The sequence below is a fragment of the Miscanthus floridulus genome, chromosome 17 (assembly GCF_019320115.1).
Source record: "Miscanthus floridulus cultivar M001 chromosome 17, ASM1932011v1, whole genome shotgun sequence".
Taxonomy (NCBI): Eukaryota; Viridiplantae; Streptophyta; class Magnoliopsida; order Poales; family Poaceae; genus Miscanthus; species Miscanthus floridulus.
The window spans coordinates 46647158-46719246 of record NC_089596.1 but is presented as its reverse complement, the minus strand read 5'-3'; the positions used below and the strand labels follow the sequence as shown (position 1 = coordinate 46719246).

Below are 72089 nucleotides of genomic sequence, written 5' to 3'. Positions count from 1 at the left end.
TATAGCCCGCCCCGCCTGGCTTCACTGTGGCCGGTGATGACCGGCGCACCGCAGAGCAGCGCCGCCGTGCCGCCATGGCCGGCGACGAGCATGCTTCGCCACACCTTCACTGCCACCACCTAGGTCATTCGACGCGCATTGCTCTGTAGAACACGTAGGTCCACTTGCTGTCGTTGGTGAGCTCGCCGTCGGCGAACTCTAGCCGCGCAAGTGTTGAGCAGCGCCGCTGCCCTATTTTGTTTCACTAACACGTAGGTCCCACTTCTACAGCCTTGCATGATCCTTGGAGTCATTTTATTTCTAGTTTATGACGGGTAAGTCTAGCTGAGTACCTTCTCGTACTCAGGGTTTATTTCCCATTGTTGCAGATGGCACTATTTATCATGGTTATTGCAAGAGTTGCTTCTATTCCGCTGTGGATGAGGAGTAAGCCTTGGGCAGGCTTCTTTATAAATCCTTCTACATGCTTTTGTGGACTGTGATCGTATGTTGGCACTGTATCAAACTATGTTGGCAAATGCTACTTTCAAACTTAATTTGCTTCTGCCTTAATCTATCCAACTTGGTTTGTAATAACTTTGTTTCATACTCTGATGATGGAAATGTATCTGTGAACTTTATGTAATATGTGACATGTATGTTGAATCATGTATGATCTTGGTTGTTGTGAATCGTTTATCGAGACCCATCGTGGTACTCAACGGACTACCGGGTTTATATGGGTTCAAGTATGATAGTGCGACCGCTTACGGGCTGCCATTGTACTTGTACTCTTATAAATTGGTCGGTTCTACGACAGCTGATATCAGAGCAAGATTCAACATTTAATTGCCACATGTGTATTTAAAACAAAGGTTTTTGTTTTCCAAAACCCTTTTATAGCAACTAATAGCTATATAAATAGGTATTTGAAATCTAAAGTGTGCCAGTGATCACTTTCCTTATGCCCAAATTAAGGACTATTAGGTGGCTATTTAAGTACTAACTTGGGGGTTTTTAATTTCGTCGTCCATACGGCGTGCTATTGTATGGATGCCATTCACTTGAATGGTAATGTATGGATCAAATGCCTCTACGCCAAGGTAAGAAGGTAAGTTGATGAGTGGCATGACCGCAAGATGTGAGCGTGCGGTCGGGGAGAGTTAGCCTTGGTACAGCTATGTATGCATGCTTGCATGTGTATATGGTGCGTATTTAATTGTGGGTATAAACTGTTATTGGGTAGCCTTGATATGGAAGTATATGTGTATGGGTATACATATATGGAAGTATTTAGATTTACATTCTGCATATTTAATTATGGGATGGGCTGAAATGAAACTTTTATGCAGGTACACTAACAACGAAATGTGTAGCTCGACTAGTTATGTTATATATGAGAGAACGTATGTATGCCACCGTATATGTCGTTAGAAATAATTTTTCCTAAGTTTGTGAGGACGTACGGAACGAGCATGCATCATGATAATCATCATTCAATTAAGTACATTGTTCCTCCCCTTATAAATTTCTTACTCGGTTATGTAACTCTTATCCATTATGGCCTTATCTCACACAAAGTTGTACATGTTGATGGTACAGATGGCAGCACCAGTTGGATGTGAGAATTTCCTGATGGTTTTTGGAACGCCTACTCTACTGTGGAGAGTTTTGCACTTTGCGGGGTACCATGAACCGCTCCTTTATCATTGGAATGAATAGAACTTGGAGGGACAACCATGGTACGAGGTGCGGCTAACTATACCAGCCCGCACACAGGCACCCTTCTAGCAGGAGTGGAAGGCGGAATCGGAAGGGAAAACTCCTTGGGAGGCTGCCCAAGTAGTGGCCTTTGAGGTTTTGAGTCGGATCTGTCGGCAGCATGGGGATGCACTTACCGGTAGTGCCGCGGGTATGTTTCCGTGGGTGGATCCGTCCACAGCAATATGGAAACAATTCAACCATAATGCATTGATCAGAGACCGAGATGAGCAGGCCAATAGCTCTAGTCTCACCATGAGTGCCATGTTTGCAGTGATGAAGATGTTTTATACACGCCAGGACACCAGGGATTTCTAGCGGGAATCATACACCACTTGCATGGACAAGCTCATGAGAGTTGAAGCCGCACAGCATAAGCTCAAGAAGTGTGTGCGCAAGCATAAGAAAGCAGCAAGTAAAGCGCGATGGGAATCTGACCAAGCCTATGCAGCTTTGGGCCATCTCCATACCCAAATGGACCAAGTGGATCAACAGAGAGCAGCAGCCCAAGAAGCAAGAGCTGATGATCAAGCATTGCTTGTAGGACTGCGGGAGCAGTTGGAGGCCGCCCATGCCGAGGCGTCCACAGCTATACGCCAGCGAGACGCAGCAAACAACCGTGCGGCTGTAGCAAGGATAGAATGAGATAGGCACCACGACATGAGTAACACGCAGGACCGTGCTGAAAGGGGCTTACGTCAGCAGCATGCACAAGCTCAGCTTTGAGTGATGGACCTTCAGCATGAGGTGCATTATTTGAACAACCAGCTGAACTCAATCCTTGATGTGGAAGAAGATGGTCCTAATATGGAGGAAGATGAAGAGGAGGATGAGGAAGAAGTGGAGCCTGAGGAAGGAGATGATCCTATCTCTGACCTTGATAGTGATCATGATGAGGATTAGATCGCCTAGTGCTTAGTAGAAATGCTTAATGTATCATCGCTGGTTATGTAATGGACCTGTAGTTTGAATTTGGTGTTGGTGATTGGACTATCATGTAATATTCTTATTTGCATGACTATCGCACGTTTGGTTAAACGCTAATGCAAATTCTAGTTAATTTATCAGTGATCATGATTTGAATGTTAACGTGCTATGAGTCCTATAAGTGATCAAATTGGTGGTGTCATGTTGCGAGAATGAATTATTATGCCTCTATTTTTATTGTATGAATTTGAGATTGTCTCTAGTAATTTCAGTTTGGCATGATTATAAATTCATCTGCAGTCTTTTGACATCAACCAATAATTGCTTATTGTTGCAACTTCGCAGATGACTCGCACCCGCGTAGGAGCTAGTAGCAGCCATGATGGCAACGACGGTGACTTAACACCACCGCCACCGCCATCTGCTCAGGAGTTCTTTGCCCAATTCTTGGGAAGCCAAAGAACAATGGAGGAAGCTCTACGCCTCATTGCGCAGAACATAGCTCGTGCCCACCCACAGCAACAAGGGCCCAAGCCTAATCAGCATAGTACCTTCAAGGAATTTCTAGATACAAAGCCTCCTATCTTCAAGGTGGCAGAGGAACCCCTTCAGGCGGACGAGTGGCTCAACACCATTGAGCAGAAGTTTTGTCTGCTAAGAGTCACCGAGCACCTGAAGGCTGAGTATACGTCCCATCAGTTGCAGGGACCAGTAGGGATCTGGTGGACACATTTCTTGTCCTCTCTACCTGCTAATGCACGAGTAACATGGGAGCAGTTCAAGTTGGCTTTTCGGGGGCATCACATTCCCCCAGGCCTAATGCGCAAGAAGGCGGCTGAATTTATGAGGCTCACACAGGGGACAAAGACCCTTACAGAATATAAGCATGCGTTCAATAACCTGTCCAGGTATGCTCTAGGTTTTGTTGATACCGAGGAGAAGAAGATAGAGAGCTTCAAGCGGGGTCTTGGCACCAAACTGATGAAGATCATGGCCAATTCCAAGTGCACCACCTATAACGAGTTTATTAGTGATGCTCTGACCTAGGAAAATCATAACAACATGCATGCGATAGCTAAGGGTCGCAAGAGGGCATTTGAGGCAGGTGCCTCTGGATCTTCACAGTCCAGAGCTCCTATCATAGCTAGGCCACCATTCCGCCCACCTGCACCCAAGTTTAGGCCTCCACCCCCAAAAGCTCAGAATAGCAGGCCTTAGAAAGTGTTCCGTAAGGCATTCACTATTGCCTTACTGAAAGGAAATGGCGGTCAAGGAAACTCTATAGGACCTAGGAGTAATCAACCATGCTACAACTGCAATCAAGTGGGTCATTGGGCCAAGGAATGCCCCACCCTAAGAAGAATGACAATCAGAATTAGAACAATCAGAGGCAGGCGAACTCAAAGGCACGTCCGGGATATGTGCACTATACCGCTGTTGAGGAAGTGCCCGCTGGAGAAGTTGTCACGGCTGGTATGTTTCTTATCAACAAGCATCCCGCTATTGTTTTATTTGATTCGGGAGCTTCTCATTCATTTATGAGCTAAGCATTTGCGTCTAGACATGATCAGAAAATAATTGAAGTAAGCAAGGGTGGTTATAATATAAGTTCTGCCAGGGCTACTATTTCTACAAATAAGATAGTCAGAAACATGCTCATCTCTATACTAGAGAGGGAGTATACAACAGATTTGATAGTATTGCCCGGGTTATCCATAAGTGTAATCTTAGGCATGAATTGGATGAAAGATCATGGTGTTCTCATTGACACTAGCACTCGTACCATTATGTTGAGAGAACCCAAGGGAGGAAATGCTTTTCTAGTACCACTCTCCAGAAATTTTGAACTCCAACACTTAGCTTGTGCTATCCAAACCACTACCCTTTGCGATATCCCAGTGGTTTGTGAGTTTCCTGATGTATTCCCAGATGAGTTACCAGGTTTACCACCTGATAGGGATGTGGAATTTAAGATTGAGTTAGTGCCAGGTATGGCACCTATCTCAAGAAGACCTTATAGGATGCCACCAAATGAGTTAGCAGAACTTAAGATTCAGTTACAGGATCTGTTGGACAAGGGTCTCATTCAACCTAGTTCATCTCCGTGGGGATGTCCAACATTGTTTGTAAAGAAGAAGGACAGGTCCCTGAGAATGTGTGTGGATTACAGACCACTCAATGCTGTGGCCATCAAGAACAAGTACACGTTGCCCCACATTGACATCTTGTTCGATCAGTTGGCAAAGGCAAAGGTATTCTCCAAGATTGACTTGAGATCAAGCTATCATCAGATAAAGATTAGACCAGAGGATATACCAAAAACTGCTTTCTCCACTAGGTACGGCTTATATGAGTATTTGGTTATGTCTTTCGGACTAACGAATGCTCCTGCCTACTTCATGTACCTGATGAATTTGGTATTCATGCCCGAGCTTGACAAGTTCATGGTCGTGTTTATCAATGATATATTGATTTATTTGGAAAATGAGGAAGTTCATGCAGAGCATCTGAGGATTGTTCTATCTAGGTTGAGGGAGCATAAGCTATATGCAAAGTTTAGCAAGTGTGAATTTTGGTTGAGCAAGGTACCTTTCTTAGGTCATATCTTGTCAAGAGACGGAATATCTGTAGACCCATCAAAAGTACAAGAGGTCATGGATTGGAAGGCCCCGACTTCGGTTCATGAAGTTCGGAGTTTTCTAGGGTTAGCAGGATATTATCGTCGTTTCATCCCAGATTTCTCAAAGATAGCTAAGCCCATGACTAGGCTACTTCAAAAAGATGAAAAGTTCAATTGGATACCAGAATGTGAAGTAGCTTTTCACACCCTCAGGACTCTGTTAACTACAGCTCCTGTCTTAGCACAACCCGACATTAAGAAGCCTTTTGATGTATTTTGTGATGCATCAGGTATAGGTTTGGGGTGTGTGCTCATGCAAGAAGGAAGAGTTATTGCATATGCTTCTCGGTAGTTGAGAAAACATGAAGTCAACTACCCCACACATGATTTAGAACTTGCAGCAGTTGTTCATGCATTAAAGATATGGAGACTTTATTTGTTGGGCAATATATGTCATATATATACTGACCAAAAAAGTCTCAAGTATATCTTTACCCAACCAGAGCTGAACATGAGACAACGAAGATGGCTAGAGCTGATTAAGGACTACAATTTGGAAGTGCATTACCATCTGGGGAAAGCCAATGTTGTGGCCGATGCACTCAGTCGGAAAGCTCATTACAACACTGTAGAAGCATTGTTGGAAGATGGCTTCAATTTGTTACATCCTGTTGTACTGCACAATATCACTATCAGTTGGTCACTTGAGAGCAAAATCATAGAGCTGCAGCAGACAGATGTAGGTATAAGTCACATCAACAGAAAGATGCAAGAGCAAGAAACCAAGCATTTCAGATTGGACGAAAAGGGTGTACTATGGTTTGAGGACCGACTTGTGGTACCGAAAGACCGTGAGCTTAGAAATCAAATTCTAGAGGAAGCTCATTCGTCCAAATTGTCTATCCATCCGGGTAGCAGTAAGATGTATCAAGATTTGAAAACCCGTTTTTGGTGGACTAAGATGAAGAAGGAGATCGTAGCCTATGTCGCTAGGTGCGATAACTGCAGTAGAGTAAAAGCTATTCATATGAAATCTGCCGGATTACTTCAGCCATTGTCTGTTCTAGGTTGGAAATGGGAAGAAATCAGTATGGACTTTATCACAGGCCTTCCAGTAACGCAGCGAGGTCATGACTCAATATGGGTCATTGTAGATCGTCTCACCAAGTCAGCACATTTTATACCGGTAAACACCACAGATCGCGTAGCGAAATACGCCGAACTGTATGTTTCTCAGATCGTGAGACTACATGGAGTACCCAGGACCATAATCTCAGATTGAGGACCATAGTTCATAGCTCGTTTCTGGGAACACTTACACCAGGCCTTGGGGACCAAATTGATCAGAAGTTCGGCATACCATCCGCAAACTTCAGGACAGACTGAGCGAGTGAACCAGATCTTAGAAGATTTGTTGAGAGCTTGTGTTATATCGTCCAAGGGTTCATGGGAGAAATGGCTACCTTTAGCTAAGTTCTCCTACAACAACAGTTATCAAGCAAGCATCAAGATGGCTCCGTTTGAAGCCTTGTACGGCAGAAAATGTAGAACTCTGTTAAATTGGATTGAGCCCGGTGAAAGGAGATACTTTGGTATTGACTTTGTCAATGAAGCTGAAGAGCAAGTGCATATTATCCAACAGCATATGAAGGCAGCTCAATCAAGACAAAAGAGTTATGCTGATAAAAGAAGAAGACCACTGACTTTTGAAGTGGGTGACTACGTATACTTGAAAGTATCACCCATGAAAGGGGTGAAGAGATTTGGAGTGAAAAAGAAGCTTGCGCCTAGATATGTAGGGCCATATAAGATTATGGAACGGAAAGGGAATGTTGCTTATAAGTTACAACTTCCACCAGAGATGAGTGCAATATTTGATGTCTTCCATGTTTCTTAGTTGAAGAAATGTCTTCGTGTACCTAAAGAAGCTATTGCACCCACCAACATAAAACTTCAATCGGATTTGACCTATGAAGAAAAGCCAATCCGAGTGTTAGAAGAGATGGAAAGAGTAACATGGAGTAAGATCATTAAGTTCTATAAGGTGGTGTGGAACAATCACAATGAACAAGATGCTACATGGGAACGAGAGGACTATTTACGAGAGGTTTATCCTGCCTTTTTCCAAGAATGGTAGGTCTTGCAAATCTCGGGACGAGATTTTTATAAGGGGGAGGGGCTGTAACACCCTAGGTGTTAGCCTTGCATAAAATGACTTGCATTGCATGAGCATGAGCATTAAGCATTCATATTTGAGCTTTTACAATTGAAACATGTGATTGAAACATATGCAACATTGCTTGTTATTTTATGTTTCCTTGTGTATATGCATATGATCATGAGTGAATACATGTAAATGATGGATGTGAGTCACTAAAACATATTAGCTACACTTATGATGACTAATGGAACATGGTTCATGAAGATCACCTTGTATGATCAAGTACTTAAGTGAGGCTATGAATGTTGACCTGGACAGCTTTATGTGTAACCAATGTATGAAATGATTGTGTGACCTTACAAATAGCTTAAACATGTTTAGGATATCATTATGAACAACTTTTGTATTCATGGTTAGGGCAAAATTGGTCACTAAGTCATAGTTCATGTATAAGTCATCTTGTGAACGTAATGTGTTTGACCAAGTTTGAACCATATGATAGAGACCTTGCATGGATGTGGTCACTAAAGCAAAGTTGTAGTATTTGATAAGGGGAATAACTTTTATTTTTGGGCCATAGACTAATTTAGCTCCTAACATGCTTGAATTAGGCTCACAAGATTCAACAATTTACTGTTTTCAACACTTAGAGAAATTTTCTAAGTCATAAACCCTGACAGTGCTAACAAGCTCACATTGGTGATGATATTACTCGGTTTTGGTTGAGATTTAGCACATGATTCTTTAAGAGCAATTGGAGCTGGTACATAGGTCTACAAGTTTCATTTAGATTATTTGCACTATGGAACTAAGGATTTGCAGTTTGATTGCTTTGAAATCGCGTCGTCAGTCGGTCTGTCATAGCGCTGATGACTGAAATGAACGCCTTCGGTGGCTGACCGGCCAACAGGCGTAGCCCGCCGCGTGGTGGCCAGCCATGGCCACGCGCACCATCTGGAGGCCGTACGCCGGCGCCGGGCCCGCTCATCAGGCATCGACGGCCAGCATGCCCTCAGCAACTCACTTAAGTCACCACCGAGCCGGCCGTTCGCTCTCACTCGCCTCCTCACGCTTTCTTTGCTCACTGCGCTCACCATCGCCGTCGCAGACGCTCCGCCGAGCCCTCCTACGCTCACCGCCGCCACATTCTCCAATCAGTTGCGCCCATAGCTCCGCCTCACTCTGCTCTACCTTTCCCGCACTATAGCGTCCACAGCCGCGCCATTGGTAAGCCGTGTTTTGCCTTGCGCCACCATGGGTGTGCCTTTACTGGAGCTCCGCCATGGGCGCCGCCGTGGCCATGCTTTGTCGGAGCGCCTCAAGCCGCCTAGAATGCCTAAATAGAGTCGCCGGCCACCGTGATGCTGTAGCACGCCCCGTCTAGCTTTGATGTGGCCGGTGATGACTGGCGCACCACAGAGCAGCGCCGCTGTGCCGCCATGGCTGGCGACGAGCATGCTCTGCCACACCTTCACTGCCACCACCTAGGTCATTCGACGCGCATTGCTCTGTAGAACACGTAGGTCCACTTGCCGTCGCCGGTGAGCTCGCCGTCGGCGAACTCTGGCCACACAAGTGTTGAGCAGCGCCGCTGCCCTATTTCATTTCACTGACACATGGGGCCGACTGACAGCGGGTCCCAGTTGTCACTGACTGTGGAGGCTTAGGATGTTCATTTATTTCCTGTTTTATGTGCAACTTTGAAAATGGATAAGTTGAGCTATAGAGATCCAAATTTGGTGGTTCAAATTTTGTTAGCATCTTGGTGAAGTGTAGTATTTAGGAAAAATATGATATTAGCATTTGTAGTAGAGTTTCTAGAAGATTTAAAATGAAATTTGAAATATGTTTTTAAACATATGTAAACTTGTTTAATTTATATCTAGAGTTCATGTGCTCCAAAAATTATGAAATTTATGTGGTGAGCTGTTCTTGATAAGTATAAGGTCTGGTAAAAATTTGAGGGCCAGAGCATGAATAGATTTTAGTTATAGATTTTCCTTTTATAATTATGTGATCCTTGTATGAATTTTTATAAATTATTTATGAATCCAATACTCTTGAAATTTATTGGAGGTTGTCCTAGTACCATATGGATGCTAAGAAAAATATAAGATCTGTTGCTTGACACTTTTCACTAGGGTTTCCTATTTATGCTATTTTAAGCCTTTATGCGTTGTCATTTTTGCATAGGATGCTTTACTTGCTAAAATGGCATGAAACTTTTACAACAGTCTATTGGTAGCACTAGTAAGCCACTGTAAATTTTTGAGAATTTATGATGTACATTTGGTATATGTTTATTATTTAACCTAAGTATTTTAGTAAATTGATAAAGGCCTTTAAATAATTAGATTGTGATTAAGCATGATGTTTTCTATGGTTCTTAGGATGCATAGTAACTGTTGGTGTCAATGGTAAGGCTTAGAAGCCATTGATTGTATACAAATAACTAATTGTCGCTTTATCTTTCCAATACAAGACTGCATGTATAGTTTTGATGGTGTGAATGATTTCATATGGATAATGGTCTCTGCTGTAAACCTTGTTAATAACAAAGTTGTAGATAACTTACTAATCTACCTTGTGTTAAATTTTTACAGTCATAGGACTTAGCGTTTTTGAGTTCTAGCTGTTACAAGTTTGCTGTCTGAAAGGTTTACTTTCTAGACAGATTTGATTGAATGATTTGTTTGCCCTACATAACTCTTGAATCACAGTGAGAATATTAAAAGAAAGTTGTAGATAATTTTGTAAACTTTCTAGAAAGTCCAAGATCACCGCATTTGGATAAGTAGAACTTTAGTTATGAGTAAAACAAGTAGCTGCTGTTTTATGGTATAGTAAATGCATTGTGGAAGTAGTTGATTAAATAATCAAGAAGAGATATGCACATACTCAGTAAAATGTGATGCACTTGTTATTACTTTAATGCCATGTTGGTAAGAATGCTTACAAGAATCCATTCATCAAGTATCATCATATTATACTTGTCAACATGTATGCATTCACAATATCTTATGCCATACTCATGCATCTAGGATTGACAGAGGAGATAACGTTGCTGGAGTTCAACGAAGGAGAGGAAGGGGACCAGCAGGAGATTCCTCAAGCCACAGCTCCTAAAGGCAAGGAGCAGAACCTAGAAGAGCTTCCGGAGTGCCCTGACCACCGCCCCACTTCCTTTCTGAAAGGCAAGCCCCGGAGCATTTTAAGTCTCCCAGTATTTCACAAAATATTACTCAAGTCCTTATGATTGATGCATTAGGTTATAGGAGTTGATTGGAACCACTCGACGCATATACTTTCCTTGTCCAGAAATACTACCTTTAACCCTATATAGGTCCAGGATCGAATATATGCTTAGCCATGCTTAGACCGGTAGAAGTCAGGTGATTTCCTGTCACCTGCGAGATATAGGTGGATACCGAAGCACGGTTGGCTATATTTGCTATCATGGAAAAGAACCATGGGGTAAAAGTAAATCAGGGCTGGATGGAGTTTATGTGTAGGTTGACTCATGTGATTCCGTCTGTGCCGATTAAGGACCGTACCGTTGTTGGATCTTTTGACAAGATTGAACGCATGCCTATCACTTAGCTAGCCGAATAACTCGTTCCGACCATGAAGCCGAGTAGCTCAACTCAGGCCGGGCCCCGCTCTGTAAGAGTGCGCACTCTGGATGGTAGTAAGGATGTGCGGGGAGCCAGACTAAGCCCAAGGGCAGGCTGGGCCTGAACGTCCTGGCATTTGGTTGTCCCTGATTGTGCGGCGCTAGGCGAACCCGCGAAATATGTACTTGAGTTGTACCAAAGGTGACCTAAGGTGACTGTTGATCTAGTATGCCTGGGTTTGTGTTAGGAACAAATTCCCAGCTGGTTGAAATCGATTCGAATCGCCGTCTCTACCGGTTAGTGAGACACTTGGCTAGCTCCAACCTCGTAGTAAATGTAATATGGAATATGATGGTTCGGATAAACATGGAATTACAATACCTTCTATGGTTACTATTGTATGCTCTTAAAATGATATACCACATGTTTGGCACAGGATAGTTGCTAATTTAGATATGGATTGTCATAATTAACTTGATAACAGAATTATAACCGTATAACTGAGTTAATCGCATTTTGTGCAAATGTTGTCAAGCTATCCCCACTTATACAGCCTTACATGATCCTTGGAGTCATTTTATTTTTGGTTTATGACGGGTAAGTCTAGCTGAGTACCTTCTCGTACTCAGGGTTTATTTCCCATTGTTGCAGATGGCACTGTTTATCATGGTTATTGCAAGAGTTGCTTCTATCCCGCTGTGGATGAGCAGTAAGCCTTGGGCAGGCTTCTTTATAAATCCTTGTACATGCTTTTGTGGACTGTGATCGTATGTTGGCACTGTATCAAACTATGTTGGCAAATGCTACTTTCAAACTTAATTTGCTTCCGCTTTTATCTATCAAACTTGGTTTGTAATAAATTTGTTTCATACTCTGATGATGGAAATGTATCTGTGAACTTTATGTAATATGTGACATGTATGTTGAATCATGTACGATCTTGGTTGTTGTGAATCGTTTATCGAGACCTATCGTGGTACTCGACGGACTACCGGGTTTATATGGGTTCAAGTATGACAGTGCGACCGCTTGCGGGCTGCCATTGTACTTGTACTCTTATAAATTGGTCGGTTCTACGATAGAAGAGACACTTAGAGTAGTTTAGGACTTTGCTTTTCCTTTGGCTGTACTATTAAGAGGGGTATGGACTAGTAGCTTAACCTAGGTGAATCTAGTGAGTTAGGTGTGGTGCACACTTGTCAAATCTAGCACTAGGTAGCTCTAGAGTAGCCCTAAGATCAATTGGAGCAAACTTCATTCACATATGATTTCGAGTTGGAAGTGAATGGAGAGTCAAATGACTGACCGGACGCTGGTCTGGTAGTGACCGGATGCTGAAGGGTGCGTCCGGTCAGTACATTTGATCAACTAGAGTTGTCTGGTTGCGATCGGACGCTGAGTGAAATGTGACCGGACGGTGGGTTCCTGTGTTCAGTCAACTACAGAGAGGTTCTAGTGAGGAAGATTCCTAATCGAACGCGTTAGGTCAGTACTGACCGAATGCTGGTCAGGATCCGGTAACTGAGTGGACGTTGAACAGCAAAGTGACTAGACTCTAGGTGCCAGCGTCCGGTCAACATTAGTAAGGTTCCAGAGAACAGTTTTCATGACCGGACGCGTCCGGTCAGTATTGACCGGACACTGGTCAAAGTCTGGTCATAACTTAACGGCTATTTCTGACACAGTGGCGGGGATAACTGACCGGAGCGTCCGGTCACTCCGCAGAGTGATGACTCAACCTCCAAACGTTATGTTTTGAATGAGAGGGTTCAAATACTTTCTCATTAGGCTTGTTGTGGTCAAGTAAGAGTTCATGCTTGTTACTCTTGGTGATCGCCATCACCTAGATGGCTCGGTGGTGATCGGGAGTTTGGTGATCATCCAGCGGAGTTTGTGGATGACCCAACTCAAGTTGTGAGCGATTGTGGGCGATTCACTGCGACGGAGTGTCGAAGAATCAGCCCATAGAGAGCACTTGATCCTTGCGCGGATCAAGGTGGAGCTACACCCTTGCGTGGGTGCTCCAACGAGGACTAGTGAGGAGTGGCGACTCTCTGATACCTTGGCAAAACATCGCCACGTTCCTTCTTCTCTCTTTACTTTAAGCATTTACATTTGAGCAATTCATTTCTTGTCTTTACATTCTTAGAATTGCCATGCTAGAGTAGGATTGGAACCTAGGGTGCAAAACTATTGTGCAGTAGAACAATAGGAATACATTCTAGGCATAAGGGGTGAAGTGGGCTAAGTGTAGGGTTTAATTATTTCAAAGAATTTTAGAATTAGTCCAATTCACCCCCCCCCCTCTTAGGCATCTTGATCCTTTCATCGAGATTTAGAGATACACGGTTAAGAGCAACCTAGTACAACCAAGTTTAAGATCATCTCCAACAAAAGCACATAGACGAGATGATATAGAATGACCATGCCCTTGGTCTTACTCTCCATCAACTGTAGAAATTATGCAATGCTTGCAGTAACCATGGTACACCACGTCGGCAGAGCCATGACAGCCGCAACCCAGCCCCGAACTGGTGCTCAGCACGACGGCTGGCCACCCGAGACCGGTAAGCCCACGAGCTACAGCAGGAGCTAGGCCGTGGCCCGCCTAGCACGGCCACGCATAGCTAGTGATGCCGCGCGACATCGACTGGGCGCACACCGATCGAGTGGCAACAACCCGGCCATGCTCGAGCTCATCGCCAACCACGCCGTGCATGCGGTGACCGTGAACTTCGGCCGAGCGGCTGCTATCAGTGACTTGCACGACTTTTAAAGCTTTGACCAAAACCAAACCAGCTCGGTTGAGACCAAACCAATTTGCCAAGGCTCAAGAGGGTCCTAAAGGCTATCCCAAGGAGCATCAAACACAAACTTAGATGAATTACTGAGAGAGATAGAGACACGCCAAAATAGGTTCGCCAAGCCAGGCGCTGATTCACGAACGGAGCGCCAAAACCTGACCGCAACCCGTTCTAGCGATGTTGGGGAAATTCATGCAATGCCACGACAACTCCGACCCACTCGGGGACTACACCCTACCCAAGTATTCACTTTGATGCAACCAACTATGCAAAAACATGAAATAAGTGTTTAGGCATTTTTGTTGGATTTTAAATGCCAAAATAGCACTGTCCATTATCATTTCTGACTTAGAGAATTCAAAGGTTCGGTTAGAACTAACCTTCCTTAACACTTTTGCCCTAATTTTTAAAAGGTCTAAACCTTGCCGGATTCAACTAACAATTGTGCCATGACCTAGCCCATACTACATACTAACTCTTCGAAACAAAATATCTAAGCACTTCCTAATTAGTTTGTCTAATATAGTTCGTCAAAGAATGATACTTTTAAACACAAGTTCAAGTGTTTGCCGACTTAGCGAAAAGAGCTTATCTTAACGTCAAATTTGATTTTTGAGATCCCAAAACACTAGTTAACAACATCTATTTTCCAAAAGTTTAAGTTGCATTTCCATCTACTAAACTTGTACTTCAATTTTTTATTTAAGTACTAAATACAAGTTATGTTTGATCCTTGTTTTCAGAAAATGTTTTTTTTGCCTCACGTGTGTTATAAATTTTAAAACCCATAAACTTGTGATGCTAATCCTTCTCGGACCTAAATCTTGGTGCTAAACAAACTCGTAACACCAGGGGTGTTACACTAGTGCCCGGACGTCCGGCCGTAGGAGGCGTTCGGACGATGCTCCCATTTGAATGCATCTATCGCGCCCCGGAAGCGCATCTACCGAGCCCATGTAACAAGAGGTCCGTTACCCCACCACGACATAATAGGCAAGAGCGCGCCCGCCGTGCCCGCCTCACCCCGTCTTCGAATGCGCATCGTGGAGACGTCTACCGGCCTTAGGTGCCCGCACAATGACCCACGGCAGTGCCCCAGCAGTAGCAACAGGCGGCTGCGGCAGACCACTGTCCGCTAGCTACTGGGGCCATTACAACATGTGCTTCCTCAGATCTACTTTTGAAACATTCAGTTGAAACACTTGCAACATAGGGCTGAAAACTGATCAAACACTTGAAACATGCTTGTATAGCGATAGCAACATATGCAACATCGAGATCTACTTTTGCAACATCTAGATGAAACATTTGCAACATACACATACAAATGAAACACTGAAATATGCGCTTGAAACATGCATGTTATGCGACATCCAAATATATTTCTGCAACATTCAGATGAAACACTTGAAACATACGTCTGAACCACTGAAACACATGAAACATATGCTTGCAACATGCGTATATTGTCATTGCAACATATGCAACATGACAGATCTACTTTTGCAACATTCAGACTAAATACTTGAAACATAAGTCTAAAACGCCTGAAACACTTGAAACACAGCGTCGCCGGCGGCCACAGCCTACCCCATGGGGAACTCCGGTAACCAGCAAGCTCGGGTCAGGAGGACATCGAGAGCAACGTCCCTGCGTAGACCCAGGCATAGGCACATGCCTCCCCTTTCTGCCAATGGGCGAGGTGGATGGGGGTGAAGGTATAGGCGTAGGCCTCCCATGCCTCCCCTTCTATGACTAGCGAGGTGGATGGCGGCGCAGCGCGGGATGGTGGCGCAGTGCGACGAGGGATGGTGGCACGGGAGCGAACGACGGCGGACAGAGATGGCGAGAAAGGAGCAGAGGATAGACGAAGACTTACGAAGCGCGTGCGGGAAGGCCGAGAGGAAGGGCGAGCAGGGGGCGACGGGGCCTAAATTGCATCCAGAATGTTCTCGAGAGGACAGAAGGCCCACCAACCTACAGCGTTGTTCGGTGGGTGAACCGATATATTTCGTGCGGTCCAGGTTAGACAAAAGCATCCGTCCGTCCGGACGTTGGGTAAGCGGCACCGAAAAACCATTTGTAGAGGCAATATGTCTATAGAAACCTAGCCACCTCTAGAGACGATTTCTAGAGGCAGGCCCCAGTCGCCTCTAAAAACCGTTTTACATATTTTGTAAATCGGGCAAAAAAAGAGTAGCAAAACTTTGTTAATTTGACTGAAGCCCACCAACCAAGTTACAAGTCACGTGTTGCTTCCTCACACTGTGCTGCAAAGTCACTTTGTGACTAAGTGGATGACACGTTCCTTTTGTATTCACTTTAGTGATATTGCAATATATATTTTAGACTCAAAATGAATTCACATGAAAAAGTGTTTGAACTGAAAAGTTTTATCTCTTCAAATACACAACTTGGGTTTAGATCATTTCTCCGCCTAAAGTCATTTTAATTTTTTTAAAAAAATGTAAATTTCAAAATCATTAATCTTAAAATAGAATTTATAGGCACTACATGATTTCAAATTAAAAAGTTGTCAACAATAAATTTGCATATCTCTTCGATGCCATCCGATATACTTTACAAAATTAAAAAAAATAAAAAAAAATAAAAATCTAAAATAGAATTTAGGGTTAATTTGAATGGTGCCATTACAATTCTCGATATTAGAAATATACTATTATAATTTTAAAAGTCTTTGAAATATACCACTATTTATCCTTTCGACTCATTCATCCAAATGTTTAGACCAAATTGCCCTCTTCTTCCTCCTTGCTCCCTCTTCCATTTGGTACGAGCTGACCAGCGCGTGGTCGCTGTGGCCATGTAACATTTGGTTAATTTGAACGGTACCATTACAATTATGTGAGTTTAGAGAAACATTATTACTATTCGTGATATTGAAAGCGCACCATTACAATTTTTATAGGTCTTTAAAATATACCACTACTACCCATTCGACTCCTTTATCTAAATTTTTAGACCAAATTGCCGTCTTCTTCCTCCTTGCTCCCTCTCTTTTACAAGCTGGACACCGCCTATACATGGTCGGGGTCGTGCAGCGCCACACCTCGCTCGTGTGTGCCAGCCTCGCAGCACCTTGCTTGTCGGCCCACCATTGCGGCCGTGTCGGCACACCAGCCCCGCGCCACCCACTGCTCACCGGTTCACCACCATGGCACATCCACGACATGTCGGCACCGATGCGTTGCGAGCTGGCGCCACGGCCACGCAGGCAAGCTGGAGAGCCGTCGCCGCGGGCACCCGGGTGCCCGTTCGAGCAGCAGCCGCCGCCGCTACCGTGCAGGCTGTGCTCGCCGCGCCAGCCATGGCCCTCGGAGCTTTTCCACGCACGCACATCGGCGTGCCGCCTCGCGTTCGCCTCGGCTGCTAACCACGGCCGCGCCTGCCGCGCACGTGCACCAGCGGGCGGACTCCCGCGCCTCACTGCTTGCCTAGGCCGCCATACTGCTGGCTGCGCCGACCTACAGCTCGACCACGCCGGTGTCTGTGCCACGTGTGTCCGTCTCGCACACGCTGACTGCGCAGGCTATGCTTGTCGACCCACAAATCTTGAATGTTGGTTCAGCTTGAATGCGTTCCTGATGATGAAACTGATGGCCTCAAAACCTTACTAAAAATATCTACAAGGCCACAACGACCACGCGCTGGTCAGCTCGAAGAGGGGGCAAGGAGGAAGAAGACGGCAATTTGGTCTAACCATTCGGATAAATGAGTCGAAAGGATAAATAGTGATATATTTCAAAGACTTTTAAAATTATAATAGTATATTTATAATATCGAGAATAGTAATGGTATTTCTCCAAACTCGTAGAATTCTAATGGTTTGAACGGTGCCATTACAATTATGTGAGTTTAGAGAAATATCATTACTATTTGTGATATTGAAAGCGCATCATTACAATTTTTACAGGTCTTTGAAATATACCACTACTTACCCATTCGACTCCTTTATCTGAATTTTTAGACCAAATTGCCCTCTTCTTCCTCCTTGCTCCCTCTCTTCTTACAAGCTGGACACCGCCTATATATGGCCGGGGAGAAATATATTACAATTCTACGAGAAATACCATTACTATTATCGATATTAGAAATATACTATTATAATTTCAAAAGTCTTTAAAATATACCACTATTTACCCTTTCGACTCGTTTATCCTAATGTTTAGACCAAATTGTCCTCTTCTTCCTCCTTGCTCCCTCTTAGAAGCTGACCAGCGCGTGGTCACTGTGGCCATGTAGATTTTTTTAGTAAGGTTTTGAGGCCATCAGTTTCATCGTCAGGAACGCATTCAAGCTGAACCAGCATTCAAGATTTGTGGGTCGACAAGCATAGCCTGCGCAGTCAGCTTGTGCGAGACGGACACAGGTGGCAGACACCAGAGTGGTCGAGCTGCAGGTCGGCGCAGCCAGCAGTATGGCGGCCTAGGCGAGCAGCGAGGCGGGGGAGTCCGCCCACTGGTGCACGTGCGCGGCAGGCGCGGCCGTGGTTAGCAGCCGAGGCGAACGCGAGGCGGCACACAGGCGTGCGTGCGTGGAAAAGCTCCGAGGGCCATGGCTGGCGCGGCGAGCACAGCCTGCACGGTAGTGGCGGCGGCTGCTGCTCGAACGGGCACCCGGGGTGGCCGCGGCGGCGGCTCTCCAGCTTGCCTGCATGGCCGCGTGGCCGTGGCGCCAGCTCGCAACGCATCGGTGCCGATGTGCCGGCATGTCGTGGATGTGCCATGTTGGTGAACCGGTGAGCAGTGGAGGCGTGGGGCTGGTGTGCCGACGCGGCCACAATGGTGGGCCGACAAGCAAGGTGCTGCGAGGCTGGCACACACGAGCGAGGTGTGGCGCTGCACGCCCCTGGCCATGTATGGGCGGTGTCCAGCTTGGAAAAGAGAGGGAGCAAGGAGGAAGAAGAGGACAATTTGGTCTAAAAATTCAGATAAAGGAGTCGAATGGGTAAGTAGTGGTATATTTCAAAGACCTATAAAAATTGTAATGGTGCGCTTCTAATATTCTAATATCACGAATAATAATGATATTTCTTTAAACTCACATAATTGTACTGGCACCATTCTAATTAACCCATAAATTTTCTGGGAACAAAACGACTTGACTGCTTAGTTTTTTTATTTCATTTGACTTGACTGATTAGTTTTGTTCATTTGATTATTGGTTGGTCAAAATTAAAGGATTCCCTTGCTTTGTTCATCTCAGGTAACCTACCGGACAAAGTTATGTAATTTGTAGTGAAGATTCTGTTTCTTGTCTATTTTTTTACGCCGTCTGAACCGGCAAATAGTAGCATGTAACATTCTCAGCAAAATCTGATAGCTGTCAGTTCAGTTTCTTGGTCCAAGCACACACTGAATGACTGAAAGTTCCTTTTCACCTTTTCAAATGCCTTCCCCATTGGGTCGTAGGGAACCGAGGGAATGACGGCCTCGTCGTACCAAGGAGGGTTATACCACCTGCTGAATCCGCCGGTCTTGCTGGAGTAGAGATGGTCCGGAGCGAAGATCTCAAAGTGCTCGCACTCGTCATTCAGGGCCTTCATCTCTGACGAAATTAAATCCACACCGACCCTACCAGCCATGCCATATTATGTATTGTTCAGTTTCAGCTACACAGTACATTGGTAGCTGCACTCTCGGAGACTGATCACAGATGTGCATAGTTCGTTTGTTACAGACAGAGACGACAGTACCATCGATTCCCCATCCGATGTAGAGGGGCGTCACACTCACACCTATGGCATCGCGGGCAGCCATGAAGGTGCTTGCGCGGTCGCCATGGCGGGTGTTCAGCAGCACGAAGGAGATCGAAGACGCCGTTCAGCGCTCCGACCTCGGCGGCTCGCTCGCGGACATGGACGAGGACGAGGACGGCTGCCCAAAGGCGAAGCCCCACGACGCCTAAGCCGGCGGCTCCCTCCTCCTGGCGACCTGGCCTGCCTTCCCCCGGTGTGGCTGTGGCGGCGTCGCGAGGGCGACGGCGCCGCGGACACGGCCACGAAGAGCGGCCGTTCGTGAGCGCGGTGGCGCGGTTCGCGGTGCAGGTGGAGGTGGGCGTGGGGCTGAGCCCGCGGGAGAAGCACGAGACGAAGCTGGAGATCCTGCGGCGGTGGGTGCGTGAGGCGGCCATGTCGCCGGCGGAGGAGGCCACCGTGCTCACCGAGGTGCTCTGGGGTGCCACGCAGTAGCCCGTAGCGGTGGCGGTGGCGGCGGCACTAGCTTCACCGATGACAGCTGACCTGCGGGCCCACGTGCTCGTGCTGTCGCTGGAACCAGAGAGCATGCCGGAGTTCAGCATGGTGTTCGCCGAGGAGCTCGCCAGCCTGGGGGTGCTGTAGACGTGTCGTGCATGGTGTGTACACATATAGCTCTAAGTCAAGTAGTGGAACTCAGTTGCATGCGTGATGCTTGAGAGGAGGAGAGGCACCACGCCGTCCTCGGATCCCGCCGGCTTCCGCCTGTGGCACGCTCGCCGGCGTCAAAGCTGGACGACGTGCCATGTCTCATCCGCGAGCGTGTCCATCATACGCGCGCCCATGGTGGACATCAGCGAGTGCTCGCCCGATGCTCGAGTCCTTGCCGGTGCATCAGACCCCTCGTTTGCAATGATTTTCAAATTTGTGATATTCAAAACTAAAAAATATTGCAAATAATTTAAATACTAATTAAATTAGGACGGTAAAAAATTGTCAATGTCGATCAATTTGGTGCCAAAACACTCAGTCAGGCAGTGGCACATGAGAAAACAGAAACTTTATCTTACTTCTCTAGGCTGAGGGCATTTAAGTCTTTTCTCAGCGTCGTTAGCCACCGTTACCAGTGAAAGTGGACGGAATAACGTGTAAGGCAAAAAAGTTTAGCGTTGTGGCACTTGGGTGCGTTGAAACTTTTTAGTAGCTCATAGGTCAGGACCATCTTTTATAATGACATACAGGTAAAAGACTCCTAGAAATGCCCTCTATTTTTAGAGGTGGCTCACAAGTTGAACAATTCTAAAATTAGAGGTGGTTGACAATTTGGCTCGCTTAGATGTAGCATAGTAAAAAAAATTATAACTTTTCAAATCATGTCGGATAAAGACAAACTTTATATAGAAATTGTAGTACTTAAAAGATATTTATAAATTTGTAGTTGATGACTTTTCCATTTGAAATCACTTAAGGCTCAAAATTTTGTTTTAAGTTTTATAGTTTGAAATTCGATATTCTAATTTTTCTAAAATGGCCTTAGATAGACAAATGAACTAAACTAAATTTATAGTAATTGAAAGTATCTGCAACTTTGCAGTTGACTGTCTTTTTGTTTGAAGTCATTTAGTGCCCATAAATTCTAGGGTTAATTTGAATGGTGTCATTATAATTATGTGAGTTTAGAAAAATATCATTACTATTCGTGATATTGGAAGCGCACCATTACAATTTTTATAGGTCTTTGAAATATACCGCTACTTACCCATTTGACTCCTTTATCTGAATTTTTAGAGAAATGAACTGAATGAGAAGTCATCATCAGAAAACTAAAAAGGTGTTTGTTTTGTTTCAACTGAATTCAGGCTGTGGTAAACCGGCTGATGACAGACGTCCTGCTCGGTGGCAGCCGTCGCCGTGCGCCACCTCGCCGGGACAGAGGCCGCCAAGCGCTGGTGTCATGCACGCACTTGCGAGGAGCGCGCGAGCGGCGTCCGCCTGCCGCCGCGCAGCGCGGCCACGAGGCGCGCGATGGCCTCGCGGTCAACACACGCCTGGATCTCGCCGGCGAGGGCGACGGCGACGGCCACGCGCGCGTCAGCCCTCCACGCGCCACATCGGCGGCACCGCGCGTAGGTCGAGGGAGCACGAAGAGCTCTGACCTGGCACAGGAGGCGGCGCACGGCGTCGAGGTCGGGGCCGCCCGCGAGGAGGTTGTCGGCACCGTCCTCGAGCGCAAGGACGCCTGGCCCACGAACCTCCTCGGCCTCCACCCTCAGCGAGGCTTCCGCAGCGCTCGCAGCAAAGGGAGAGGATAGGGTTAGGGAGAGGGCATTTTGGACATTCTGACTGAACCCACATGTCAGAGCTTTCAAACAGTGAAAGCCAAACATAACATGAGACAAGATGTGTTCAAACTTTTTAATAGCCTTTAGGTCAGGACCATCTTTTCTCCGAGACCTGGATCAAAAGCCTAAGCCCCTTCAAAATTTGGTTTCTAGAAGATGGCAAGCTCAAAAACTATTTTTAAAGACAAATTTCAATAGAGCCACCTCTACCAAAAAGAGAGACACCTCCAAAAATGATTTCGGTAGCGGAAGACACATCTTCCCCACTGGATGGATTCAAAACGTGACAATGATATATCACTACTAGTTAGAGTCACTAACCGGCAGTGATAAGAGGGATATCACCACCGGTTAAGACCATGATCCGGCAATGATATTCTCTAGCTTCTCGGGCTACCTCCCTCTCTCTTGCTTGACAAGCAAAATCTGGAACAAAATAGTGTGAAATAGATAAAATTTTAAGGGGTCTACCAGGGCACACCGATAATGGATTATCCATGAAGAGGTAAAAAGAAATGTTACCTGCAGTAATACATAACATTGAACCGCTGAAGAACAGCTTTTGCGTCATACAGTCCTAGCAATGTTACCTGCGCTTCCCATTCCACTGGCATAGCTTTTACAGTCCTAGCAATGTTACATACAATACACAACCAAAAAACACGTGACTTGCACGGCTATTGTCATACGGTCCTACCAATATTACATGCCATCTACATTCCACAGGCATAATTTACTACAGTCCTAGCAACGTTACCTATATTACATGGACAAGGGCACTTGACTTACAGTTATCTCACCAACACCAAGTGGCGTACCGGATGGAACACATAGACAGACAGCTTAAGAGAATCATCAGAAATCTTAAAGTGGAAGGCGCATATGTCACCAACTTTAATATCCTTATCTGCAACCACATTTTCCCAGCCTGATGTGAGACTCGCACGGCCATCTGGGTTAAGTTTCACTCTAACAGTACCACGATATTCCCCATCGAATTCAAAATGAGTATAGCCCGCCCCTTTGTGCAGGCAAGAAAGCAAGGGCTTAGAGATGTACTTTGCAGAGAACCGCTGCAACAGAAAAATGCAAACAATTAACTGTAAATCATAGTTTTCATAGCATAGGAAGCAAATCATCAGACAAATCCAAATAAGAAGGATTGGAGCTAACCATCTTCCCCCTACTCTTCAAGTTCGATTTATTCATTTGATATATATAGAATGGGATCTCTGGCGGTACACAACCACAGAGCTCTCTCAGGTATTTCTTCATTCCAGAAGAGAGCATTAGTTTATTACCACGGAAAAACCATTCATACAACCCCGTAAGTTGGCTCGGTTCACTCCCTGTCACATACAAAAATGTAAAATACAACAATTCTGAAACGCATGCACCATATAATCAACCAATATTCTGATATTGTATTAGGTAATGCATCACATACAGCATACTTAGGTTATTGTTATACAAATAGAGCAGAAAAAAACCTGCTACAAATGTACTACAGAACCTGTCAATATATATGGAACGACACTACTATTGAAATTGCAAACAGTCAAAAAAAATATTGAAACTGCCTGCTGAACACATCACTTAAAGCATAAAATATTTGATTCAATATTTTCATTACTCAAGAATCTCCTAGTATTATCTTTGTGTAAGATATAAATAGTTAATACCAATGTCAAAACCTTTCCTATACTTGATAAAGATATGAACCTGTACCTTGTTCGCCACTGCCCAAGGCATTTGATTTCGGAGAAGGCTTCTCATCATCATCACACCAAATGCATGCATCCTCATCATCACAAATTTCAAGGACAACAGGCTGTTTCTTTGGGCCACCTGATATTACATGACATTGAAGTTTTGAACATCCAAACCAGATGTGTAGATAATAATTAGTACAAGTAATAAAACCACTTACTAGCCTGTGCCTTCAATTCTTCAACTGTCTTCAGCCAATTTTCTGTTTTGTTTAGATTGGGCTTTGCTTCACTGTCCACTGCAAGAGTATTTACTACATATGGTATTTTTGTGTTTGAAGCAGAGCAATCTCCACCTAACTGTCAAATATGAAAAAAGACATTCAGATTACTAGAAGGACGAACACAGAAAAGAACACCACATATGAAACTGAGTAAACTCCACAAACCTACCAATATTTTGGGCTAATTGTCACAAAAAAGTTACGACATTTTGTGCCCGTTTCACAAACCCACCACAATTTGGGTTCTCATAAAACTATAACTTTGTGTTTATTCTACTTTCACATGCAGATGGGCCCACATGTCAACAATATGTTCATGACCAGTTGGGCCCACATGAGAATATTTGATGTACCACTGACATGTGGGCCTAATCATTAATTAGTGGGGAAATGCTTACAAAGTCATTTTGTGAGAAGAAAAACTAAAATATTGATAGGTTTGCGAAATGAGCACAAAATGTGGTAGGTTTGTGATTATTAGCCCAAAATATTGTTAGGTTTGTCAATTTACTACTCCCTCTGTTTTAATAAATTGTATAAGACGTTTTGGTTTTCTAGATACATTATTTTTATTATGTATCTAGACAAAGTGTACATTAAGTGTATAGCAAAATCTCTGCACCTAAAAAAACCAAAATGTCTTATAATTTGGAATGGAGGGAGTATATCGAATTAGTGTTATTCAGGTCATAGTCATTGGTGATTCATCACTCAATTAACGTTTTTGTTGAAGGGTGTTATGTCTATTTATCTGATGGCTAGAAACTAGATAACACAACTCAGCCTTCACAAGTCAACATAACAGCATCTTCAGAACAAAATAATTCGTCAGTCATTCACATGAAGGTAAACTGCTGAATTAATACTTATAACATTTCAAAACCATCATGCTTCTGCAGCCAGCACATAGGCAGAGCATAAGCTCCCATACAGAACTCATGTCTCAGCTGTAATATCTGGAGAAGACATGTGGACATGCTTGTGTTGGAATGATCTATATTGAATTTGAAAATATACACCAATATGGCAGGTACAAACAACAATGTGCCCTACATATGCATAGGATGAAAGAAAAACGACTCATTTTAAATTGGCCCCTGGCTATTAACAAAATTACGATAATTGGAACTTCTACTCTCTTCCTTTTTTTTCTGCCGAACACAGGGCAGGTTTTGGACGGCGGATCAGCTTGCAAGGCGTGGTTTCCCCCATCCTCCAAACTTCCCACATTGTGATCAAGCTGCTGAAAGCATTAACCACCTGCTGCTGTCTTGTGTCTTTGGTTCTCTTCTGCGAAATGTTGGGTTGCAGCATCTCTGTCCGCAGCAAAATGAGGAGTACTTTGATGGCCGGTGGGATAGGATTTCCAAGGAGGTTGTTGATGTTTTGCGGAAGGGGCTCAATTCCCTTGTGATCTTGGGCACTTGGATTTTGTGGAATCACCGCAATAAGTGCATCTCTGATGGTGCTTCTCTTAGTGTTGCTCGTGCGTTGTCATGTGGGGGAGACAGTACTCCCACAGATCATGGGATGGGAAGGCCGTAGGCGCACCATAGGCACGGTCACCACGCCCAGGCAGGCCTGGTTTATGTCAGTTAGGAAGGCACATGTTATGCCTAAGATTTAGGAGGATTTGTTGGTCGCCCGAGAGGCTATGTAATCTGCCTTCGGGGCTGAGAATCAATGAAGCAAATAATTAATCTCTATCCTATCTTCTCCTATTTTCCAACATAGGGCGCAGAGGGGGAAAACCTCACCCCTCTACCAATCACGACTACAGGCTACATAGTCGGGGTCAAGGCCGCCTGTCCGTGACATCATGGTATCAGTGCGCCTTTCTCCATCGACGAGGAGGCGTTCCAAGTGGATTTCTTTGCCCTCCCTCTAGCTGGCTCACGACTCTTGGGCCCATTCTATGGGATTTCAGGGCCCTCACCATGTCGTTCTGGCGCAGCAGTCACCAAGTCTGCTGGCACAGCATGGTGGGCTCGGCGAGCCCTGGCCTCCGTTCCTGCTCCGGCCCCGACCTCCTGGAAGCCCTCCTCACCGATTTTGCCGACCTGTGTGTTGAGCCGCAAGGGCTGTCGCCGCATAGATACCGCGACCACAGCATCACTCTTCTGCCGGGTCGGCCCTGGTGGTCGTTCGTCCTTATCGCTACCCGGCCACGCACAAGGAGGAGCTGGAACGCCAATGCGCATCCATGCTGGACCAGGGCCTGATTCGGCGCAGCTCATCCGCCTTGTCTTCACCGGTTCTGTTCGTGAAGAATGCTGACGGCTTGTGGCGTTTTTGCGTCGACTACAGAGCCCACAATGCCCTCACGGTCAAGGATGCTTTCCCTATTCCGGTGGTCGATGAACTCCTCGGTGAGCTGCACAGTGCCCGGTTGGTCACCAAGCTCGACCTCCGCTCCGACTACTATCAAGTCCGCATGCACTTGGACGACGTGGCCAAGACGGCCTTCCGGACACACGATGGCCTCTACGAGTTCCTGGTCATGCCATTTGGGCTGTGCAACGCCCCGGCAACATTTCAGGCGCTAATGGACGATGTGCTACGCCCTTCCTCCGCCGGTTCGTGCTCATTTTTTTCGTTGACATCCTGATTTTCAGCAACTCATGGACTAATCACCTCCGCCACTTGCACGCAAAGCCCACCATCCTCCAGCAGCACAAGCTCTTCGTCAAGCGGTCCAAGTATGCATTTGGGATGGCCTCCATCTCTTACTCTCTTACTTGGGCCACATCATCTCAACGTCCAGCGTGATCATGGATCTGGCCAGGGTACTTTAGCCACATCATCTCAGCGGCTTCCTCAGCCTCACGGGATACTACCGCAAATTCATGCAAGACTACAACACCATCGCCGCACCACTCACAACCCTGCTCTGTAAGGGCAGGTACCTGTGATCGAAGGAAGCTCCATCAGCTTTCCAGGCGCTAAAGACCACACTCACCCACAGCGCTGGTGCTGGTGCTACCGGACTTCACGGAGCGGTTCGTCGTTGAGTGTGACGCTTCAAGCCACGGCTTCGGCGCGGTACTGCATATGAGCGAGAGCTGATAGGCTTGGTGCAGGCCATTCAACACTAGCGGCCGTGGGGACACTGCTTTCTAGTGAGGACAGATCATTTCAGCCTCAAATATTTATTGGATCAGCGTCTCAGCACCATTGGGTGGGCAAGCTTCTGGGGTTTGATTTCGCCAAGGAGTACAAGCCAGGCAGCACCAACACCAAGGCTGACGCTCTGTCACGTCGCGACACAGAGGTGGGTGCCATTCTCGCCATCTCGTCGCCCCGGTTTGACTTCCTCGACCGCCTCCGCCAAGCTCAGGCCACCGACCCTGCACTGGTCGCTCTCTGGGAAGAGATTGAGGCAGGTCAGCGGACCAGGCCTTGGTCCATCATCGACGGCCTGGTCGCCTTCAATCAAAGCTCTACATCGCGCCAACATTGCTCCTCCTACACGAGCTAGTGTCCGCCGTCCATGATGACGGCCACGAGGGCGTCCAACGCACGCAAAGGCTCCACCGAGATTTCCACACTCCTAACCTTCGTTCTGTGGTCAAGGATTTTATTCGCAGTTGCTCCACGTGCCAACAGTACAAGGCCGAGCATCTGCATCCAGCCGGGCTCCTGATGCCGCTGCCGTTGCCGCAGGTGGTCTGGGTGGACATTGGCCCAAATTTCTCCCGCGAGTGGGTGGCAAGTCGGTGAACCTTACGGTGGTCGACCACTTCAGCAAGTATTGCAATTTCATTCCGCTCGCCCACCCGTATTCAGCGCAGACGGTGGCCAAGGCATTTTTCGGCGACCATCATGCGACTCCACGGCATCCCGCAATCCATGGTGCCGGACCAAGACTCGGTGTTCACCTCCACATTCTGATGGGAGCTGATGCGGTTGTGTGGCACCAAGCTCCACATGACCACTCCTTTCCACCCCCAGTCGGACGGTCAAGCTGAGGCGGCAAACAAGGTCATCGTCATGTACCTCCGGTGCTTCATGGGGGATCGACCACGCTAGTGGTTGTGCTGGCTTCCTTGGGCAGAGTATGTCTACAACACGACCTTCCTAATATGACACGCCATTCAGGGTCGTCTACGGCCAACAGCCCCTTCAATCCGCTCGTATGAACCGGGTGAGACTCAGGTCACCGCAGTGGCTAACAACATGGCAGATCGCGATGAGTTACTGGCGGACGTCTGCTACCGGCTCGAGCAGGCACCAGCGGTCTACAAGCACCACCGCGAGGTCCAGTACGCCATCGGGGATTGGGTGTGGCTGCGTGTTCGCCACCGGACCCCCGACATCTCTTTCGGTCACGATAACTGGCAAGCTACGCCCCCGCTTCTGCGGGCCATACCGCGTTGAGGCGGTCATCAATGTCATTGTCTGGCTCACCCTACCCCCTAGGGCGCGTCTCCACAACGTCTTCCAGGTCGGCCTCCTCAAGAAATTCGTCGAGACACCTCCGGATGCGCCCCTGCCTCTTCCGGCCATGCACTATGGCGCTGCCGTTCCGGAGCCTAAGGGCGCGGTGTGCACATGCCTGTCAAGCGGTGTTAACTAGGTGCTCATCCAATGGAAGGGCGAGCCGATGGCGTGCGCTACATGGGAAGACATCGACACACGGACTGAGAAGGCCACGGGCACGCCATAGGCGCTGTCACCACACCCAGGCGGGCCTAGTTTAAGTCAGTTAGGAAAGCACATGTTATGCCTAAGGTTTAGGAGGATTTGTTGGTCGCCCAAAGGGCTATGTAATCTGCCTTCAGGACCGAGAATCAATGAAGCAAAGAATATCCTATCTTGTCCTATTCTCCAACATAGGACGCAGAGGGGAAAAACCTTGCCCCTCTACCAATCACGACTACGGGCTACGTAGTCGGGGTCCAACGCCACCAGTTTGTGACATGCTGTAGAGGAGTTACACTTTTGGGATCTGGTCGGGGCGCGAGGTATTACTCACCTCCTTGCCCTAGCGCCTCCTAAAGGTTAATTTGTCGGTTTTAGAGTTTGTGGTCGGTCTATGTGTTTTTGTGCCACGCATATTTTAGGAACCTAAGTGCGTTGGAAGTGTGTGTGGTGCTGTAGGCGTTCTTACCCCTTTTTATTCTAAATATAATGATACGCAGCTCTCCTGCATTTTCCAGAAAAAATGGAGAAAAACTGCATGTCATTCTCTTTCTCCATTTCATGTACATTAATGGATAAACCTTCTCTATATTGCCTAGGGACCTACAATAATGTTTCCTCTTCAAAAAAGAAAAGGCGGACATAAAGGTTTTGGATAACATGCCCACATAGAGATTAATCCAAATTTGAGAATTATGATGAGGATATGCTAGGCTGCCTTTTTTCTCAAAGTACTCCAGATAACAGAAATATTCTCACATATGTCCTTACCTTTGACTGCAGTAGGGCCACCTGTGAACGTAGCTGATCTCTCTCTCGCTCTAAAGATTGCACTTTGCCTCTTTCGATGCTCAATCTTTCATTGAAAATACTGCGTTCATTGTCCTGACGACTAATCAGTTCGTCTATAATTCTCTCCAGTGCTGTAATTGTTTTGCCCATTCCATGTACACCTGACATCATATCCTGCAGTATTGCATCAGAAAAAAATGTTCTTCAGAGAGGAGAAAGGAACAAAAGCCACCAACTTTATGAGTATATGCAAATTGACCAACCATCAACGATGTATCATCAGCATTTCTTGTTTCCTGTTTAGTCACAATAGGTTGGTGGTTCATTGGTTTATCTCTTTCTTCACTGAGTGCAGCAAGCTGTCCAGAATGAAACTGTTAGAGTATATTAGGCAACTCCGGATATGGTTAGTTTAGGATTGATTGTAATCCTGGGATAACCTTCCTTATCTCTAGGAGAGGCTACTTGCCCTCCAAGCCATGTACTCTTATATAATCAGCCCAAGGGGCTCAAGCAATACATCCACGCATTATACATCAATCTTACATGGTATCACGAGTCTAGGTTCTAACCCTAGGCTTCCGGCTTCCGCTGCCCTCGCGCCGCCCCTGGGGAGATCGATCTCCACCGGGGGCAGCGCCCTCGTAGGATGCGCGACCGATCCTTCTGATCCGCCGCGCCGTCGTGGTCAACCAACAACAGAAGGACCTACCTCTCCCATCGCTGCCAGGATCCACCGCGAGTGCCGCCGTCTTCGCCGCCCCTGTCGAGCGTCTGGCCTTGCGTCCCCATCTACTCCTCCAGCGCTGCCACCACCGCTGCCCTTGAGCACAATCCTGCTGCACTTGAGCGCGAGTGCGCGGCTGCGGAGAACCGTAGGGGCGCTGAGCTGACCGTCGCTCCACTGGGGGCGTCCGACGGCCGCGCAACGCCCCTCCCTCGCCGGTCCAGCAGCGCCGCCTGCAGCCGTCGTTGGAGCCGCCGGGGCGGCGGCCCGGCCACGCCATCTGATGTCGTTGTCGCCGGGTTGTGGTGCCTCGCCTGGCCTACTCCACCCCGCGCCCTCCATCGCGCTGCTCCTCCGCCACGTTGGCGGGTTGCCGCGCCGTGGGGGCTTCGCCCCATCTCGCTGCCCCCCCGCTGCTCGGCCACTGGATGGCCGGTTCCTCCTGTCCCTGATTTCTATTCCCCTTTGTCCTTGTTGAACTGGGAAGAGATAAGGGAGGGGATGGGGCACTGCTACGGGCATCCGAGATTGTACCCCAAGGTTCGTCTTGCTGCTACTGTTTTTTTTTCTTTTTCCCGATCAGAGATCGGGTTGCGTCGCCCTGCCGTTCGTCATCGCTTCATCCTCGACACTTCCGAAGACGAGGTTGTCGTTGTGCCCTTCAGGCTGCTGCGGCAACGCTCGTGATCCAGCCATCCTCGCCGGCGACGCCGCCTTTTCAGGCGGTGGCGCCACCCATGCTGCTGGTCCTCGTCACGCTGGCTCTCGGTCCAAGTCCGCGCCTATTGCCGCACGCTCGCGGACACCGCCGCCGATATTGTTGAAGGAAGATGCAGTTGCGCTCTTTAGCTGCACCATCTACCATCGCAGTCGGCCTATCGTCCTGCTGACCCTGTCGGCAAGAAGCTGCTGATTTTGTGTATTCGGGCGTCTTCGCTGACGCTTCGGACCCGCGCCCTCCTCCACGGCTTCGATCACGTCCACCTCGACCTCGGCTACTTCGGCACTAAGGGGCTACCATATGCTTGACAAGCCTCTTTGGCTGCCATTCCAGCCACAACATCTGTGGCACATCGATGGTTGCGACTGCGGGGGGATGTCATCTCTTCGGCTTATTCTCGAGTCTCATTGTCTGCGCGCTCCCGTTGTGACTGCGGAGGGATGTTAGAGTATATTAGGCAACTCCGGATATGGTTAGTTTAGGATTGATTGTAATCCTGGGATAACCTTCCTTATCTCTAGGAGAGGCTACTTGCCCTCCAAGCCATGTACTCCTATATAATCAGCCCAAGGGGCTCAAGCAATACATCCACGCATTATACATCAATCTTACAGAAACGAACAACAAAAATCAAAATCAAAGTATGTATTCTTGGCACATGAAACAACACCCATACTAGTATCACATGAATTTCTTTTGAGAAATCTTAGGCAGGAGATGGCAAGAACTGCTAGGGAGAAAAGTGAACTTTTAGGACAACATTGCATAGTGAATAAAAACTGGAAAACAGATGAAAGGTCTAGTATGGCAGGTGACGGCAAGATAATACCAGATATTCAAGCCAGTTGACCTCCCCAGTAGAACTTTCAGCACTATCCTTGGTAAGGGTAGCTTCAGCAACTTCATTCAAATTTGTTAATGCTTGCCTGTCAACATTCAGATGACTAAATGAATTTTATCTGAGAAAGATAACTAAGAATTGAGTTTGACTAAATTATCAATCTTTTGTGAAAGGTTTCAGCAAAAGAAGCCAGCAATTTTATAGTTCATTTGCATGTAGTGAATTGTACAATTTTGTATCTATGATCATAATACAAGATAATACTCTGTATATATGCTCAAAAAATAGGATCGGGATACTAATAATGTATAGATACTTTTGGGGTAAGTCGTTATAAGGAGACACATCAGGTTTGTTGCTGAGCAGCACTTTGCATGATCCATATTGAAGCCAAAAGGAAGTGGATTGGGTCAGGCCCATAGCTTCAATTTCCTTCAGCTCTGGTAGTTCCACCTCTCCTCTTTCCCTGTGCTCCTGCTCCTTCAATAGCTTTTCTTTTAGCCACTCAACATTTCTGGAGCAAGATTTTAACTTTCTAGCTTCATCCACTCCCTTTTCCTATAGATATATATAATCATATCGGTAAAAGGGGGTTACTGATTTTGGAAATTTGCATGAGATTGAAGTAAACAGATTACAAAGGGTAAATGTAAGTAGTCAGAGAAGCATTCTCATTGTCAGTTTGTCAGATATTGATACAGCATCATGTAACAAAATGGATTGAATGGTAAAAAGATTCATTGATTAATGGAGTTTGGCACTTGCCCATGGGATTCTTTTCTCTTCAAGAAAACTATGCAAGTGTGTTTCTGCTCTAATTGCCACTTCCTTTTGATGTTTGGATGTTTTTCTTATTCTCAAATCTCAATAAATTTTTTATGCTTGGTTTGCATATTTTGCCACTGGGTGACAGGGTGAGCTAGCTGCCTCCACTGGTGCTGGAGAAGTCAAAAGGGGGGTCACGGAATGAGTTCCCGTTGCGGTAACTGAAGAATGTCACAGTTCCAACCATATCAGTCTCTGAGAGCAGTGGCACGCCCAGAAACTGAACGGATGCCACATTGAACTTCCGTATCATGCTCGAATGCGGGGCGTACCAACCCGGTGAGCAATCTATCAGCACATGTAAACTCATTTGCACAGGGAACCCGATATATCACGTAATGCAAAAAACCATACCGTACGTACCGCATCAGGGGCGCCGAGCCTGCCGCCGGCGGCGGCGACGTTGGTGAGATTCCCGAGGGCGACGCGGCTCCAGACCTGCGCCGACGCAGCCTTGGCGCCGGGGTTCTCCGTCATGGCTAACGCCGAGAAGCGGGACGGCCCTCCTCGGAGGAGGGTTAGGGATTCCGGAGGTGGCGCTGAGCAGCGGAGGGGATATGGTCGAATGGAGGCAGGCGACGGTTCTGGAGACGACGAGGTGGGGATTTGAAATTGGGGCCTCAAGTGAAGCGGGCTGGTGCACAACTGTTTTCCTTTCCTTTTCTTTGTTTCTTGCTCCCTCCCTAAAAAAACAAAAAAACAAAAAAACTGGTTACTAGGGTCGATACACGGGTTAATCACTGGCCGGCTAAAAATTCGATAATCTTATAAACTCGTCTGGGCATGGGCGTGTGGCTGCTCATCCACCTGTCGCACCCCGCCCATCCCCACGCATGCTCTGCCTTTCTCCCTGTCGCGTCGCACCGCGTCACCATCTCGCACCTCGCCCTATCCACCGGCGCGGCCCCATCCACCTAGCCTATCGCGCCCATGGCGGACACCACGCCACCACCACCCCGGCGCCATCAGGAGGAAGTCGCCGCCGGACACTTCATCTCTCGTGTCCAGCTGAAGACACCATGACAGGAAGGGGAGGCCTGTGCATTCCCTCTGGACCTGAGCTTGCTGGCTACCGCACTCCCTCACCAGGTAGCCCGTGGGCGTAGGCGACACCATGTTTCAAGTGTTTCAGACGTTTCAGACTTATGTTTCAAGTGTTTCATCTGAATATGGCAAAAGTGGATATGAGATGTTGCATATGTTGCAATGGCAATATACGCATATTGTAAGCCTATATTTCAAGTGTTTCCAATGTTTTCAGGTCGTCTAGTCGAACCTAGTCGCTATAGGACCGACCAGGCGACTAATCGTGATTAGTCGTCGACCAGGCCGATTAGTCGAGCCTAGTCGACCCTGGTCGTCCATATAATCGTCCTATGCATCAGGACATATACATACTATATATATACCTATATGTACTATATAGTGTACACAATATAGCAAGCATCAAGACTACATTAGTGTTTAGCAAGTGACTTACTTGTGGGAGTTGTTTTCTTGCCTTTTCTTCACTGTCCAACTGTCCCAAACTCCATTCCTTTGCTGACTTGTTGCTGGAAGCCTGCAATACCAAAGAACACCATAATTAGCAACACTAATGTAGTCTTGATCTTGAGTTATTGACACATATCAATAGCAGCACTGCTGCAGTAGCAAATATCTAGCATTTAGCAGACCATGGCAGCCACACGGGCAGCATATTACATAACCTGAGCAGAGGGCCGGCCACCTGCTGGAGCAGAGGGCGGCGGGAGGAGATGGCAGGCGGCGGGAGCAGACACCTGAGCAGAGGGCTGAGCGACCAGGCACCTGCAGGAACAGAGGGCGGGCGGGCGCAGAGCCGCAGATGGCCAGCCACCGCGGAGCAGAGGGCGAGCGGACTGGCGCAGATGGCCGCCGGCGGGAGCAGGATGCAGAGGGCTGGGCGGCTGGCCATCGCGGGAGCAGAGGGCGGGCGGGACCGCCGGAGCAGAGGGCCACCGGCAGGAGCAGGCTGCAGGGGCGCCGGCCACCGGCGGAGCAGAGGGCGGGCGCGACTCGCGAGTCGTGAGCACAGGGCCGGCGACGGCTGTTAATTTCTCGTGAAATTTTTGTCGCTACCAGCCAAAACCCCTTATCCCTCCCACGCTCACGCACGCCCGTGACCCCGCGCGCGCGCTCACGCAGCTGCGTTTTCGCGCTCTGGTGCGCTCGCCCAGTGGCCCGCGCGCGGCAGCAAAAAAAACAGCCAAAACTAGTCGTCCCACCCCTAATCGGACGACTAATCGCGATTAGGCGACGATTAGTCGGACGACCAGGCCCCTAATCGAGCTAATCGGGTCGAGGTCCCTAATCGAGCACCCAGGACCGATTAGGACGATTAATCGCGATTAATCGGATGACTTGAAATCATTGGGTGTTTCAACATGTTTGTTTCAAATGCTTCATCTAGATGTTTCAAGAGTTGATCTGATGTTGAACATGTTGCAAATGTCTATACACGCATGTTTTAAGTGTTTCATCTGTCTTTAGATGTATGTTGCATATGTTTCATCTAGATGATTCAAAAGTAGATCGGGTGTTGCACATGTTTGCAACTGTGCAGGTGGTTGCGCGGAGAGCGGCCTGCCGCAGGACTTTGACTCCTACCACGCGCTTCCTCACGCGGTCTGCCTCGCCCTCTCCTCACCTCCCCTTCCTTCCCCTCCCCTCCATCTCGCTATGGTAGTTTCGAGCTCGACCTGCTTCACCTCCGCGAGGAGGCACTTGTTCCGGCACTCGTCAGAGGAGGCGCGTCCTCCATCGGCTCTGGGACTCCCAGCGACTTCAATGACGAGGCGCCTGCGCTTCGCTCCGAGCCCACGTAGGGCTCAAACCCAACTGTGAGTAACGTACGCTTTGTTATTTACTCGCTATTTACTATCTTTCACCGATTCTCCGGAGGGACCCCGTTGACCCTACCGCAACCGCCATGTGACTGGTTCCCCTATGGCCTCGCGTCCCCACGGACGCGTACGCCTAGGGGCTCTAAAGGATGCTGGCGCCGTCCCCTCTCACATCCGAATTTATGGGGATAGCGAGCTATGCTCTTGCCTCTTTTCACGACCTCAAGGATGATGATGTTGAGAGCGACGGCAACAGCATCGGCGACGCCATGGCACCTAGCCACCCTCTGTCTTAGGAGTGCGCTATGGCGGATGCCCCGGGATAGCTGTCGGGGTTAGCGGAGTCTCTACAGACCCACACCCCTCCAGACCCTCACGCAGATGCCCTCGCATGTGCCCAGGAGCACGGCGAGGAGCTACGACAAATGCGGCAGAACCAACCGCCACCTGCGTCGATAGGTACCTCATAGGCGTCGCACCCATAGATGCTTAGCAGGAGAGCATGGAGCTCTGGACTTTCCCATGCAAACGGGCCAGCTCCTGGATAGGGACGCTGCCTGTCGAAGTATGACCGCCATGGCTGGAGGATGTCTTTGACATCTCATAAAACTTTATGAACTAGCCAACCTGAGCAGCTGCAGGCGTGAAGCCCCCCACCGACGTGGTCCTAGGTGGGTCCCCTCCAACAAAGTTTGCCCATAGAAGAGCCACCAGAAGAAGTCCACGTGCGGCTCCATCCTGAGGAAGGCCTCGTAGATGGTGACGAAGCCGGCGATATGCAGCACCCTAGTCGGGTTGAGGTGCTGCAGCTCTAGGCCCCACTCATTAAGGAGCCCATGTAGGAACCAGTGCGTAGGATATCCTAGGCTACGCTCGTGGAAGGCGAGGAAGGAGACGACCTCGCTGGCCTGAGGACGTAGAGAATCCTCCCCCGAAGGAGCCCTCCAGTGCGCCACCTCCTTTGGTGGCAGCACCCCCTTCTCAGCGAAGGCGGCCAGCACCGGATCGCTCACAACGGATGACCTCTAGCTCGACATTGTGCTCTGGATTCACGAATGGATCTGTGAGTCTCTCCTCTCCCTCGCTCTCCCCTTTTTCACCTAGGAACCGCCACACACAAACGCTCTTGGCAACAAAGAAGGAGGAAAGGCGGCAGTAGGGGAATAGGCGAAGGAACGTGACGAAAGCCCTCTCCCTTCCCCTATTTAAAGAGGAGGCACAGTAGATTGAGGAAAGGCGAAGGATTGGGGCAAGAAACCCTCTCCCTTCCCCCATTCAATGCGGATGGGATACGATGGGACGCGCCCTGACCGATGGGACGCAACCTGCCCGACGAGACGGTGCCTGGTCAGACGGGACGTGGCATGGGTATGGCCCACCACTACCGCACGTCGGGCGCGAGAAACAAGGCACAACCACGTGCAGGATCGATTCACCCTCCGCTAGCTTTAGACACTCTAAAGCTACACAGAGCGCACGCTCGAATACTTGGCGCACGTAGGAGCTCCCGTCACTCTCGGCCCTTTGGTCCAGAGTTCGATCGGACCTCTTGCACCCCCATCTTTCTCCCTCTTGTTTGTAACCCCACAACAAACTTCGAGCACCTAGGCTCAGGAATAAAGTCACCGACCGACTCAAACTAGACGTAGGGCATGTTGTCTGAACCAGTATAAACCATGTGTCATTGAGTGCTAGACACATCAGATCACAACGTACGATAATACTACAAATATTTACGTGTTGGTCACTTTCTGCACCGATAGTTGGCGCCGTCCGTGGGGAGGACACTGTACGTTCATGCTTTTGGTCATCGAATGGCCCTCTTTTCCGCCATCTTTGCCATGGCAGGCTCAAGCGATATGACTCGCTTTGGCTCACTAGAGTTTCCCTCACTCCCACCTATTGGGTTGTGGGTTCCACCCGTCTTCAAGCCATCCAAGGCCTTCCTCTTTGGAAGCCTAGACTTCATCGCCGACCGGCTCGACATGCTTCACCTCCATGAGGAGGCACTTATCCTGGCACTCATCGGAGGAGGCACGTCCTCCATCGGCTCTAGGACTCCCGGCGACTTCAACGACGAGGCACCTGCACTTCGCTCTGAGCCTACGCAGGGCTCAAACCCAACTGTGAGTAACATACACTTTGTTATTTACTCGCTATTTACTGCCTTTCGCCGATTCTCTGGAGGGACCCTGTTGTCCCTGTTGCGACCGCCATGTGACCGGTTCCCCTATGGCCTCGTGTCCCCTGTGGACGCGTACGCTCGGGGGCTTCGAAGGATGCTGGCGCCGCCCACTCTCACATCCGAATTCATGGGGATGGCGAGCTATGCTCCTACCTCTTTTCATGACCTTAGGGATGACGATGTTGAGAGCGATGGCTCCAACATCGGTGATGTCGTGGTACCTAGCCACCCTCTATCTTCGGAGTGCGCTATGGCAGACACCCTAGGATAGCCGCCGATAGTAGCGAAGTCTCTATAGACCCACAACCCTCTAGACCCTAGTGCAGATGCCCTCGCATGTGCCCAGGAGCACGACGAGGAGCTATGACAAAGGTGGCAGAACCAGCCACCACCTGCGCCGATGAGCTCGGCGCACCACGATGCGCCCCGTGCGCATAACCCAGCGAGCGGCGCTCGGGGTCATGCCAACTAAGTCTAGCGCAACATCATCGATGGGGGGAACGATCCCCCATAGTTCGCTCGGGCTGGCCAGAACATTGTCGCAGCGGCGATGCTTCTGCGCGGCCATCCCGAGCCTATGGACCCACAGGAATAGGTGGTCCACTGAAACCTCTAGGCACTAGTGGAGACCAACGCCGTTCAACAGATGGAAAGCTCTGCATCGTGCCACTAACTCATGCCCTCTCTCCCCACTAGGTGAGCAGGGTCGCACTAGACGCATCATTCCATCCGCTCGCCTCTATAGCCGCTAGGTGCAGAACAGGAGGCCACAACTGCACCACGACCTGACATGGCACTCGTTCCACACCGGCCACCTGTGCGCGAACGCCTCAGGCCGAACCGAGACGCTCGCAACGTCATCAACAACCAGCGTCGGGCCCAGCATGATGATGATGTCCATTGGGCAGCGGTGAGAGCAGACGACACGGGCTCTGGCTGGACCATCGAAGGGACCAATGAAACGCACCCAGGCATGGTCACTGACCCAATGACCAGAGTCCTAGCTCGGATGGCCCGAGACCATGGGCCTTTGCTGGTGCATCCAGAGAGCATTGTTCCCACAGCGCTTCCGACCGCCGACCAACATCGCCAAATATACCAGGGAGGCGAATCTCGGTATATGGCTCGAAGACTTCCGGCTCGCCTGCTGAGCCAGAGGAGTGGATGACGATCACTTCATCATTCAGTACCTCCTCATTTGCATGGGGGAACATGTTTGAGCATGGCTCGAATTCCTCCCACACGACAGCATCCGCGACTGAGCAAACCTCAAAAGGGTCTTCGTCGGGAACTTCTAGGGGACGTATTGTAACACCTCGGGTGTTTAAATACTAAAACCTGACATGTCATCATACGCATTGCAAAGCATTTGACAATTGGTGAAAACTTTGAGATGCATACACTAAAACAAGTTTATATTTATGTGGTATGTGTTGAATTGTATTGTTTGACTCAAGTTCAAAGTTTGTTTGGATTTTGAATTTTTCGAGAAAACCCCGATTTTCAGCATTTAAATCCTACCCTGAAAATCTATTTCAAAATCTAAGCATATTTTGGGGTTGAGCCCAAAAGAAAAAGTGTAGAGCTTGTCAAGTTATACAAAGTTTGTTTTTGGAGTTTTGCAAGTTGTTTAGAAAAATTTGGAGTAATTCAAAAAGGCGTAATTTGTTAAATTTCCCTATTCAAATTCAAAAGTTCATTTCAAAATCTAGACCGAATTAGGAAATGGTTATAAAAGCAAAGTTGTAGAACTTTTGATTTTGAACAACTTTTGTTTTTGGAGATTTTTGAGTTGTTATGAAAATTTGAGAGTAATTTGTGAATTTTGGCGAATGGCAAACTTGTAAATACTGTGAACAGTGTTCACCGCCGTAGCTACACCGCCGGCGACCTTCTTCGGCGTTCCAGGCGCATCGTGGCTGTCCTTGGCGTCGCGCTGGCACGGAAACGGCTCCGTCGTGGCTTCCTTGAGCTTCTGAGTCGCGTTATAAGAACCGAGACGCCGTCGTCGTCGTTTTTCTTCCTCCTCTGTTTTCCCGTCACCACCACCGCAGCTCCATCGAGCTCTCGCCGTCGACCTAGCACCGTTGCCATCTCGGCAAAGCCTGTCCTAGCTTCGCCTATTCCTTGCGCACCTAGCCAACCAACCTTGGTCGCCTGTATTCGCCAAGAACTTGCTGTGCGCGCTCTTCTTCCTCGCGGCCGGCAACATCTCCGTCGTGGCTGCTCCGTCGTGGCCAGCACTCTACGGTGAGCTTCTGACCTCGGGAAGCATTGTTTCAGCTTCTCCGTGATGCCGTGGTGCTTTGTGCCCGGTTGTTTGACCATTTTGTCCACCACAGTCGCTGAAACATCGCCGTCGTCATTGCGTGCTCCGCCGTGGTTGCTGTGAACGTCGACCAGCGCCTCCGTTGATCATTCAGCTTAGCTCTTGGCTCCAACTCGTTCGGGGTGAGCTGCTGGTGCTTCCTGAGCTATCCGTTTAAGCTTTACTGGTCTCACATCGCCGGCGTAGTGCAGCAGCGCCGTCGTGGCCGCCATGGTCGGTGTAGTGCTCGGTTCAGTCCGTAACTGGTCGCGTTAGTGCCATAAATCGATGTGCTGTGACGTAGTGATCATGTTAGTACCCTCGCCGTCGCTGTTGGTCTCACCGGCGGCGAGAATTCGCTGGTCAGCACGCATGCCGTCGTGGTCAACGTCGGAGGTTAGGGATGACAGGTAGGGTCGGGTTGTCAGTGACTCAGCGTTCAAATGGATTTTTCTATTTTCAGATTTGAATGAATAGTGTCTATTTTTGTTATTTTTGTATAAATTTAATTAGAGCTCCAAAAATTATGAAAATTTTTGTGTGACCTCTATGTGATGCATACTATTTAATAAAAATTTGAAATATTGTTTTCAGCACTTTTTGGATGTGATAAAAATTGCTCAATTTATTAATAAATGGATTTCCATGATTTTTATAGCCTTATTTAATTGTCCAAAAATTATGAAATTTGTTTTGCCACTTACTTATCATGTAATGAACATTTACTAAAATTTTGAGCTCAATTAGAATAAGTTGATTTATTTCATAATTTTGAATTAAATAATTAATTCATAAAAGCAAATAGTAACCTTTAATGATTTAGGTTTTGTTTGAAATTTTGGATTGAGTGATGACCTTGGGTCATTTGTTGATAATGATCCTTGGCAATCGATGTAAGTAATACGAAAAAGATTTAGTTTGTTTGACTTGCAACTGTACCGTGAAGGAAAGTTGTATTCAAATTCTGAATTTTTGCATCCATCATCGAGCATCACGTTTCGTATTCCGCATCATGTTAAACATGGCATTGTTATTACGTGTAGTGAACGAAGGTGAATACGTGGTAGTTAATCAAGTTGTTGAGGAGGTTAATCCATCTGTTGAGGTCGGATCGAATACTTGTGAAACGTCGCAAGAACCAGACTTTTCCGTCAACGAAGGCAAGCCCTGGATACATACAACCCTACCTTGTATTTTACAAATTGATTTCGCTTTTGCTTCTCTTTACTGCATTAAGTGATTAGGAGCCAAGTGCAAAACAAATTGTTGCATTACCAACCTTGTTATTCCATATTTACCATATTACCAGTTTTAAATTCGTATATGCCTAGTTTTGCTTAGCTATGCTTAGAACGATGAAAGTCGGTGATTACCTGTCACTTGCGAACTTTAAACGGAATCTTGGTTAACTTATGTTGTCATGTGATATGGGAATGTGGAGTAATAAATCTAGACCGGGCGGACTTGGTGTGTGTGAGCCACAAGACATGGAGGTCTTGTGAGCGGGTTCTTTCCGCCTGTGTCGATTAAGGTCCGTCCGTTGTTGAATTGCATGAGGTGAGACTTTGTAGTACTAACCACATACTCCGGTAAGCCTTAACTTGGCTATTCTATTATGAGAATGGCTACTCGCGCACTGGGAGTGGAGAGATGGCGAGAGTAGCATGTACCCATGTGGCCATGGGCTGGATTGGTGGAGTACTGTATTCTTGGGTGGCGCGGACCCGTTCTTGTTTAGAGGATCTAAGGGTAGGTTGGTATATGGAGGTCAGGGACCTGCATATGTTGTGTGGTCTGGAATTCCAAGCTGGGTTTATAATCGGTTCGAATCGTCGTTGCTCCTCGGTTATGGAGACTCAACTCACTATTCATCATCGTAGTAATTAATAACTGGAACTTGAGAAAGGTCTGCGAAAGAGATTGTTATGAAGTTCATGATCTCATTACGGATCATGGCAGATTCATATGTGGTACTTATAAAGTTTTACCTTTGAAGTAAAGAATTTTGTTAAAGAGCTTTTACGCAAAAGAACTTTGATTATTGTTAAAGCCATACCTTGAATCCCATGAGCTGGCATTCCTGAGTTCTATCAGTTTTATTTCGGTTAAGTCTTGTTGAGTACTTTTGTACTCAGGGTTCATTGACCCTTGTTGCAGGTGAGCCTCATGAGCAGATCTGTTTTGGATCGTGCTGCATGACTATCGTTCGTTCTGACGATGAGAAGTAAATGTTTGATCCTTGGGCAGGATGTTTATTTTGGGTGTTATGTATATGTTAATTATGCCACTCCACTACTACTATGGTTTGTAATAAGTATCGAACTTAGGTTGTAAGGTTTTAAACAACTAGTTTGTAAACTATGTTATCATAAGACTTCCACTGTTTTTACTCTGGTATTGATATTTGAATAAATGTTGTAATACTGCAATGACTCTGTAACGTGATCCTACTCGGAAATTGTGGATGATTCGGGGTTCCCCGAGGACACCCGACAGTCTTTTTAAGTTAATGGAAACATATGCATAAATGTCAAAGGTCGTCGGACAGTGACAGATGCATGTGGGCCCTATAACTTAAGAGGTTCTGCCACAAAATGGTATCAGAGCATTCGTTACAAGGTTTTTGTTATATTGTTTTACAAAAACTTCAAAATAATTTGGGATGACTAAATTATACTTGATAATTTGGTCCAAATTGCTTCTGACTTATCTTATTTCTTTCTCACCATTCCTTATTTGATTAAAAAGATTTTGTGTGGTGGAGTAGTAATCTTACTATGCCCTATAAAAAAACAAATGTTGTTTATGTGTATTATAAGCTTTGATGTTTTTGTTCGTAAGAACGATTCATGCATCATGATTAATTCACTCATTACTTCCTTCACCTCTTAGTCTGGAGTTGAGTAGTGAGTTTGGTTTGAGTAATGTAATCCATCCTAGCTGCTCTTTAGACTTTGATCAAATGGTCTTACTTGGATTAAATTGGCTTCCTACAGTATGGCTCGTGCCAAGATGACGCCCCGTAAGTCCACTGGACCCAAAGGAGTTCCTCGTCACCAACTTGCCCCTAGAAATGACGGTGCTAGCAGTAGCAGTTCTAGGCCTGATCCCCAAGCAGAGATACAGAGGATTTCTGTAGAATTAGCACAAGCTACTAGAGATAGGGCTTTGGATGCTATTCAGGTAGGAGAATTACAGGGTCAATTGAGGCATCTCACCACCGCGCATAGGAACTGTGAACGTATGTTAGTTCGTACGGTGGAAGGCAGGAATGAAGCTTGGCAGAGAGAAAATGTAGCTAGAGCTAGAACTCATGAGCTAGAATTCTATGTAGAAGATTTAGAAGAACATAATACTTATCTGCATGAGGAAGTTCATAGGCTTAGCAATCTACTAAATCCAAATCATGAGCCCCAAGCTGATGCCATGGATCCCGGTGTCATCCTTGCCAATGATAACGAATCGGAAGAAGAAGAAGAAGAAGATCCTGAAGAATTAGTAATGATCAATGAGAGTGATGATGAAGGCGGTAATAATTCCGGAATGGATACTGAGCCTGAAGTTTGAAGTAATTAAGGAAAAGAGTAGAGTTGTATAATCGTTAGTTAAGCTATGTAGCTTTGTTTTGGTACTTACAGGTTCTGGTTTTTATATTAGTAAACCCTATGTAATGTGTCTGGAGTAAGCTTTTGCGCAATTCAATAAAGGCTTGTGAATAAAGTTTGGTTTATTATGAGCAGATGCGTCGTACGCGGGGTTCGTATATCCCTGGAACTTCACAAGATGAGGATGGTATTCCAGATCCGCCACCAGTTCCAACAAATTTAGCTGATGCTATAACCGCACTTGTCAATGTGACAGCTTAAAATTCTCGTTTGCTTCATGAGACCGCTCTAAGTAATCAGAATCAGATGCAAGGAAACCGTGGTCGCCACCATAACAGACAGGAGGCTACATATGTTGATTTTACAGACACAAGACCACCGGTGTTCACCAAGGCAGATGAACCATTGGAGGCTGATGACTGGCTTCGAACCATGGAGCAGAAATTTGACCTTATTCCATGCACGGAGTATCAGAAACCTACATTTGCCGCCCAGCAACTTAGAGGAGCAGCAAGTGCTTGGTGGGCAAACTTAGTGGCTATGCAACCAGCTGGCATTCCAATAACTTAGGCTGAGTTCCGTACTGCCTTCAGAGCCCATTATATCCCTGAAGGAGTGATGGCAATGAAGCTAGATGAATTCCTTGCTTTGAAGCAAGGAGATCAAACCGTGATGCAGTATGTGGGAAGATTTAATCACCTATCACAATATGCATCAGAACATGTCAATACTGATGCAAAGAAGAAGAGGTGGTTTATGAGAGGTTTGAATACCAAGATACAAACAATGATGACAACTTGCACCAATGTCACTTATCATGAGGCCGTAAATATTGCAATTGCTTCAGAGTCAAAGTATCGGTAGCATAAGGAGCTCAAAAAGAAAAAGAGTATGCCGTCCGGATCTTTTGGGGGAAATCAGAAGAGGCAGAGGGTGATTTATTATCCAGTACATCATAATCGTCCTCCTTATCGTCCACCGCAGTCTCAAGCTGGGCAACAGTCAAATGTCCATCCTGCTATAACCTATCCGAATTCACAGTCGACCAATGCTCCTGGTGGCAATGCTCCAACATCCCAGGGTCACAACTATCCGTGTTACAATTGTGGAAGGACTGGCCATTTCTCCAGGGAATGTCCATATCCTAGGCAGGCTAATCAAAATTATCAGAAGGCCCCTGCAAATCAACAATAGGGTCAGGCACCAAACAAGAACCCCAATCAGAATGCTCAGAAGGGCAAAGATGAGAGGAAGACAGGATGGATGTTCTATATTCAAGCTGGAGAAATTCTGAAAGGGGAGCCAGTGATGTTGGGTATGTTTCCTGTTGCCAATCACCCTGTAGTTATACTTTTTGATTCTGGCGCATCGCATTCATTCATCAATAGAACATTTGTCGTGAAGCATGAAATTTCAATTGGGGCAACAAAGGAAAGTTTCTTTATATAGTTGCCCGGGGGACGTCTGTGTACTAAGGAAATGGTATACCAGGTACCCATAAACCTGGGTGGGCATATTTTTCCCACTACCATGATTATCCTTAAGGATTAGGATATAGATGTAATCTTGAGAATGAATTGGATGTATCAGCATAAGGCTATTATAGATGCTTTGAATAGGACATTAGGGGTAAGTTTGCCTGATAGTAATTCTCAACTACTCATCCAACTTCCAACCCTAAGAAGATCAGTGGGCAAGATTTGTGCAACTGCTGTCAAAGAGATTAGAGATATTCCGGTAGTGTGTGAATTTTCGGACGTATTTCCTGAAGATTTACCCGGTCTACCACCTGATAGGGATGTACAGTTTAACATAGAGTTACAACCTGGAACAGCTCCGATTTCTCGGAGAGCTTATAGGATGCCACCTAAGGAATTGGCCGAGTTGAAGACTCAGTTACAAGAATTAATTGAGAAAGGGTTTATCCAACCTAGTTCCTCACCTTGGGGATGTCCGGCAATTTTTGTGAAAAAGAAAGATGAGACCTTGAGGTTATGTGTTGACTATCGTCCGTTGAATGAAGTGACCATCAAGAATAAGTATCCATTACCTCGGATAGATTTGCTTTTTGATCAATTGGCCGGAGCCAAAGTTTTCTCCAAGATAGATTTGAGATCAGGATATCACCAAATCAAGATAAAGCCTGAAGATATACCCAAAACGGCATTTACCACAAGATATGGATTATATGAATACTTGGTAATGTCTTTTGGATTGACAAATGCTCCAGCTCATTTCATGTATCTGATGAACTCAGTATTCATGCCTGAGCTAGACAAGTTTGTAGTGGTGTTTATTGATGACATTTTAGTATATTCCAAGAATAAGGAAGAACATGCGGAACATCTCAGAATTGTTCTGACCCGCTTGAGAGAACATCAACTATATGCCAAGTTCAGCAAGTGTGATTTTTGGCTTAAGGAAGTGCAATTTCTTGGACATGTCTTGTCAGCTGAAGGAGTTGCAGTTGATCCAAACAAAGTAAAGGATGTGCTTGATTGGAAACCGCCAACCACAGTTCATCAAGTTCGGAGTTTTCTGGGATTGGCGGGGTATTACCGTCGGTTTATTCCAGATTTCTCTAAAATATCAAAGTCCATAACTGAATTGTTGAAGAATCAAGTTAAGTTTGTCTGGTCATCTGAATGTGGAAAGGCTTTCCAGACTTTGAAAAGACTGTTGACTATTGCACCAGTGCTAGCCCAACCTGATATCGAAAAGCCGTTTGATGTTTATTGTGAGGCTTCAGGTATTGGTATTGGATGTGTGTTGATGCAAGAAGGCTGAGTCATTGCTTATGCATCCAGGCAACTTAAACAACATGAAGAACACTATCCAACTCATGATTTGGAGTTAGCAGCTGTGGTCCATGCTCTGAAGATCTGGCAGCATTACCTACTTGGTAATGCGTGCCATATGTATATAGACCACAAGAGCTTAAAGTATATCTTTACTCAGTCAGAATTGAACATGCGACAAAGAAGATGGTTAGAACTGATTAAGGATTATGACTTGGAAGTATATTATCACCCGGATAAAGCAAATGTGGTTGCAGATGCCCTCAGTCGCAAAAGTTATTGCAATTGTCTGACAGTGAGAATAATGGGTTTGAATTTATGTCAAGAAATGGAGAAGTTGAATGTAGAAGTAATTCAACAAGGAAGTTTGACCAACATAATTGTTGAAGCCACTATTCAAGATCAAGTTATTGCTGCTTAGAAGGAAAACAAGGGTATAGCCCATATCAAGGAAAGAGTCAAGAATGGAAAAGCGGAATGCTTTAGCATAGATGATGAAGATGTGTTATGGTTCAAGGATCGCCTGGTGGTACCAAAAGTTCCTGAGTTGCGGCAGTCAATTCTAGAAGAGGCACATGCTACTAGGTTATCTATCCATCCAGGAAGCAACAAGATGTACCATGACTTGAAGCAAAGATTCTGGTGGACTAAAATGAAAATAGAGATTGCTAGATATATAGCGAAGTGTGATACTTGTCAAAAGGTGAAAGCTATATATTTGAGGTCTGTTGGTGAATTACAACCATTACCTATTCCATCTTGGAAATGGGAGGACTTAAGTATGGATTTTATTGTTGGTCTACCCAAGACATCAAAGGGATTTGACTCAGTATGGGTTATTGTAGATCGACTCACTAAGTCAGCACATTTTCTTCCTGTCAAGACTATATATCCTACGATCCAATATGCCAAGATGTATTTAGCAAGAATCATGAGTTTGCATGGAGTACCAAAGACCATAGTGTTAGATAGGGGTACACAGTTTGTCTCCAATTTTTGGAAACACTTACATGCTTCGTTAGGTACCAAACTTCTGTATAGTACAGCTTATCATCCGCAGACTGATGGACAGACTGAAAGAGTCAATCAAGTACTTGAAGATATGTTAAGGTGTTGCGTCCTTAACTATTCCAATAAGTGGGATAAATGCTTACCTTTGGCCGAGTTCTCATACAACAATAGTTATCAGGAAAGCATTAGAATGGCTCCATTTGAAGCACTCTATGGTCGTAGATGCAGAACATCATTAAGTTGGTCTGAGCCTGGAGAAAGAAGATTCTTTGGAGTTGACCTTGTGAAAGAAATAGAAGACAAGGTTAGGCAAATACAGAGTAATTTGAAGATAGCTCAGTCCCGCCAAAAGAGTTATGCGGATAGAAGACGGAGACCATTGGTATTTAACAAAGGAGATTTTGTATATCTGAAGGTATCACCAATGAAGGGAGTCACCCGTTTTGGTGTTAAAGGAAAGTTGACACCCCGATATATTGGACCATATCAAATTTTGGAAAGGTATGGAAAAGTGGCATATCGCTTGAAATTACCTGAACATCTTGTAGCTATACATGATGTATTCCATGTTTCCCAATTAAAGAAGTGTCTCCGAGTGCCTGAACAGAATGTTGAAGTTGAAGGAGTGGAACTAGAACCGGATTGAACTTATTCCGAATATCCTATCCGAGTGTTAGATTAGAAAGATCGTGTTACTCGAAGACGGACAATCAAGTTCTATAAAATACAATGGAATCAACATTCAGAAGAGGAAGCTACTTGGGAATCAGAAGATTACTTGTTAGAAAAGTTTCCAGAGTTTCTAGCGTCTATATAGAATAGAGTAATGTTAGTTGAGCTCGGTTGTACAAAGTTGTGTTTTGTAAAGGGAGCTTAGCTGTTTTATGGATAGATCTTGTATGTGTTCTCGCGACACATTTCCTTTTCCATTACTTACCCTATGGCTTTGAATCTCGGGGCGAGATTTCTTTTAGGGGGAAGGATTGTAACACCTCGGGTGTTTAAATACTAAAACCTGACATGTCATCATACGCATTGCAAAGCATTTGGCAATTGGTGAAAACTTTGAGATGCATACACTAAAACAAGTTTATATTTATGTGGTATGTGTTGAATTGTATTGTTTGACTCAAGTTCAAAGTTTGTTTGGATTTTGAATTTTTCGAGAAAACCCCAATTTTCAGCATTTAAATCCTACCCTAAAAATCCATTTCAAAATCTAAGCATATTTTGGGGTTGAGCCCAAAAGAAAAAGTGTAGAGCTTGTCAAGTTATACAAAGTTTGTTTTTGGAGTTTTGCAAGTTGTTTAGAAAAATTTGGAGTAATTCAAAAAGGCGTAATTCGTTAAATTTCCCTATTCAAATTCAAAAGTTCATTTCAAAATCTAGACCGAATTAGGAAATGGTTATAAAAGCAAAGTTGTAGAACTTTTGATTTTGAACAACTTTTGTTTTTGGAGATTTTTGAGTTGTTATGAAAATTTGAGAGTAATTTGTGAATTTTGGCGAATGGCAAACTTGTAAATACTGTGAACAGTGTTCACCGCCGTAGCTACACTGCCGGCGACCTTCTTCGGCGTTCCAGGCACGTCGTGGCCGTCCTTGGCATCGCGCTGGCGCAGAAACGGCTCCGTCGAGGTTTCCTTGAGCTTCTGAGTCGCGTTATAAGAACCGAGACGCCGTCGTCGTCGTTTTTCTTCCTCCTCTGTTTTCCTGTCACCACCACCGCAGCTCCGTTGAGCTCTCGCCGTCGACCTAGCGCCGTTGCCGTCTCGGCAAAGCCCGTCCTAGCTTCGCCTATTCCTTGTGCACCCAGCCAACCAACCTTGGTCGCCTGTATTCGCCGAGAACTTGCTATGCGCGCTCTTCTTCCTCGCGGTCGGCAACATCTCCGTCGTGGCTGCTCCGTCGTGGCCAGTACTCTACGGTGAGCTTCTGACCTCGGGAAGCATTGTTTCAGCTTCTCCGTGATGCCGTGGTGCTTTGTGCCCGGTTGTTTGACCATTTTGTCCACCACAGTCACCGGAACATCGCTGTCGTCGTTGTGTGCTTCGCCGTGGTTGCTGTGAACGTCGACCAGCGCCTCCGTTGATCATTCAGCTCAGCTCTTGGCTCCAACTTGTTCGGGGTGAGCTGCTGGTGCTTCCTGAGCTATCCGTTTAAGCTTTACAGGTCTCACATCGCCGGCGTAGTGCAGCAGCACCGTCATGGCCGCCATGGTCGGCGTAGTGCTCGGTTCAATCCGTAACTGGTCGCGTTAGTGCCATAAATCGATGCGCTGTGACGTAGTGATCATGTTAGTACCCTCACCGTCGCTGTTGGTCTCACCAGCGGCGAGAATTCGCCGGTCAGCACGCGTGCCACCGTGGTCAACGTCGGAGGTTAGGGATGACAGGTAGGGTCGGGTTGTCAGTGACTCAGCGTTCAAATGGATTTTTCTATTTTCAGATTTGAATGAATAGTGTCTATTTTTGTTATTTTTGTATAAATTTAATTATAGTTCCAAAAATTATGAAAATTTTTGTGTGACCTCTATGTGATGCATACTATTTAATAAAAATTTGAAATATTGTTTTTCAGCACTTTTTGGATGTGATAAAATTGCTCAATTTATTAATAAATGAATTTCCATGATTTTTATAGCCTTATTTAATTGTCCAAAAATTATGAAATTTGTTTTGCCACTTACTTATCATGTAATGAACATTTACTAAAATTTTGAGCTCAATTAGAATAAGTTGATTTATTTCATAATTTTGAATTAAATAATTAATTCATAAAAGCAAATAGTAACCTTTAATGATTTAGGTTTTGTTTGAAATTTTGGATTGAGTGATGACCTTGGGTCATTTGTTGATAATGATCCTTGGCAATCGATGTAAGTAATACGAAAAAGATTTAGTTTGTTTGACTTGCAACTGTACCACGAAGGAAAGTTGTATTCAAATTCTGAATTTTTGCATCCATCATCGAGCATCACGTTTCGTATTCTGCATCATATTAAACATGGCATTGTTATTACGTGTAGTGAAGGAAGGTGAACACGTGGTAGTTAATCAAGTTGTTGAGGAGGTTAATCCGTCTGTTGAGGTCGGATCGAATACTTGTGATACATCGCAAGAACCAGACTTTTCCGTCAACGAAGGCAAGCCCTGGATGCATACAACCCTACCTTGTATTTTACAAATTGATTTCGCTTTTGCTTCTCTTTACTGCATTAAGTGATTAGGAGCCAAGTGCAAAACAAATTGTTGCATTACCAACCTTGTTATTCCATATTTACCATATTACCAGTTTTAAATTCGTATATGCCTAGTTTTGCTTAGCTATGCTTGGAACGATGAAAGTCGATGATTACCTGTCACTTGCGAACTTTAAACGGAATCTTGGTTAACTTATGTTGTCATGTGATATGGGAATGTGGAGTAATAAATCTAGACCGGGCGGACTCGGTGTGTGTGAGCCACAAGACATGGAGGTCTTGTGAGCAGGTTCTTTCCGCCTGTGTCGATTAAGGTCCGTCCGTTGTTGAATTGCATGAGGTGAGACTTTGTAGTACTAACCACATACTCCGGTAAGCCTTAACTTGGCTATTCTATTATGAGAATGGCTACTCGCGCACTGGGAGTGGAGAGATGGCGAGAGTAGCATGTACCCACGTGGCCATGGGCTGGATTGGTGGAGTGCTGTATTCTTGGGTGGCGCGGACCCGTTCTTGTTTAGAGGATCCAAGGGTAGGTTGGTATATGGAGGTCAGGGACCTACATATGTCGTGTGGTCTGGAATTCCCAGCTGGGTTTATAATCGGTTCGAATCATCGTTGCTCCTCGGTTATGGAGACTCAACTCACTGTTCATCATCATAGTAATTAATAACTGGAACTTGAGAAAGGTCTGCGAAAGAGATTGTTATGAAGTTCATGAACTCATTACGGATCATGGCAGATTCATATGTGGTACTTATAAAGTTTTACCTTTGAAGTAAAGAATTTTGTTAAAGAGCTTTTACGCAAAAGAACTTTGATTATTGTTAAAGCCATACCTTGAATCCCATGAGCTGGCATTCCTGAGTTCTATCAGTTTTATTTCGGTTAAGTCTTGTTGAGTACTTTTGTACTCAGGGTTCGTTGACCCTTGTTGCAGGTGAGCCTCATGAGCAGATCTGTTTTGGATCATGCTGGATGACTATCGTTCGTTCTGACGATGAGAAGTAAATGTGTGATCCTTGGGCAGGATGTTTATTTTGGGTGTTATGTATATGTTAATTATGCCACTCCACTACTACTATGGTTTGTAATAAGTATCGAACTTAGGTTGTAAGGTTTTAAACAACTGGTTTGTAAACTATGTTATCATAAGACTTCCGCTGTTTTTACTCTAGTATTGATATTTGAATAAATGTTGTAATACTGCAATGACTCTGTAACGTGATCCTGCTCGGAAATCATGGATGATTCGGGGTTCCCCGAGGACACCCGACAGTCTTTTTAAGTTAATGGAAACATATGCATAAATGTCAAAGGTCGTCGGACAGTGACAAGTGCATGTGGGCCCTATAACTTAGGAGGTTCTGCCACACGTATGTCCGCTCTGGGAACTCCTGGGACCTCAAGAGCTGCCAGCAAGAGCCCAATGAGTCCCTACGGGATTACATCTACAGGTTCTCGAAGTGGTGCAACTCCCTTCCTAATGTCGTCGATGCAGACGTCTTCAGCGCATTCCTCTCTGGGACAACCTATGAGTCCCTGGTCCACAAGCTTGGCTGCCTAAAGCCCCGTACCACCCGTGACCTGCTCGATGTTGCCACAAACTATGCCACCGATGAGGAGGCGGTCGGAGTAGTATTCAATGGAGGCCTGGACAAGGGCAAGGCCAAGTGCGAGGATCAAGACAAGGGCGCCTCCACGCAAAGGGGCAAGAAGAACAAGAAGGATTGGGGCCGACCAGCCAACACCGCATTGGTCGCCACAGCTGATCGTGCGGGCAAGTAGCCCTAGTTGGGCCTATCTAACCACTTCAACAAGCTCATGGATAGCCCATGCACCAACCACGCCTACCCCGTCAAGCACCTCTATAAGGACTGCAAGCTCCTCAAACGCTTCCTCCAATAGGCCGGTGGGCCAAAAGAAGGAAAGGGCAAGGTGGCAGTAGCCAAGAAAGGGGGCGCGGTAGGCAAGGATGGGGACAACTTTCCTAATCCTGAGGAATGCATCATGATCTTCAGGGGGTCTGATGTCGTCTACTCCAAGTGCCAACACAAAGTGCGCTACAGAGAGGCATGCATCCCCGAAATGGTCATCCCCACCTTCCTCCGCTGGTTAGATTCTTCGATTCTTTTGATCGGAGGGACCATCCGTCCCACATCGCAAGACCAGGGCGCTACCCACTCATTGTCGACCCCATCGTCTGCAAGAAGCCCTCACCAAGGTGCTGATGGATGGAGGCAGCAGCCTCAACATCCTCTACGTCAACACCCTCGACGCCATGCGCATCCCCGGTCGGAGCTCTGACCGATGAGCTCACCATTCCACGGCATGATCCTGAGAACGTAGGCATATCCGCTCGGGCAGATCGACCTACCCATCATGTTTGGCGACCAAGCCAACTTTTGCTCGGAGGTGCTCACCTTCGAGGTGGTGGACTTCCCGAGGTCTTACCATGCCATCTTGGGGCGGCCATGCTATGCCAAGTTCATGGCGGTCCCCAACTACACCTACCTGAAGCTAAAGATGTCGGGACCGAACGATGTCATCACTGTGGGTAGCACCTTCTTGCATGCCTTCATGTGCGACCGTGAGCATTACGAGCTCACCACTGTCTTCATCAACTCTTTCGAGCTCCCACGGCTCGGGGAGTTGTCGACCCCAGCAGTCCTGGATTGCAACAAACCAACCTCCTCGATGGCCTTCTGTCCACTTGAGGAAACTAAGGCGGTGGGGATCGACCCCACTGACCCAACCAAAATGATGCGGGTCGGGACCCAGCTCCCAGCCAAATAGGAATGCGAGCTCATCGACTTCCTGTGCGCTAATCGCGATGTCTTCGCATGGAAACCATCTGACATGCCAGGCATACCGCGGGAGGTCACCGAGCATGCACTATGCCTCATCCCGGGCTCGAAGCCCGCCAAGCAACACCTGTGTTGCTTTGACGATGAGAGGCGTAGGGCCATAGACGAGGAGGTTGCCAAACTCCTGGCAACCGGCTTCATTAGAAAGGTATTCCACTCTGACTGGCTTACCAATCCTGTTCTTATTAAAAAGAAGACCGAGAAATGGAGAATGTGCATTGATTATACTGGCCTCAACAAAGCATGTCGAAAGGATCACTTTCCTTTGCCACGCATAGACCAGATAGTCGACTCCACCTCAAGATGCGAGATCCTCTCTTTTCTAGATGCCTACTCAGGCTATCACCTGATCATGATGAAAGAGTCTGATCAGCTCGCAACCTCGTTCATCACCCCATATTGTTCGTACTGCTACGTAACCATGCCTTTTGGTCTGAAGAATGCTGGCGCCACCTACCAAAGGTGCATGCAGCAATGCTTCACCGACCAAATCGACCTGCTCGATCAGCCTGATCAAGCCGAGCGGCCGAAACCAATAATCAACGTCTATGTTGATGACATAGTGGTCAAAACGGCTCAAGCTTGTGACCTGATCGCAAACTTGGCCATGACATTTGTGAACATCTAAAGGTTCAACATCAAATTGAATCCCGAAAAATGTGTTTTTGAGGTTCCGCCAGGAAGCTGCTTGGATATATCATGCCCGAACGTGGTATTGAGGCCAACCCCGAAAAAATCACTGTTATCTCCAATATGGGACCTATACGCAATGTCAAGGGCGTACAAAGGCTCACCGGCTGTCTGGCCGCCCTAAGCTGGTTCATCTCCTGGCTCGGCGAGCGAGGGATGCCTCTCTACAAGCTACTCAAAAGGACAAACACATTCGTCTGGACTGAGGAAGCACAGCAGGCTTTGGAGAGCCTCAAAGCGTCACTGACGTCGGCCCCGATCCTCATCGCTCTCAAATAGGGAGAACCCCTCCTCCTCTATGTTGCAGCAAGCAACCATGTGGTGAGCACCGCCCTAGTCATCGAAAGGGAGGAGCCGGGACACCACCTTATGGTCCAATGACCCATATACTTTGTCAGGGAGGTACTCACTGACCCTAAGGTCCGATACCCCCAGGTGCAAAAACTCCTATATGTCATGCTGATGGTAACCCGAAAGCTCCTGCACTACTTCACCGACCATGAAGTCATGGTCGTCACTTCATACCCGCTCGGAGACATCATCCGCAACCATGACGCTGTGGGATGGATCTCCAAGTGGGCACTCAAACTCATGGGCCACAACATCAGGTATATCCCCCGTACCACTATTAAGTCTTAGGCTCTCATAGATTTTGTCGCTGAATGGATGGAGGTCTAGCTACCGACCCTAGACGTCACCCACGAGTACTAGACAATGTACTTCAATGGGTCCTTCATGGTGCCCGGCTCGGGGGCTAGAGTGGTTCTGATCTCTCCAGATGGGAGTAGGCTCCGCTACGCCATCCGCCTCCACTTTTTAGCCTCAAACAACACCGCAGAGTATGAGGCCCTCATCAATGGACTACACATCGCCATCGAGCTTGGCGCTACTCGACTCTACGTTCACGACGACTTGGAGCTTGTGGGGGTATTGACCCCTATACCCTTACGGCTAGGCTTGGGCCGACCCGGATCAGGGGGTCTAGCCCACTAGAAGACGACGCGCGGCCCTGCCGATCTGTTCAGAATCCTGTGCAAGGAATCAAGGCAGATTTGGAGATCAAGCAAGATCCTGGCCGGTTAGAATAGGAATCCTTATCCGGCCACCTATGGCAATTGTAACTGGCTAGGATTAGTTTCCAGATCTGTAACCCTGCCCCCCGAACTATATAAGGCGGGCAGGGGACCCCTCTAAAAAAACATCTCTCATTGACATACAACAATATAATCGGACGCATGACGTAGGTATTACGCCTTCATGGCGGCCGAACCTGGATAAAACCTCGTGTCTGTCTTGCGTCACCATCTTGTTTGTAGCTTGCGCATCTATCTGCCGACAATCTACTACCTTGGGCATACCCCTAGGTAGACTACCGACCATATTTCGTCGATAGTGGCGCGCCAGGTAGGGGGTGTGCGTACTGCTCTCCAAGCGAACAAGATGGTCATCATCCCCGGCTCCATGGCTACGCTGAATGGCCTCACGTTCACCGTCGGCCAGATCACCTGCTTCAGCCACTGCTTCACCTGCATCGGCTACGGCTCCGACCACGGTGGATCCGGCTTCAGCCACGCCTGGATCATCTTCAGCCATGCCGACAACCCATCGTCCGCTTCCTCGCTACAAAGGAAAGCAGATCGACAACACCGACCTGCTCAACTCCATCGATCGGGTCAGCACCAAACTTTCTGAAACCCTAGCTCTGGTAAGTTCAATTCAAAGTCAACCTAATGAGCAGGTAACCGCTACCCACAATAGATCTACCCGACCAGCTCGGGCCAGTCATCCTGCATGACTCGGTATGGATCTCGTGGTCGCATCTACTCCTGAAGGGCGCTTCGTTCGTCGCCGGCCAGCCTCCGCGACAGGTCTCCGGCTCTCCGAGTACGAAGCCTCGATGGAGAACTACCAGGCCCAGCCCTACGGCCTGCGCAACTTTGTCAACATGGTCCGGATTGAGGATTATCGAGAAGGATCTGTCCACACAGTTCAATAGGGTGGCTCAAGCTCCTCGTCTAGCATCACATCTAATGCCTCCGTTCACACCGAGCTCCAGCATCATGATGATGAAGGCGTTGAATATGATCTGGATATCCCAGACCACGCCCCGGAGTTCCCATGATTCCCATCTTTCCCACTAAGGCGAGGGGACTTGATCAACATTGTCAGTAATGACGAACCACCGGCAGTTGGTGAAATAGAACAAGAAAGGCTGGTGCACGAAGCACGCAATATTGACCAGTTTAATCGCCGGCAAATCGAAGCCGAGGCAGAAGAGGAGGCACGACGCATAAGGGTCCAGCCACGCGACCTTAACAATGCCTTCGACAGGGTGGGGGACAAATAGGTCTTCAGGACTCCAAGTGCCAACGTAGCCGTTGCTATGGCGACAATGCAACGACTACCCAATACCCCGGAAACCCATGCAGTTCGCGATGATATACAAGCTTACCTGACGGCTGCTATGGCCCAGACCACAGAGATTGTAAATCAAGCCCGGGCTCCATCCGTCTCAGTCGAGTCAAGCCACAACCGCTAGTACTCAAGTCGCTCACAGCCACCCAACCAATGTGGCTCGCGCAACGATGACCCCTCAGACAACCGTCAAGGTGGAAACGGTGGCCATGACGGTGGTCGGGACGACAACCACCGCAACTACCGGGATGACAACCGCCGAGACAACCGCGACAACCGCTGTGATAACCGCGGTCGTAGGGTTAACCAGGGTGGCAACCAGGATCACCGCGATGGTAATAACGATCTCCACCATTACCTCGGAGAACGCGATCTGCGCGATCGCATTAACCAAAGAGCCCACGATCGTGCATCCCACGAAAGCTATCGCCGTATGGAGTACGACACTACCCACGGTCCTCCGGGTTTGAAGCAGTTTACTTCTCACCTTCGCTAAGTCATATGGCCCAAGAACTTCAAGCTCGAGAAACTTCAGAAGTACGACGGCAAGGAGAACCCCGAATTATGGGTTATGCTCTACGAAACCGCGTGCAGATCAGCCATGGCTGGCGAGCATGTCATGTCTAATTACTTCCCAGTCACCGTCGGCCATGCAGGCCACCAATGGCTGGTCAGCTTGTCGGCGAACTACTTCGATTCTTGGCAGGAGCTCAAGCAAGCTTTCATCGACAACTTCATTGCTACTTGCAAGCAACCCAGCAACAAATACGATCTGCAGCGGATTCGAGATCGCAAAGATGAGCCACTATGGGAGTACGTCCGACGCTTCTCGGAGATGCGCATCAAGGTCCCGTCAATCTCCGACAACGAGGCAATTGAGGCGTTCATCACTGGTCTCCGTTTCCACGATGCCCTAAGGGACAAGCTCCTCCGCAAGAGGCCTGAATCAGTCACAGCGCTCCTAGCCACTGCTAAAAAATATGCGGATGCCGATGACACTAAAAAGATAATTATCGAAGAAGCAGCAAGGGTTCCACGCTCCGACCACCCCCCACACCGCGATGACTACCGCGGCAACCGTGGTCGGAACGACAATTTTGACCGCCGCAACCAGCGCAACGACTCCCACGACCACCACGACCAGCGTAATCAGCGGCGTAATCGCCGTGACAATTACAGGGGCAAGCGTGCTCGGGAAGACAACGGCGAGGTCAACACCGTTAAGAAAGGTGGCGGACATCGCAACTATGAAGAAGACTATGCCAAAGCGTTGAAAGGACCCTGCCAGCTCCACCCCAAGTCAAACCATACCATGGAAAATTGCCGCGTTCTCAAGTCTATCTACACGCGTCAACAGGCTCTAGATACGTCCGACAAGCCTAACGATGCAGGGGAACAGCGCAACGAGGACAATGATGATGAAGACGTAGATCCCCGTCACAAGTACGTCAAGCCAACCGATCGTGTCCACACCATCATTGGAGGCAAAGTGTCCATCGAGACCAAACGAGAATGCAAGCTGCTCGCCCGCGCCTGCTTGAACGTGGCCAACACCGACAACCTCATCGCTGATCCGCGGCTCCCTCCTTGGTCTCACCGTGAGATCTCCTTTAGTAGAAAGGACCAATGGGCTGCAATACCTGAGCCAGGATGTTTTCCTCTGGTCCTCGACCCTTGTATCAACAAGGTTCAGTTCGACAGAGTGCTGATTGACGGCGGTAGTTCCATTGATATACTGTTCAAGAACAGTCTACCAGCCCTGAAGATAACCCAGGCGGATCTCAAGCCATACGAGGCAAAGTTCTGGGGTGTTCTCCCCGGATAGAGCTCTACACCTCTCGGGCAGATCACGCTACCTGTGCAATTTGGTACCCCGGACCACTTCCACACCGACTATGTCAACTTCGTGGTCGCTGACTTCGACGGCACCTACCATGCTATCCTTGGTCGACCATCGCTCACTAAATTCATGGCCATACCTCACTACAAGTATTTGGTGCTCAAGATGCCTACCGAGAAAGGGGTTCTAACTCTCAGGGGCAACGTATACGCAGCTTATACCTGCGAGGACGATAGCTTCAAAATAGCAGAGGCTCAGGACCTCTCTATTCGCATGGCTGAGACCATGCTCGATGCTAAGAAGACCTCAGCCGACCACCTGGAGATCCCAGAGCTCGAGGCTCCACGCAAGAACATCAAGTCCAAGGAGCATAAGGTGATCCAGCTGGTCGACGGTGATCCCAGCAAAACAGCCCTTATCGGGGCCAACCTGGATCCTAAATAGGAAGACGCGCTCATCAGGTTCTTGAGGAGCAACGTGAGTGTGTTTGCATGGAAACCTGCTGACATGCCCAGTGTACCTCGGAACTTGATCGAGCACTCCTTGAATGTCAATGGCAAGGCCAAACCTATCAAGCAGAAGCTACGATGTTTCGCTCACGACAAAAAGGAGGCGATTAGGGTAGAAGTTACATGGATTTTGGCAGCCGGATTTATCAAAGAAGTGTATCATCCGGAGTGGTTAGCCAACCCAGTTCTTGTACACAAAAAGAATAATGAATGGAGAATGTGCGTTGATTACACTGATCTCAACAAACACTGCCCTAAAGACCCCTTCGGCTTACCTCGCATAGACGAGGTCATAGATTCAACCGCCGGCTGCGAGCTGCTTTCCTTTCTCAATTGCTACTCTGGTTATCACCAGATCGCTCTCAAAAAGGACGACTAGATCAAGACATCCTTTATCATGCCTTTCGGCGCCTACTGCTACACGACCATGTCATTCGGGCTCAAGAACGCCAGGGCTACCTACCAACGCGCCATACAGGCCTGCCTCAAAGATGAGATAAAAGACGACCTCGTCGAGGTTTATGTTGATGATGTAGTTGTCAAAACTAGGGAAGCACATACCCTTGTTGACGACCTGGAACGCACCTTTGCAGCCCTTATTACATTCCAATGGAAATTAAACCGAAAGAAGTGCATCTTTGGTGTTCCTTCTGGTATACTACTTGGCAACGTCGTCAGTCACGACGGCATACGCCCTAACCTAGAGAAAGTCAAAGCTGTCTTAGACATGAAGCCGCCCAAAAAGGTGAAGGATGTTCAGAAGCTTACCGGATGCATGGCTGCTCTCAGTCGTTTCATATCAAGATTAGGCGAAAAAGGACTACCATTTTTCAAGCTGCTCAAAGCATCCGAGAAGTTTGAGTGGTCAGAGGAAGCAGACGCTGCCTTCACACAGTTGAAACAGTTCCTTACATCACCTCCGGTCCTCACTTCTCCCAAAGAAGACGAAACCCTCCTGCTTTACATTGCGGCAACTAATCGAGTGGTCTCCACTGCCATGGTGGTCGAGCGCGACAAGCCTGGCCACGCCTACAAGGTACAACGACCAATTTATTTCATCAGTGAGGTACTTAATGAATCCAAGACCAGGTACCCATAGATTCAGAAACTGATCTACGCCATACTGATAACATCCCAAAAGTTGAAACATTACTTCGACGGATATCGTGTGGTGGTCATGACCAAGTCCCCTCTGGGAGACATCATTCCCAACAAGGATGCGAATGGGCGCATCGTCAAATGGGCAATGGAGCTATGCCCTTTCTCCTTGGAATTTGCAAGCCGTACTACAATCAAGTCTCAGGCACTTGTCGATTTCATCGTTGAGTGGACAGACTTAAGCACACCTGCCTCTCAGGGGCCCAATGAGTATTGGAAGATGTACTTCGATGGCTCTCTCAACATCGACGGTGCAGGAGCAGGAGTCCTTTTCGTGTCACCATCCAAGGAGCAGCTCCAATACGTCCTCAGGATTTATTTCCCGGCATCTAATAACGCCGCCGAGTACGAAGCATGCCTACATGGTCTGCGCATTGCGGTCGAGCTTAGTGTCAAACGTCTCTATGTCTATGGAGACTCAGCTCTGGTCATCAAGCAACTCAACAAGGACTGGGATACGACTAGCGAAAAGATGGATGCATATTGCAAATCGATCCGAAATCTGGAAAGCAAGTTCTATGGCATCGAGTACACACATGTGGTCTGGGACAAAAATCAAGCAGCAGATGCGCTGTCAAAGTTAGGATCATCTCGAGCTAAAGTCCCACATGGCGTATTTGTTCAAGACCTGCTCACGCCTTCCATCGAAGAGGAAGATCCCACGGTCGACAAGCCTCCAGACCAGCTTTTGGTGGCTACGGTTCTGGCGTCAAACACCATCGAACCACCTCCAACCACTAAGGAGCCTGACTGGGGAGTACCTTTCATCAAGTATCTGACAGATGGTAGCGGTTACGCTGATCGGACAGAAAACGAACGCCTGATGCGTCGCAGTAAGCAATATCTGCTCGTTGATGGCAAATTGTGGTGCAAGAACGCAAAGGAGGAGATCTTGATGAAATGTATAACCCAGGAGGATGGCGAACATCTCCTGGACCAAATCCATTCTAGTTCCTGCGGCAACCACGCGGCCTCGGGAATGCTGGTTGGCATGGCTTTCCGAGCAGGGTTCTATTGGCCGTCAGCCGTAGCCGATGCAGAGAAGCTAGTCCGCCATTGTGAGGGTTGTCAGTTCTTCGCCAAGAGAATCCACGTACCAGCACATGAGATTCAGACAATACCGGCCTCTTGGCCCTTCACATGCTGGGGACTGGATATGATCGGGCCCTTCAAACCGGCTCCTAGGAAATTTACATGCGTCTTTGTGCTGATCGACAAATTTTCTAAGTGGATAGAGTACATGCCTCTGGTACAGGCATCTTCAGAAAAAGCCATCACGTTCATTGACCAGGTCATCCACCGCTTCGGCATACCCAACAGCATCATCACTGATCTGGGTACTCAGTTCACCGGGAACGCTTTTTGGGACTTCTGCGATGAAAGGAGCATAGTAGTAAAATACGTCTTGGTGGCGCACCCTAGAGCCAATGGATAGGTCGAGTAGGCAAATGTCATGATCTTGGACGCACTTAAGAAGAGGATGTACAGAGAAAACGACAAAGCTCCCAGAAGATGGCTCAAAGAGTTACCAGCCGTGGTCTGGGGCCTCAGAACCCAGCCCAGTCGCAATACCGGCGTATCACCATACTTTATGGTTTACGGTGCTGAGGCAGTGCTCCCAGCAGATATAGCCTTCAGATCAGCACGGGTAGAGAACTTCGATGAAGACAAGGCCAATGAAGTGCGGGAGTTAGAAGTGAATAGTGCAGAAGAGAAGCGACTTGATTCTTGTGTACGTACAGCCAAATACCTTACTGTTTTGCGCAGGTACTACAACAAGAACGTTAAGGAGCGGTCCTTCATGGTTGGGGACCTGGTCCTGAAGTGGAAGACGAATCAGGCTGGTGTCCACAAACTCGCAACTCCATGGGAAGGGCCCTTCATGATCAAGGAAGTTACACGACCAACGTCTTACAGGTTAGCTCACCTGGACGGTATGGACGTACCCAATTCATGGCACATCGACAAGCTTAGGTGTTTCTATGCTTAACTACTAAGATATGTACTCCTCTTGTACTTTTGATTTAATTCAATAAAGCTATTATGATTTCTCCGACCACTCTAATGTGTCACTTCGAAGTCTATTGTTATTCTAACTCAACCAGTCAAAACCAACCACCATTCCTTCCCGGGTTTTCGGAGCAGGACCTGTCTCCGGTTCCTCCCAATGCGTGCATGGGATCTGCTCTCTACGCTATGGGTGATCGGCAGGTCCCCTCTGGTTTGACTTGTGTGCGTCTACGTGTGCACAGGCTATGCACCTCACACTCCGACCACAGGACAAACCAGGGCCATACAAACCTGTCAGGATGACGTCTCGACTAAACTGGTACAACTAAACAGAACGCTAACATGTTCTCACTTCGTTACACCAACACGAGATCCAAGCTTAAATACGTTTTCTACAAAACAAACAAGCTTATGCTGATATACAGTTACGTTATTACAAGCTTGCCTGAAAAGGTCTAAGTTTACAATAACACAACTACATCTTCTTCTACAGCTATAGCCTATCCTATTGGCTGGTCGGGGCACGTGGCACCTGCTGCTCGCTAGGCCTAGCATCGTGCTCGAGTCTCGGGGACTCTTGTACTGGTCGAGCTGAAGAAGATGGCCCCGCCGATGCCTGGCTGGTCGAGACCGCAGACTTCGCTGGTTGGCTTAAAACTGACGGCGCTTCCAGCTGACTTGTTGATGGCGTATTCTGTACAGGTGCAGTAAGGCCTCCACATAGGTTAATGTCGCCAATTATTTTTGCCGACAAGTCCAGCTGGGTCATCCGAAGCTCCTCAGCCTTGTCTGGATCTACCTCCTTCGGGTATCCAACCTCCAGGCGCTTGAGATCAATCAAGGGGTAGTGAGCACGCACCATGCTTAGCACATGTGCGCCTGTGTACTCACCCGCCTCCTTCACAAACTCCTGGAACCATCCCCATGCCTTTCGGCATCTATCGACCAGTCCAAGTTGTGGTGTCCTTGGCACGTCCTCTGTAAGCGCTGGGTCGATAAGGTTGAGGACCGACAGAATGCTCGTTGCCACCTCCTGGCACCGGGTTTTCCATGTGTCCTGATCTTCGGTGATCTCTTGGCACCGCGCTTTCCAGCCGTCACGATCTTTTATCACGGCCTCCAGATGCTTCTTGGCATTGACTTTTAAAATTGCAAACCGCACAAGCCATTCAAACGTCATACCATGACAGGATAAGGCGGAAAACAAAAGTGAGCAAAGGGGTCTGGAAAACTTACTTTTCAGTTCCTCTTTCATCTTGGTCGTGTGGTCCCAGAGCTGCGACTGGTCGTGCGCTAGTTTTCTATTGTCTTCCTTCAGGCGATCACACTCTACGACAGCACGACTGTTCTCCTCTCGAAGACGGACTACTTCAGCTTCTAAGCCTGCACTACAGCTGTTACTACCAACAACGCAACAACACTTGTCATGCACTCGTTGTGATAAAGTGACTACTTACTTGTTCTTTCCTGCTCTTTGTTACTGAGCTAGACGACCAGGTTCTGGTTCTGCGACTCTTGCTCTATCCTCTCATGGTTGGCGGCTTCAAGTTGGTGGCGCAAGCGTTCCACTTCGGCCGCCAGCTCTTTATTGCTTGCAGTGATCCCCTCAATCTGGTCAAAGCATTTCTTACGGTACCTTGCGGTTTTCATTAAGTCCTGTGTGCAAAAAGCTAAGTAAGAAAGTTTGACTAGACAGCAAGATCAGGTGGTGAAGCAAAGCATACCTGGACCTCCGTCACCAGTCGTTTCACCGCTCGTTCAACTTTCATGGTCTCTTCGACCTCTGGGATTTCCTCATGAACAACCCATTGGTAGTTCCGCCAGCGCGACACATACATGTTGTTGCCTGTCCTATGGACGGCCTAGGACCTCTTCTACTTTGTCCTCTTCGGCCTCTTCTTCGGGTATCCGTGCTGGTCCAGAGTTAGCAGCTTCTGCGATCACTATGGCCTTTCCACGGGCTGTAGCATCGACAAACGTGCTCTGTGCTATCACCTCCGGCCGCTGCTCCTCGGTCTGTTCCGTTACCCTTGGTGCTGAGGTGTTGCCCTCAGCAGGGTTAGTGCTCGGAGTACTTGTTCTTGGCTCGGCTCTTCCGTCGACCACCTGCTCGGGGACTATCGTCTGACTGCTTGTGTTCTGAGGCTCCGGCGGACCATCTGCTATGGGTTCCTCCATGGTCGGCTGCTGGGCAGTCTTCTCTGAAATTGCTGGCGGAGCCACGCCGCTCCCGGCTAGTTGGTCCGGATTTTCGGTAGACGCCGAACTAGTACATCCGAGATAAGTTCAGAAGGCAACCATAATCAATACAAATTGCAAGCTTACATCAAAGTTACAAATACTTACATTGTTGGAGCATGGAATGATGTGGCAAAGGCACATCTCTTCGGCCATGCTTGCTCCATGTGCTGTGCGGGTGACACCTGGTCACCCCCTACATCCAGCACCGCCGCTGGGGCTTGGTGATCGACCCCTCCGTCGCTTGTCCTTCGCGCTGCAGTGGTCGGCGATGTAGGGGCCAACGGCATGGAGGAGCCACCTTGCTCCATCGACTCCAGTTGCCTCCTCCTCTTTCAAGGGATGAGTTGAAAGATGTCGACATCCTCTACTTTCTCTGTGTCATCGTCTGACAAAGTAAAGATCACCTGACGACGCTTGCTGGCCACCGGCTTTGGCCGCTGCTTCCTCTCCAACTCTGAGCATGGCCCAGTCGACGTCCTCGACACCGATGCTGGTCTGGGTGGTTGGGTCAGCAACTTGCGGCCATTCTACACCAGGGGGTGGTGACACAAACACCGTCGCTCTATCTCGACCATTAATCTGGGAAGCAAATAGGAGATAACACAGTAAGTTTCTACTACAATATAAGACTACGGGTACAAGGCAAGATGAGTTACCTTTGGGGGAGGACGGGCGAGCTTGAAAGCATGCTTGATGTCACTCAATCTGACATAACTTGGATCAGCTAAGTTAAATAGCTCTCCAATTCTGGCCCTGACTTCGATCTTATCAAGCGCCTCCTGCCTCGTCCTGGTCGGGTCTGCGCTACCTTGGTACTCGTAGCCATGATGTACCCTCCTTTGGCAGGGCTGGATCCGTTGGCTGATGAAGCTCCCGACCACGCTCGGACCGTCCAGTTTCTTCCACGGGATCATCCCCAGTATTTCTGAAATCTGTTCTAGGTGTTCGGGCTTCTCTGACCAGCTTGTCCTCTTCTCTAGAATGAACCCCACGTCGCACAGTGTGATCGTGTTCGGCTCTTCGCGGATGTAGAACCATTTCTTGTACCAGTCGTCAAGCGACGTGTTCCAAGGGCAGTGCAGGTACTGGGCCTTCATCCCGTCACGGAGGTTGAGGTACACACCTCCGGCTATCTTCGAGCCACCGCTTCCTTTCTTTCGCAGACAGAAAAGATGGCGAAAGAAGTCGAAATGGGGCTGGAAGCCGCCATATGCTCCGCAAAGATGAATGAAGGTGGAGACAAGGAGAATCGAGTTGGGATGCAGATTGCAAATCCCAATCTCGTAGTACAGACCGAGACCTTGAAGGAAAGGATGTACTGGAACCCCAAAACCCTGCTTAAAGAAGTCTTCGAACACCACGATCTCACCTGGTTGTGGATCGGGGTACCCTTTGCGCTCCGGCGCATGCCATCATGCGAGCTCCTTGTTGTGGAGTACTCCCATGATGACGAGGTCTTCAATCGTCTGCTCGTTGCTTCTCGATTTCCACCACTCCTTCACCATGACTCCTGCTTTCTTCTGTGCGTCACTTTTCGCCATAGATCTGGCCTTGCTGATGAACAAGGAAATGGTGGAGGATTGATTGGTGGTGATTTCAGAGGTACTAGGGTTGGCAAGAGGAAGAAGAAGGCTGCGGCTACGAATGGTAATGGGGTTCAGTAAAAAGTAACTTACCTATCCTACACTGTATTTAACCCAAGAGTTACGCCGTTTTGTCTGCTCGAGATTCTTGGGAGACGTGCGCATGCGTCGCAGGCGGTTGTTTTCACGACCTCGAGATCTATGCCAATATATGCGCCTCTTCATTATCAGTGTATGCGCCTCTTCGTTACCAGTGTGAGAGGGCCCACGCTGATGCACCTAATTACAGGTGCCACGCTGCTGTTTGCTTGAAAAGACAAGAAGGCAGTATGACGTGCTATACCCATCTACTTTTTTGACTAGACATGACAGATTGGACTTGACAGAGCAAGTAGATAGATAAATACAAAAAATATTGGTACAAGTGGCATTTGGTTTTTCGCCGCCCTTCTCGTGCTCGGGGACTGTCCAGACCACCATTGTGCTCGGGGACTGTCCCAACCACTACCGTGCTCGGGGACTGTCTAGACCACTATCGTGCTCGGGGACTGTTCCAACCACTATCGTGCTCGGGGACTGTACCGACCACTATCGTGCTCAGGAACTGTTCCGACCACTGCTCGGAGACCGTTCTCCGCGGCTACATGTGATTTGTACTCACATACAGTCGAGAGGCATTTATTTAGACCTTGCTACAAGGCTTATACTTCGCCTTCCAGCAAGCTCGGGGACTACATCGGTACGATGCACCTACCGGTGCATCTCGTATTGCTTGTACGACGATTGGATTCTTAACTTTAGTAGAAATTCTTTTTAGACCCTGGCACCACGTGCCTATGTCACCTACTACCAGGCTCGGGGACTAAGTGGGCACACTTCACCTTGCGGTGAATGTACTTATTTTATCAACCCCTACGCTCTGACCGTTTGCCAGAACTCCTATTGTCCAAGGGCCACTTACATTTCTTTTCAGAAATACAAGTGGGCACACTTGATAAGGAAAGAAATCTTTTTCTTTTTTTCTTTAGAGCACCATGCATTCTTCGGACAACCAGAATCTTTGGCTATAATTGTGGTCTACTGCTCTCTGTTCTGACCAGAACTCTGGCACTTTTGATTGGTCAATGGCATGAAGACGGATCTCATTAGTCGAGGGAGACCGAACGGCGTGTCGCAGCATAATACATGGTGCTCGGGGACTAGCTGTGGGGGTATTGACCCCTATACCCTTACGGCTAGGCTTGGGCCGGCCTGGATCAGGGGGTCTAGCCCACTAGAAGATGACGTGCGGCCTGGCCGATCTGTTCGTAATCCCGCGCAAGGAATCAAGGCAGATTTGGAGATCAAGCAAGATCCTAGTCGGTTAGAATAGGAATCCTTATCCGGCCACCTATGGCAATTATAACTGGCTAGGATTAGTTTCCAGATCTGTAACCTTGCCCCCGGACTATATAAGGCGGGCAGGGGACCCCTCTAAAAAACATCTCTCATTGACATACAGCAATACAATCAGACGCAGGACGTAGGTATTACGCCTTCACGGCGGCCGAACCTAGATAAAACCTCATGTCTGTCTTGCGTCACCATCTTGTTTGTAGCTTGCGCATCTGTCTGCCAACAATCTACTACCTTGGGCATACCCCTAGGTAGACTGCCGACCATATTTCGTCGATAGAGCTGGTCATCGACTAGGTCATGAAGGAGTCCTCCTACAAAAGCCCCCTCATGGCAGCATACTACCAAGAGGTGCGCAAGCTCAAGGACAAATTCTAGGGGATCGAGCTGCACCACGTCCCCCAAAAGGACAATGATGCCGCCGATTTTCTCGTGAAATTGGCCACCAGGCGGGATCCGTCTCTGAGTGGGATCTTCATCAATGACCTCCACGACCCATCCGCCCGCATCCTAGAAGGTCCGATCCAGACACACCCCGATGCCAACCTGGCGCTTAGGGGCTCTGACCTCGACGCCAAACCGATGCTCGGGGGCTCTGACCCCAGTGCCTCCACAACAACGTCGCCCGCCGACGTCGCCGTGTTGGCACTCGATCAAACTGACTGGCGAGCGCCGTAACTCGCCTACCTCCTCGAGGAGGTTCTCCCACCCAAAAGGACTAAAGCTCGATGGATCGCTCGATGAGCCAAGACGTTCGTCGCCATCAGTGATGAACTCTATGAGCGAAGTCCATCAGGGGTACTATTGAAGTGCATCCCTACCAACCAAGGGAAACAGCTCCTCCTCGAGGTCCATGCTGGAATCTATAGACATCACGTGGCCCTAAGGTCGCTGGTCGGAAAAGCCTTTCACCAAGGTTTTTACTGGCCCACCACACTACGAGATGCAGAGGAGGTCGTCCGCAAGTGCGAGGGATGCTAGTTCTACGCTTGACAAACTCATTTGCCAGCATAGGAGCTCCAAACCATCCCCATCACCTGGTTATTCGTGGTTTGGGGCCTCGTCATGGTAGGACCCCTCAAAAAGGGCCTAGGCGGCTTCACTCACCTACTCGTGTTAGTTGACAAGTTCACCAAGTGGATAGAGGCCAAGCCCATCGCCAACATCCATTCAAAGGAGGCAGTCAAGTTCTTCCTCGACATCATCTACCAGTTCGGTGTTCCTAACTGTATCATCACTGACCACGGAACTAACTTCACCAGGAAGAAGTTCCTAGACTTTAGTGATGGATACGACATCAGGATCAACTGGGCTTTGGTCGAACATCCACGTACTAATGGCTAGGTCGAGCGAGCCAATGGCATGGTCCTCCAAGGACTTAAGCCATGCATCTTCAACCGACTCAACAAGTACGCCGAGCGATGGGTTGCAGAGGTCCCAGCGATCCTCTAGAGCCTAAGAATGACCCCAGACCGATCCATAGGGTTCACACCCTTCTTCCTAGCCTATGGAGCTAAAGCAGTGCTGCCCTCCGACATCAACCACAATGCCCCAAGAGTGAAGGCTTTCGACCATGACCGAGCCGCGGAGGCTCAGCAGGACGCGGTCAACCTGCTTGAGGAGGCCCATGAGATGACCGTCATCCGCTCTGCTCGCTACCAGTAGACTCTCCGCAGGTACCACGAGAGGAAAATCAGAGGAAGGATCCTCTAGGTCGGAGACCTCGTGCTTCGAAGGACCCAATTGACCAAGGAGAAGCACAAACTCTCTCCACCATGGGAAGGACCCTATATGGTAACCGAAGTGATCCGACCGGGCGCCTACCGACTGAAGGATGACAATGGCGACATTCTCACCAACACTTGGAACATCAAACAGTTATGTCATTTCTTCCCCTAAAATTTAGTCTTTATGATTTTCTTTCATTCAACGTTCGCTCCCGCAAAGCACCCCGGCCCAAACACTTTTGGCCCGGGTCGCTCGGGGGCTCCACGAGGGTGCGATACCACCTCTATTTTTTACTATCTTATGATAAATATTTTTCTACCCGAACAAAAGGGTAGTATGTTCCTTTAATTATCTTATGTAACTTTGCTTCAACATTCCGACCAACTGCACCCCGCCTTTACCTATGGTTACGAGCAGCTAAGCTTCGCGTGCCATGCTTGGGCTCTTAAGGTTGCAGCCTACGGGACAAACGGGTAGGTGCGAAAAAGAAAGAATAAAAAATAGAACTATGCTAGGGTAGAAACAAGGAACAGACGGGACATGCTTCCCTAAACGAAGTAATTCATCACAAAACAAAAATTGATGTATTCATCAATACAACTATTCACACGAGGGCTCCCCCATGAATTTACACTATTACATCTACTGGCTACTTCTACTGTGGCCGACTGGTGGCATCGGTTGACGACATGACCGGCGAAGATAAAGGCTGCTTGCCCTCCGACGGGGCGACGCTCGGCTCGGATGGAGCTTCCGACCCGGCCTCCACTCCATCCGTATGCTAGGTGATGTCTTCTTGACACACGCCTTCAGCCACGCTCGCACGGCGAGCCTCCATCAACCACTATGCGGAGACTTGCTTGGCCACCAAACTGTGCGTGTGGCAGCAAGCTTTCCCTGAGTGCATAGATGGCATCCACGCTCTAGTCGTCGGCGTACCCTCTAAAGGTAGTGGCAAAGTCTAGGTCTAGGTGTCTTCCGAAGACTGGCACCACATACCGCAACAAAGTTCATAAGTTCATGGGCATCATCCAAGAGCGTTTACTGCCACCAGACATAACCACCACCGCAAGGGCCCCACCTGGTTACGCTCCCTCAACTTCGGCGAGCACAACGGGTACCTCAAGGGTGCCGCACCCATAGATGCTCAGCAGGAGAGTATGGAGCTCTAGACTTTCCCATGCAGACGGGGCAACCCCTAGACAGGGACGCCGTCTGCCGAAGTATGGCCACCATGGCTAGAGGATCTCTCTGACATCACATCAAACTTTATGAACTAGCCAACCTGAGCAGCTGTAGGCACAAAGCCCCCCACCGGTGTGGTCCTAGGCGGGTCCCCCTCCAGCAAAGCTCGCCCAGAGAAGAGCTGCCGGAAGAAGTCCACGTGCGGCTCCATCTCAAGGAAGGCCTCGCAGACGGTGACGAAGCCAGCGATATGCAGCACCCTAGTCGGGTTGAGGTGCTGTAGCTATAGGCCCCACTCATTAAGGACCCGCGTAGGAACCAGTGCGCAGGATATCCTAGCCCTCACTCATGGAAGGCGAGGAAGGAGACGACCTTGCCGGCTCGAGGACGCAGAGAATCCTCCCTTGAAGGAGCCCTCTAGTGCGCCACCTCCTTCAGCGGCAGCACCCCCTTCTTGGTGAAGGTGGCCAGCACCAGCTCGCTCACAACAGATGACCTCTAGCTCGACATTGTGCTCTGGATTTGTGAATGGATCTATGAGTCTCTCCTCTCCCTCGTTCTCCCCCTTTTCTCCTAGGAACCACCACACACGAACACTCTTGGCAAGAAAGAAGGAGGAAAGGCAGCAGTAGGGGAATAGGTGAAGGAACGGGATGAAAGCCTTCTCCCTTCCCCTATTTAAAGAGGAGGCACAACAGATTGAGGAAAGGTGAAGGATTGGGGCAAGAAACATTCTCCCTTCCCCCATTCAATGCGGATGGGATACGACGGGATGCGCCCTGACCGATGGGACGCACCTTGCCCGATGAGACGGCGCCTGGTCAGATAGGACATGGCCTGGGTATGGCCCACCACTACTGCACGCCGGGCGCAAGAAACAAGGCGCAACCACGTGCAGGCGGCCCTCCGCCTTCCCAGGCAAGTCTTGGAAGGGCCCAACAACAGGATCTCTGCCCAGGAGAGACCAACAAGCTTCCTGAGTCGATCAGACAGCTCAGACGAACACCGAGAGACAGGTAAGGAGCAGAGGGACACCCCATGTGGGCCATGCCAACTCCGTCATGAACGACGAGTGTGGATCCCGGTCGGACATATCCGATAGGAGCTCCTTAAACCCCATCACTCGAGTCATCAAGGTAACATTACCAAACCCCACTATTTCTTTATATGATCATTCATTCATCTGCTGTCATTCATACATTCATACACGCATTCACACATTCATTCATACAAATCATTCATTCATCCCATATATCCGAAGCATCGCATATGCAATAAAATGCATCACAATGCTCTGTGTTGCATCACGAAGCGGCAGTTGCCTCATTCAACATGAGCACCGACCGACCGGGGTTCGAAGGCCAGCCTACGAAGGGCTCGTGGCCACCTCGCATCAAACAGAGCCAGGGGAGAAAACACAGATGAGCCCCGAGCGGCCCTCGCCTAGTTTGCTCTAAAGCAAACAAGGTCATCTCAACCTTCTCGTTCGATCCTAAACCTTGAGCCATGCCCATAGAATCTCCATCGAGGGGAGGCCAGCGGACCACCTGGGGCGGTCTCCGGAATGACCCAAGCATCTACTGGGACACGGGTTAAGGAGCAGTGGAATGCCACATGAGGGCTATGCCAACCCCATCATGAGCAATAGACCTGGATTTCACTTGAACGTGCCCGTTAGCGAGCTCACCGAGCGCGTCACTCGAGCCATCGAGGCAAGCGACATTAGCTCAACTCCTTCGGTTGCGGAAACCATGGACATGGTAATGCATGAAACTCAACCAAACTCTTCCGAGCCCAACGGGGCTTAGGGGCTCGGGACGCCCAATACCTCGGCATGACCTCGGCTGCACCTGGATCTACGACTCTGACTCGCCTGATCCCTCGGTGCGCCCGACGCCTGGATCTATGACTCTGACTCGCCTGATCCCTCAGCACGCCCGACATCTTTATCCACGACTCTGACTCACCCGATCCCTTGACACGCTCAACGCCTAGATCCGCGACTCTGACTCGCTCGATCCCTCGGCTGCG

At 47.9% G+C, this 72089-nt stretch overlaps 1 protein-coding gene across 2 annotated transcripts; it reads right to left on the bottom strand.

Annotated features, from left to right (window-relative positions):
- Positions 1-22502: 22502 nt before the first annotated feature.
- On the bottom strand, positions 22503-33083 carry LOC136518521 (mitotic spindle checkpoint protein MAD1-like). 2 transcript variants are annotated; one of them, XM_066512185.1, is made up of 9 exons: positions 32828-33083; positions 31956-32197; positions 31628-31724; positions 29614-29709; positions 29330-29524; positions 23855-23993; positions 23653-23772; positions 23098-23273; positions 22503-22997 (listed from the first exon to the last, which is right to left on the bottom strand). In XM_066512185.1, the coding sequence occupies exons 1-9, from the start codon at positions 32939-32941 to the stop codon at positions 22716-22718; spliced, it is 1461 nt and encodes a 486-aa protein (XP_066368282.1). In that variant the 5' UTR covers positions 32942-33083; the 3' UTR covers positions 22503-22715. The 2 variants fall into 2 exon arrangements, with proteins under 2 accessions (XP_066368282.1, XP_066368283.1); XM_066512186.1 differs by lacking the exons at positions 29330-29524; positions 29614-29709.
- Between the last annotated feature and the right edge of the window lie 39006 nt (positions 33084-72089).

Excerpts from the sequence above, each read along its gene's own strand:
- LOC136518521 (XM_066512185.1), bottom strand. The coding sequence starts at position 32,941 with ATGACGGAGAACCCCGGCGCCAAGGCTGCGTCGGCGCAGGTCTGGAGC. Across the intron at positions 29,525-29,613 it reads CTGATGATACATCGTTGATG|GATATGATGTCAGGTGTACA; the intron begins GTTGGTCAATTT and ends GCAATACTGCAG. Across the intron at positions 23,994-29,329 it reads TGGCCCTACTGCAGTCAAAG|TTAGGTGGAGATTGCTCTGC; the intron begins GTAAGGACATAT and ends CATATTTGACAG.